Here is a 72,089-nt window from a genome sequence, read left to right on the forward strand (position 1 = left end):
ATATAAATTCCAAATACTCACTTTCAGTAAAAGGAATGCAGTAACTACACTACATAAACTGACATCACTGACAGGTCTGTACAAATCTACGGTTCCTTATAACAACACAGAGATTTACAACTGAGAATGAGCCCTACTTTTAACTCAGAAGGCAGTGTCTGCCAGCAAGACCTAACACTCAGTGGAGAAAAATGTGAGCTTGGCATGACTAAGGTAGGCGTTAGAAGATGCACAACCGGGAGTGGATAAACTGGAATGGGCAAGGTCGAGAGTATTAAAATTTGGCCTATTTCTTCTACTGAAATACTCACTGAAGGATTGTACAGGGACAAAGTACCATACAGTTGGTATGCAAAAAATAGTAAAAATAAACCACTCTTCAGAAAAAGTGTTAGGAATAAGGTGCATGACAAGTTCAAGCAAATTAGGAATTAAGAAAATTTAGGAAAATGTGAAGAGGCATTTAAAACACTAAAGGAATAAGTTACAGATTACTTATTTTCCCCTGAATCTCGCTCTTTATTTGTATTTGGTTATATAGGTGGAAAAAAAGGATATAATATTGTATATCATGCCCAGCTCATTCTCAAACTCCCCAGTGGATTCTCTTTCCATCTAATTTGAACTGTGTGAAATTATAAAGGACATAGCATAGCACGCAGCTAAAGAAACTGCTGTTCCAAGACTGCAGAGCTCTTAGATTGTACAAACTCTTGTGCCTTGGTAAGAAGGCAGGAGCATATAATGGTTGAAATGAGAAAAGTAAAACGGGAGAAAGGGAGCCAGAGAAGCAAGTCCTCCACTGAAATAAGTCCTGAAGTAAGAATTATAAATAGCATGGAATTTCCAGTTTAATGTTTCCAAAGCTTCAGGTCTGAGTAACCCTAAAGTAGCTCTAAAGGACTGAGAAGAAAACTAACCACTACCTTCAAATGCAGCACTTTTCCATTCAGCTTTTGGTAAGGGCAATGAGAGGTCTTTGAAAGTCACAGGCTTTCTATTCTCTCCCCATATAAACGCCCCATACAGACAGATACAAGAGTAAGTCAAAGATAACCAACAAAATGATCAATGGCTTAGCTACCCTCTGAAAGAAATTTGCTCCTTTTTCCTGTATCTATATTAAATGTTTAACAGGTAACTAGGAAGTTTGTAATTTCAGAGCATAAATATTAACATTCATTATAATTTATATTTGTAATATATGGTGTTATTAAGTTTAGAGTAGAAAAATTAACTTTCTTTATGATTCATATATATAATAAACCTCAAATGGTAATGTTTATGTGGTTAGCTGCAAGGTACCTAAAGTTTTATACATTTATAATTCATACTTTCAAAGTGCTTAAGTGTCTCTTAATTGTAGAGGGCCACTTTGTTGGAAGGGTGCAACCCAAAGTTCAAGGGCTGACACTGACCTGCGTGGTGATGAACTGGAGCCCTAGGGAACTGGGGTGTCTCTTAATTTATTATGATGCTGCTGAGACATCACAACATTTTCTAGCCTCTTGGTTAATGATAACCTTGAATCTCATTCCCTCACTACAGAAAGACAAGCTAGTTAGGATAGACACGTTCCTCAATATGCTGTGGCAGCTTCACGCAAAGGAAATGGAAAGCAGAAAAAAAATTCACAGAAAATCTGGGCAAATTCATATGGAGGCATTCAACTGGGAGGCTTTTGCCAAAAAAAAAGAAAAAAGAATTATTTCAGCAGCATGATATTGTCAGTTCTCGTGATTCAATAATTAATTTATTTAGGGCCAGAAGAAAAGTGATCATATAAGAATATCAGCTTCCTTTTTTCACTCTAGTTATGCAAAAAAAAAATTTTGAAAACATCATCTGTATTTTAAATACTGAGAACAGTGATTATTATTTTTCAAACCTCATCATAGCTTTGTATGGTTGAGTTTGCAATCCTGGATCTAAACTCAGTGCTTTTGATTTTCTAACTAAAGGGCAGACTCTCCTGCTGTAGAACTCCCTCACACCACAGTAAGATTGGACCAAAACGTAATCATTCCTTTGGCTTTGGCTTAGGTTGTTAGCCATGATACAGTTACTGATCTGCAATGCTGCCTGTGGATATGACAAACTGGACTGCTTGTAAGTGGTTGAGAGACACCTTTCATGCCATTAAGAAACAACTTCTTAGAACTGCTAATATATTTAAGAAATGCTAATAATAGTAAGTTAGAGCACTATTTTCCACTTACTGCTAAAACAGGAAGCGTATGTTCGAATGTCTTCAAGACACAAACTTCTAGGTAGGTTCTTATTTTAAACAGAGTCTTTTTGTCCCTCCTCCTGTATATGAGAAATCTTGTGAAATAAAGCTTTTTGAACTTTTGCATAACACAAGACCTAGGTACTCTACGCAGGCTGCAGTATTGCCAAGCTAGACATTTTTCTCTACAGTGAAAAGTCTGGAACAGGGTGCAGCCGTGAGTTTATTATCACGATATGGGAGCAGGTTTAATTGTCACAGTTCTAAAGAAATTCTGGTCCAGTACAACCCTGAATTTCTATCTAAGCAAACACGAATGGCGGATGACAACTGGGACAGCCTCCGAAATCAGAAAAAGGGCAAAAAGATGAGAGATGGATGAAAATCACATCTACAAAAGTCTCAGTCTCCAGTATTTAACAACCACAGCAATCAAGAAACTAAAATGGAAAGCGTAGCATTATTGGCACTCTGATTCCAGCCAGCCACAGCTATTTATCTTGAGAGAGAACACAGAGACAGGAGGGAGGGATTTGTGAGGGAGCGCTCTGTGTTTCACCATATCCTGTTTTGAACAGTTTCATTAGACTTACCCCACAATTAATTTTAGGAACAGATCTTGCAGCACCCTAAGGATATCTACTCTTTTCTGGCTCTCTGCTCCAGAAGCTCACACTGAACCAATGATATTTCTAGACCATAAGCTTTTTCCAAGCTCATCAACGGTCAATAAAGCAAATTATTTGCTGCATTCCAAAGTTCTAGATAACAGCATTAGTCTTGAATTGGCCTGCTGAGGAGTTGGTAACACATATTAGTAACCTGAGTTACTTCCTACTTAGTGACCTATGACCTACTGATATTATTTCAGAGCTTAGAATGAGAAAAAATGAAACCTTTCAAGAAATTGTTTGCTTGACATGCAGAAAGCCAGTGGGTCCTACAAAACTGGAGTGCTAATGAAAAAAGGAAGTTAAAAGCACAGCATATACTCTATGAGGGCCTAACGTAATTTTCATTAACAAGACTAAAACTCAAACTCTCTGTAAAGCACATTCAGTATATTGGAAAGATTAGAAGCAAATTTGTAAATATGGAATCTACAGCTATTCTTCGAATATATTTTCCTAACAAAACGATTTCTAAAAAATAATAAAAGGTTGAATTGAATGTGAGAGAAAATGTATCATTAACTGAGCTGAAGTTTTAGGTAGCTGCTTTTTTCCAGTACAGCATAAAACCAGGTTCCTAAAAATGAAGCTTGGGAACCAGTAACAGCAATGTCACCGATAGTACCAACAATGGTAATTATCCTCTCCACTCACAAGCATATCAAAATGATACCTAGCATTATGAAAATAGGAGGGTGTCTCCTTCAATCTATTGGCTAATCTAGATGAAAGACCCTTCTTTGCTCAGAAATAATGGGACAACGGAGGTGTGGATACACTCATACATGCAAAGACGACTATTTATTTATATGGCCTGGGAAACATGAAGTTAGGTGTGACAGGCTTGAGCAATGCCTATTATAATTTCTGCAGATAGCTTGCTACACTGAAATCATTCCTGTGATAACTATTTCCACAGGCTTGATTGGGTGGCATTGCACCATAACTCCATTTTCAACTTTCTACCCAAACCTTTTTTGCAGTTCCAAAAGTAGATTCATCCCAAAGCACTTGACAGTTGTACAATGACAGGAAATGTACTTTAAGGGAATTATGAGGAAGAACACAAATGACACAGGTAGAGGCAGGTGGTGCTGATCAGTGGCACTGCACATGGTATCCTTATTCTGTATTGACATATTATGAGAAACCTGATGCATTCAGGTTAGATTTATAACTGAAAATAACTATCTCATCTCTTATTTCATCTTCATTTATTCATCTTTTTTGAAGCAGCAGAAGAAAAAACTTGCTGGGTGGCTCAACTAATTTATTTAGATGAAGATTTCTCAATGACTTGAAACTAAAACTATTTCTTGAATGTGAGTGACTTTCACCTTTTAGGCAAGAGTACATCTTAGCATAGCTAAGATTTACTATTGCTGACAGCTAATAATTTCCTTATATCCTCAGCTTGTGTGCTATTTCTAGACTACTCAAAGGAACATTATTATAGAAGCAAACATGTACTAACAGTAATTTGATATATTTTTGAAACCAACGTATAAAATCGTCGGTCAGGAAATACAATTTCTATCTGTATCTTTGCCAAGCTTTCACAAGTCAAACATAAAGTAAACATAGAGACTTTTTTTATTTACAGTAATTACTATTGGATTACTTCTAGAATGTTTGATGCTCAGAACTATGTATAAGATTACAGGATCCAACTTAACATTTTTAAAAGATGACCATTTAAGTGATCATCTGTATGACAGTGCAGATCTTGTCATACAAGTGCAGCAAGTGGAACCACAGAGGAAAGAATAACCAAAGAAAATGTTTTTATTATGACCTTCTTTCTCACAGCAGCATTCCATTCCCACTACAATAACAATGGCTTTTTAGAAAAAAATATAGAAACATAATAATTACAACAGAGTAGTCCAAGAAAGACAGCATCTAGAAAAGGTCTGCTCATACATTAGAGATTTTGGGAACAATGCTATCATTGTTACTTGGTTACTTTTGATAAATTAGCTATGCTAACTTCGTTGTTTTAAAATAAACAATCGCCACTTGCTGGGTGAATCTTTAGCCTCATAAATAAAGGAGATTTGTAAAGGTTTACCTACTCCTAAAAGCAACAGTAGCTTAACTCGAGCTTAATTAAATAAGAATTTAGTAAAGAGCTATTGATAATTACAGTAGAAAGAATGTGAATGCGATCCCCTAAAGAGATACTCCTTTTCTCTCCTGTACTGAGAAGTCCTGAAGAAGCTGAAGAACTTACCCAAAAATTGACAAAAATCTCCACTTACGACCTAGTCTGCCTGCCTTGGATTCAATGAAGAAAATGTTTTGTAAATGGGCCTGTAGATTAAAAACTCTTAATACCAAAGACTGAGCAAAAACATTTTGAAAAATTTGTCCAACAAACCCAACAAATGTGTCACTCTCAAGTAATACTTCTGAAAAAAAAAATAATGAGAAGATTTTAATGATCCAAGATGGAAACTGAGAATGGGAACAGTAATCTAGAAGAGACAATCGATTAGGACAGCTGGATCTCAGACTCAGGCAGTCCTCCTGATTCTAAGCAAAGCCTGGCTGCACCTATATTAATGCTATAGTTCAGACCAGGAGTACACTTTCACATCACTCCTGAAGCACCTGTATTCTTTATCTTAGCAAAATCTTATTCCTCTTTTTTCAAGGTTCTTCACAGCTCTCCTTCCAGTGCATCTAGCCTTGGCAATAACTATACTGTGCCCCATTCTGCCTGATCCACAAGGCCCATATTTATGCTGAGCCAGCTTCTCTCACTAACTGTTCACTCCTTCTTTTGTTAAGAGATAGGTGTCATACCATATCGAGAAGGAATCTTCTAAGTGTAAGTTAAATAAATCTTTAGTGGTAATCTATTTTCACATTTTGTGGAAGTGTAAATGACTTTTCAAATATTTTGGAATCTGGAAGTTACTTCATTCATTGATCTAAAATACCTTGACTTTGGTGACTCGGACAAAAAGTGAAAGATTTTTCTCATGTTTCTTTGCAGAAGGCTATTGATGAGCTACAGTAAGTGAGTAACATGGAGATGCTACATGTATCTATTGGCTAAATTCCTATTAGACTGACTAATGTAAAGGGGTTTTAATTTCACTGGATAATGAATTAACATTTTCAACCTTTGAGATTCTTTAAATTTGTAAAATTAAAAAGACGCCTATTAAATAAATGAAAAAATGATGTTTGTGATCAGAGGTAGTAAGCTTACTGGAGCAAGGGTTATGACTGCTTATGTCATCGTACTCAACACAAGAACATCTTCTCGGGGCTTCTAGATTTTGCCTTAATACAAATATACTAATATCCTGATAGGGACTTGGAAGGCACGAGATAAGCCCACAAAGAAACTGTTTAACTATGGCCTTTCTGAGTAGAATCAGCTGATCTTTACTGTTTAATATTCAAAGATCTCCTCCAGATGTTCCAGGATTGGGATGCGTGTCTTGGCACTCAGGACTTGTCAGTCAATCAGAGTCTAGAAGAGTTTCAAATGTATCCCTGACTGTTTCCCAAGCCCTTCCTTTCACTCTGCACAGCAGTGAGAGGTCACCGTAGGATGTGCTCTCATAATGTTATGTCACCAGGGTTGCACTGAGTTTTCACTTTCAAAGGCAGAAGCAGGTGAAGTTCCATTCCTTCAGCAGCTAACACTATAAGGAATACTCAGGTAACAACTTCTGTTCAGCATTCTTAACATTTTTTCATGGTGAATTTGAAATCTCTCTACTATAAGGAAAAAAACAACTTACTTTTTATATAAAGTGAGTTCCCCAGAGCTGGGACAATGACTTCCACTTTGTTTCAAAATACTAAGCATGCCTGGAATCACATCTGAAATAGAAGTGCAGTATATTTAGTATAGCAACGTTCTCGGGCACATCTATACTCACTAGTCTGCAACTGTTTGACTGGTATAGAGCCTGTTAATGCCTACCAACATCATTCCCAGAACATAAACACATTCATCCTCAAAACAAAAGCATCTGGTTTCTGTTTGGCATTCTCATTGCATGGCAATAAACAGAAGTGCACTAACAGATAAAATTTGGCTAATATATCATATATGCTTTGGTAACGCAAATAGCTATAGAGCCTGATTTGCAAAGACTGCTAATTACAGATAGCATAACATCAGGCAAAGGGCCTAGAGGCTGAAGACAGAACATTTCTACTGAGGCCTCAACCTTTCCTTTTTGACTTCTTTTTTTTTTCCCCGTCACTCTTTGTGCTGATCTTGTCTGGGATAGAGCTAACTTTGTTCACAGCAGCTAGTATGGGGCTGTGTTTTGGGGTTATGCTGGAAACAGTGTTGCTAATGCAGAGATGTTTTTGTTACTGCTGAGCAGTCCTTACACAATCAAGGCCTTTTCTTCTTCTCACCCCACCCCACCAGCCAGTAGGCTCGGGTGCACGAGAAGCTGGAAGGGGACACAGCTGGGACAGCTGACCCCAACTGACCAAAGGGATATTCCACATTGGATGACATGCTCAGCATATAAAGCCAGGGGAAGAAGGAACAGGGGGACGTTTGGAGAGACAGTGTTTTGTCTTACCAAGAAACCCTGATGTGTGACAGAGCCCTGCTTTCCTGGAGATGGCTGAACACCTGCCTGCTGATGGGAAGTGGTGAATGGATTCCTTGTTTTGCTTTGCTTATGCCCATGGCTTTTGCTTTACCTATTAAATTGTCTTTATCTCAACCCAGGAGTTTTCTCACTTTTACTCTTCTGATTCTCTCCCCCATCCCACTGGGGGAAGGGGAACAAGCGAGCGGCTGGATGGTGCTTAGTTGCTGGTTGAGGTTGAACCACAACACTTAATCACTTTCCTACAACATCAATGACACCTCCATCAGTCAGAATAATGGTCTTCCTGTGTGACCTGTGGCTTATACCAACTTCCTGGCCTTGCAAAGTCAGTTAATAAACCTTCATGTCCTTCTGGCAAAACAAAAAAGTCATGAGGCTTGATTAACAAACCAGGCCTGGAACATTCAAAGTTCTCCATCCTATAGACTGAGCCAGAGATGATATAATTTTTACTAGACTATGGAATCTTTATTTTCTCAAGTACTAGACTGTCAGGTACTTTGGTTTCCCATGTATTCAAGGTATGGCAAAATGAGTGACATATCAACAATGACATGTGAATTTCTAGATGAAAGGATTTCCTAGATTCCCAACATGAGAATACTGACAACTATTATTTTGAGGAAGACAATCTGTTTTGGAGGACAGTGGAAATGGAATATACAAAGAAATTAAATTCCTATGTTTCATTGTCATGTAACACTGGGTATAAGGGGCACACAGAGACCCCGAGCATAGAAGAAAATGTAAAAATGAACTGAAGACAGCAGAGCAACAAAGAGTTCCAAATAGGTGAGGGACAGGCATGTAAACACAGACTGTTTACAGGAAAGCATGACTCATAGGGTACCTCTCCCTGAAATGGAAGAAAGGAGTCCCTGGTGTGTACGCAAGCCATTCACTTTACAAGACGTGGTCTACGCATTGGATAAATACTGCTGCCCTCAAGATACCACATTTTTCTGAAATAAATAAATAAACCACTTCACAGTAGTAGTATTCCCTTCCACACACCAGTCATGAAAATGCTTTGAACTCAGAATTTAATTATGAATACCTAGCTAGTTAACTGAAGCAAAGACTGAGTGTTTTTGAAGTGGTCACTCTTGTCCTTCCATCTAATTCTCCACCTGTCTCTTGCTATTACTTCTGATGTTAAGTCTAAATATAAGACTATCACCTTTTGGAGGCAGAGATCAAGTATTAGGTCTTTGAAGCACTATGAATTCTAATTAGACATAATCAATAATAATTATAGTTATGTAATGGTAATAGGAAGGTGAGGAAAAGGAAACAGCTGAGATCATAGTAATTAACTTTATATTAGGACTGATAGGTAAAACTAGTGTGAGAGGCTGGCCACTCGAGGAAACAGCTACCTATTTATTTGGGTTTTTCTTAGAGTCGAAATAGCTAAGTTAAAGTGTACTAAGTGTCACATTAAACATGATTTAGAACTTTAACAAGCTGTGGAAGTGAAGCTGTGCTTTTTTTCTACTTGAGGTACGTGTATCTCTGAGGGCTTTGCTGTGGTAACCTCTTTGGAATGCAGCAATTACCACCTATGTGGCAAATTGGAAGTTACATTCCTCTGCTAGTAATCCACTCCTCCATTTAGCCAGAGGACAGGGAGGAGAAGGTGACTCTAATAGAGGGAACAGTCAGAGCCACAGAGCTTTTCTACTGGGAAGGCAAAGAAGCACTAGGCGTTAACCTCACGATAGGAGATTTAAAAGCCCTCCATATGGAGTAGGAAAGCCCTGTATACTCATAAAATACAAGATAATTTGGATAAAAAGGGAAATTGAGCTCCATTACACTTCTGATCTAATACTTCATGTTCCAACCGACCACTGAACTCTAGCATGCCCAGAAACATTGCTCAATGCTATCTTGCTAACACAAGACAGTTTTTTTTTTGTTTTCTGACAGGCTTACAGTTAAATGCTACACACCCAAATGATAATTTCATGCTACAGCTGTTTTTTGCTTTCCAGTCCATGGAGAAGTTATGCTACATCCGCGTAATGGTATCAGCATATATAAATATATACACATGTAAATAAATAAATTAATAAATACTGTCATGTATGAGCATAATGCTACTATTTCAGGACTCAATTTTTTCAAAATAATGTTTTATCTCCAAACAGTTGTGGATAAAAGGTAGAGTTTCAGAATGGATATTCTGGATATTCAAGAAGGAAGAGAAAGTAGTGCTGCACAGTCATAAGCTGCTAAGTTATTTTAAGAATATTCAGTTCTTCTGAACAAGATGGGAGAACAGCAAGAATTTCACACATATTAGCATTCTTCCTAGTTTGGTAAAAAAAACCCCAACAAACAACAAACCAACCCTCCCGACCCCAAACACAAATCTCAGTCTTTTGGTTGCAGTTCAGCAACCTTGTGCAATCTCCAACACCAACCACAAGTGCTCTTAGTTCTCTACCTAATTTAACACCTATGTTTCAATCACCGTAAAAAAATCCTATGTCAAATCCATGTTTTCTCAGTTGTCTTTACCACTGTTGGCCCATATCCAGTTCTTAAGCTAACAAAGTAGTACTTTTTTTAAATTTAAAAAGCATGTTCTGTGTTAGCTTTTCATATTGCACAAATTCCTGCTTTTACTACAACCTGTAGACTTACATTAATGCTAAACACAGCACTCCAAAGGCCCAAAAATATCAGATTCCATTGTGAGCATACAACTTTTGTGTATCAGTTCCTCACATGCCATGTAATTTTCTGCAGAATGTGGCAGGGCGAATAACATCTCCAAAGGCATTCAACAGATATTTGAGCTGTTTTGTTACATAAACCCCTATTTTTGAAACCTTTGTGACACGTTTCAGAACTTAATTTGGACACCATGCTTGAAACAGAGCTCAGAAAGCTGTGTACAATTAGGTCAGAGACGAGCACAGGCTGTGAGGTTTTCTGATGGCTAAACATGATATGATGTGACAGATGGGAGAGTAAAGGAACTGTAAACTATAGGAGGTAAGTATTTACTTACTATAAACTAAGTATTTAACTATAGGTAGTACCATCTGAAGGCACATACACAAGTGGACCTTCAAGCCTATTTCAAAGCATCGTGAGATTGGGCATAGTGTAAACTGCTGCATAATCCCTGGCACACATACAGTAGGATTATATATCAAGCACATATGGAGGGTGAATCTAAGGTCTTACCACTTCTCATGGCAGTCCTGATGATAGGACAGATACAAGTAGCTCCTGATGAGTGCAGAGCTCAGACAAATGTTAGTGTTTACAGGTACACTGTGGGAGTGATCTGAGCAGGCAGAAATAACACTGCATGGACAGGAAATTAATTCTTGACTTCCTGTTTTTAAATGTCTGTGTTCTGTTGAATTTGACAATCTATAAGAATATTACCCACTACTAGTCAACTCTCATCCATATGTGAACAAGAAGAGGGCTGCTTCTGTTAATAATACCACCAGCAATGGAAGCAGCAATATTTATAGTTCACATCTAACAGCACCAGCAAAATTGATGGTTCTTTGCTTAAAAGATACCTGTTCAGCTAAGTAGGAGTTCGGCTAGCAGCATTCTTGTTTTCAGCAGAAAATGATTACTGATTAACTGGGAAGGGCAGTAAAAATTACAGAGCTGGAAACCAAAATCAAAACTTCCAAAAAGAAGTGTGTTAACCAGCTAGCATTACCTGTCATCCACTTCCACATGTCCTGAAGCTACCAAAAGTTCTCAGGGTAAACAATCACAATTTTCCAAGAAAGGAAGTTCAGGCTACAGAGACTCCTACCTAATACGCAAATGTCTCTTCAATTAATTCAGAGCAATCCTTAAATTCTTAGCATTGGAAACAGACTAGTATGAGTGTTATGCACTAATTACTGTCACAACTGTTTAGCATTTCAAAGCATCCTCACGTCTGAGTTTCATGCCAAAATTTTAATGTAATACAATACTTAACAAAGCATTAATACTAAAAAACGCTAAAGATGATGTAGTATCCTTGCCTTCTACTGCTTTCCCCCATGTTTGAAAACACATATACATCAAACATATATACATGTTGAAAGAGTATATTTATTAGCAGTACACTGAGTATATAATAATAGCAAACAGAGAACGCTGAGAATTAACTTTATGAGACAAAAGTTACTATTATAGTAATTACTATTAAGAGTTACTTTTGTATATGACATCAAAAGACTTTAAAATGTGAAGTTCAAGTGCATAAAACCTTAAGAGTCTGATGTAGTACTTACTTTTCCAGTGATGTTGATGATTTCTGGGTGAAATTCACAGTAGTATTTTAGCAATACTGAAGAACGATGAAGTGAAGGATGGAGAAATTGAGCGTCCTCAAGACACCACAGTGAACTGGCTAGAGCTAGAAATAGAGCTGACAAAAAATAATGCAGGATTTTTACTATGGTCAGGTAGAAAATGTTTTTTCAGCCTCTACGGGAGGGCTTTTTCTTAGGTGGCCTTTTTTTTTTTTTCCCCCTCTCCTTTTTTTTAAATTTTAAATTTTTAATATTTTTCCCTTGAGATTTCAATATTTAAAATTAACTATTTTTCGAAAGTGAAAACCAGATGACAATTGAAATAAGTTTGAAAATGTATCCATGGTTACAATTAATTCCTCGAGCTTCTCTTCCCTTCTGTGGTCCAGAATGCCTAGTCGGACTACTACTCCATTTCAGTATTATATCACTGCAGCCCTATGACTCTGATGCCTTCTAGGACATACTATGCAGTTGTGGAGACGGAAAAATAGGACGTAATGTACGCAGGAGTACAAATCTCACCTGGCAGTTGGCAGTATTTCCAAATCAAACTACATTTCAACCACCATCATCTCCTCCTCTTCTGTCTTCCAGGGTCTGGAAACATAGTCCATGGACAGCTGTGTCCAACAAAGGGACTTTTCAATTCTTACATTTATTAACATCATGGTAATAAACTGCAGATTACCTTTGTTGTACGGCCTCAGCCCAGCCCATACATTAATGGACACTCCATGAAAATTTGAGAACACTCTTCTTGTTCTTCATTTTACTGACTTTATTTCTAGAGTCTCACGAAAGAATTATTTTATTCCAGGTTGAAAGGTGTGCTTCCTGTTGAACAAAACAGTATTTTTTAATTTGCTTACAGTATAACTAGAAAAACACCCCAAAATTAACTTCTATCCATATTAAAAAAAAAAAAAGTAAATTTCTGAATTGTTGAAAAAAGTTTCTTTCCAAAGGTTTCTCATAAACTGTAACCCAAGTCCCCATTTTTTGCATTCAGCTGCCTCATCTCAGAATTAATCTATTTTAAAAAATGTGATAAAATATATTATTTTGATGCAACATTAACACAGATAGTTTAAGTAACCTCAGTTTAATAATTTCAGTGAAATTACACAGGATTACAGAATCTGAAATAGATACAGTTGAAGAGTTAAATATTAAAAGCTAATTTACTTCCCAAAATCTTTCTGATGAAAGGCTTTGTAGCATGAAAACAATTACAGACAAAACTCTTGTTAGTCTAACTGACACTGTGTTAAATTGTTTTTCTCTTATACAACATGAATATTGTGAGCTAAGATATTACTGTCCAGTTAAAAACCACAAATAATGCTTAAAATAAAATGCCTGTTCTTCTTCAAAACTTCTATGACATAATAAACCTTTGTTATCATACTGTTGAACAGTAGGCCATTAAATCACATTTGATCGTTTTTTTCCCCTGAAAAGGACCATGAAAAATCAAAGCAAATGGTACAACCTAGAAAACATTCTTATTTATTCAAAAAAAATTTTGAAGAAAAAAAGAATGTTGGGGGTATTCCTGAATTCTTGCTGTGCTGTGCTTCAGACACTGTCTTAAAGAATATTGACAATTCCGAACAGTTTTCTCCTTCTGCCCTCCACTGAAATACAGGGTCATACAGACCATCCAATAGACCCAGACTAATTTTAAACTGCAGCTTCCCACTGTCCATCATTTTTGTTGTACTACAGCATGCAGTCACACAAGACACCAGAACTCTCTTTCCTGCCTCCTCCCTTTGAAGCACTCCACAGCTAAGAAAACATCCTCCTCGTCCCTCTTTGGTGTCCTCATAGAAGTCCTTCTCCCTTTCTCTCATATCCTACTCTTAACCATCACCACATCTCTGACTTTCCTGAAGGATTCGCTAACCACCAAGCAGTAGGTGTTCTTCAGACAATCAGCCTTAAGCATGGACTGAAACCGAGATTCCGCCTTCCAAGTGATTCCCTTGCAAACAGCAATGCTGCAGCTCCCTCTCAACAAATAGTTAAATGCTTTAGAATTTGAACTCTGGCAGCAGACATGGAAACACTCGCCCCCTGCAACTAAACAGGGCCTTTTGTGTTAAATGAAATCAGGGAGAAGGATGGGAAGCAAGATCAGTTCAGTTTAGAACGATTACTTCATCACTTAAAAAGTATATGCTGAAATTTGGAAGAAAGGTTTAATTACCCAACTGAAGGCTTATCTCAGCTACTAAACTAATAAATGTTTACTTTTTGAATATCATAACTTTCAAACTTCTCTAGTCAATCTTCCAGCACAGACAGAACAAAACTTTCCAATAACACAAGTACAAAATTTCCAAACTTTTCATGTTTTTAAGGAATTTTTGTGCAAAGGTCAGCTTTGAAACCATGAGAGAAATAATCAGATGAACATCTGTCCACTCCTACTAACACATATAAACAACTAGCTTTTATTTGCTTTTAATATTCTTGCAGATAACGTATTCTCCAATTCGATAAATCCAAAGTACAAAAATCTATCAGCTTTTTGGAAATACAGCAGAATTTAGAAGTCTGTTCTGTTAGATTTCCACAAAGGTACTGACTTCATATTTATTTCAAGGAAAGGAAAAAAAACTATTTTAAAGAACCTTCATGACAATGTATCCAATGACAGTGTAGGCTTCCCTATAATGGAACAAATAATAGTTATAGCATTAATACTTCTGATTTCTGTTTTTAACTGCTGTTTATAAAGGTGTATAAACTGTCTAAAGCCAAAATTATGCAAAAGTAAACCTGCAATTACTCAAGGCATGGAAACTACATTACCCTGTATTTACTCTGATCCCGCTGATAACAGAATCTGGTGCTTCAATTTAACTGAATGGTGCCTGGAGGCTTTGGGAAAAGCTCTGGAGCAACCTAACTGTACCAAAAGCATTGTTATGGCCCCAGAGGCCTGGGGAGAGACCCGGAGCTGTACCAGCCAGACAGCCATTACAAGAAAACAAAACCAGCTCTTTAATAACTGTCACAGTAGGTCTGATGACAGGCTTTGCAAATTACAAAATTATCTGGAAAATATGGTTCTCCCACCCAGCTTCAGCAACTGCAATAACCGCTAGAAAATGGAGTCCGTTAAAAACACGTAAAGCCGACAGCTAGAACTTAAAGCTGTAGAACAGATTAATCTGGATTTTTTTCTTTTGCTATTGCATTTCATATAAAGTTGTTCTGAGCCTTTTAAAACCATCTACCATTTCATATCACTCCTTTCACTCTTTTTTTCTTACCATGTCTCAGTGCCTAAGTCCACCTAGATTCCTTCCTACTGCTGGTTTTCTTATCTACTTCTCCATTACCAGCTTTCATTCCTAGAGTACAGCCTGACAATTATCTTTAACTAACAGTATCTCAACATAAATCTCAGGCCTATGAATCTTTCATACTCTGTGAGAACAAAGGCATTTGAAGCAAACTCTGGCAACTAAATCTAAGCACTACACAGTTTTCCTGAGTCCCAAACTATTATTTTAGCCTCACCGTTTGCAACTGATTGTCCTAGAAAAACGCTGTGTGCAAGTTGAATGCCATTAAAAAAATCCATGTAACAAAATACCGAAGTTAAAATAACCACATTTATAGTGAAAGATTGCCCAGGTAGAATTATTTTCAGTTTTCACATTAAGTTTATTTGTAAAGAAAACACATAAAGAGACAGATACAAATGTGAACAATTACAGAATCATTAGATGAACTACAACATAAATAATAAATACATGCTTAACATACACCTGGTTTCATATCCCAGTATTTCCCATTCTTTAGGAAATCGATTTTTTCAACTTTACAATAAAACAGATAAACCAATTCCTGAACTTTTTAATACTGAAATCTACTCATTAGCTTCAATTATAACTTTAAAACATCAAACTGTCAAAGGTATACTCCTTTCCTCTTCCCCTACATGGGAATATATTACCTAAACATTTTCTAAACATCTAAAAAAATTGTTATGATTTTGACCTGTGGGAACGGAGACTTCAGCCAGTAAAACACAGACAAGTGAGTGTGGCCATACAGAAACACACTTTCTCAGAAAGAACAGGAGAAGTGAATGGCCCAGCCTAATCTTAGCAGGGGCCCGAACACGGGAAGGTGGCCAACTGGCGCCACCCTCTGCTATGACGCCGGAAATGTTAATTTTTCAGCTGTGATAAAAAATCGCATTATTCTTACCCGATCTATCATCCCCAGCTTTCTACTGAGATGTTTACCTCCAGTCAGTTCCCAGTGCTAGTCTCTAGGCTACCATACATTCAAGTAAGATCCTTTCTAACATGTTATCCATGATGTTTAAAACAATCACTCACATCCACAAAATTTATATACCAACTTATTTCAAAATTCTACTCCAAACTCTTCTTAGGCATAATACTACAAAACATCTCAACAACAGTTAACCTACTAATGCCCTGCAATGACTGCTCTTGCTAAGACAATATTACCTTATTATTTTGCTATTCCAGGGTGTTACGCAGCAGCTGTGAGCCTTACTTTTGCATTTGGAACCAATATTTCACCGCATATTATTAGAGCAGATACCACCCTCCAGGTCTAGGCTGTATGTAGGACCCTTATAGGCAACAGCTATAAGAACAATTAGAAAGAAATTTAAAAAACAGCTCCTGAACGTACCTTACAAAAGAACAGATCGTTCATTTTGTAGAAACCTTTCCCTTGAGATGTCACTTGCAAGAATCTTCCAGCTTTCCTGCATTTTTATATGTAATTGTGATCCTTTAAAATACTTTTAAAAAATAAAATACTTATGCTATTATAATTTAACCCCACATTAGAGCACCATGCTTTAAAATAACTGTAGTTAGAAGTCTGTGAGTCTTAAACTGACTGCAAATATCTTTCTTCCTTTAGAAATGATTAGAAAACATTATCTTGCATTTCTCATCACTACACAAGATTAGGCTCCAGTTTACTTGCCAAAGCCAGACTTAGAAATATAAAATTCTGTGTTTGTTAGAAAATTTGAGGAACTTGCCTCTATGAGTACTTGGAGCCTGGGTCATCCAACGCAAGACCCTTGCCAGGCTGCAGCACAATTCTCTTCTTCCACGGCCAGCTTTCATTCTCATTGCAAAAAGGTACTACAGGGAGAACAGTGTCTCCGTCTGAAGTTGTACTGAGATATTGCTGTAGCACACATGGACCCAGAGAAGGGAAGTGCTCCGGCGTCTCACAAATTACGTACGTTTCCATGCACTGAGGCAAACAATTTTACTATTTATCAAATATAGTCAATGATACCAAACTTCATCTGTATAGTACTCTGAAATTATTATACAGGGTGAACAGTGACCTGTGAATGAAAGGTTGTAGACAGCACAGACACATCACAAAGAAATAAAGATTTCTGAAAGAAAAGGATTCAAGGAGGCATTACGCAATGAGACAAACACATCACAGGCAACAGGACAGTGCAAGTGCCTACATAAACTTAAGAGACAGCAACAGCACAGATGGCTAATAGCGCCCTGACTAATCAAGAGGAACAGTTTTCTTTCTGTCTTGCTCTCTCTCAGCTTCATTTTCCTACCATCACAACTGCTGGCAAGGTTGCATGCTAATACTGCTTTGGAATTTGACCCTGTGAGAAACACTGATTACTAAAACAAGTAACAGAAGATGCACCTTGTTCAGGATTGCACATGCTGCTCAGGCTCTGAAATCAACATTCCCTTTCCCCATTTTAAATGGTCGTTGCGCTAATTGGACAGCTGCACTTTTATGCAAAACTCAGAACTAGGAAGCCTCTGCTTTAATTTAGCAAGCACCCTCTGTGAAACACCAAACGCACGGGTAAGTCTCACAGATTGTGAGAAACTCCCAGAGCTGAGCTCTCCCTCATGCTGCTACATTGAAACGACAAGTGTATTAGCTCCAAAGTTTGCACAAGATGACAAATACTCATAGGCAAATCCATTTTCCTTCTTCCTGTTTACAGGCACAATTAAAAAAAAAAAAAAAAAAAAAAAGAAAAAAAGAAAGTTTTCTGTCAATCAGGGCAAGTTTCACCTGTTTTCCTGACAGGCGGGGAGCTCACCTGTACCGAAACGCTCCTTACCCGGTCGGCGCTCCACCCACCGCTGGTGTCGAACAACTCCTCACGCAGTTTTATGAGCGACCTCTCCACCTGACTCGGCTCCTCACGCTCCGGCAGGTTGTGTTTTCCCAGCCGTTGCTCCTGAATCGAGGCGCTGCGCTGCGGCTGGATGAGAGGGTGCGCGGCCTGTACCTGCAAAGGGACGTTCGCTCCGGATTAATCGTATCTCTACCAACCTGATCGTCACCCGCTTGCGCTGCCCTGCACGCCGCCGCCGAGGCGCACAGCCGCCGTGTGGCGCAGCGTTCCGCCCGCTGCCCCGCCGAGGGACAAGGCAGCCAGCGAGCTGACTTGGATCCGGCAGGCGAGGAGCGCGGGCACAGGCGCGCCTCACCTTCCCGAGTCGGCGCGGGGGCTCCCAGCACACAGACGGCGCCATTCCCCGCCCGTCCCGCCTCAGAAGGAGCGCTCGGTCCCCCAGGCAGCCTGCGCCCCCCCCCCGCAGGAACGCGGACCCGCGCTCCGCCCCTGTCGGCGGGCCCGTTCCCTCACCTTTCCCGCCGCCGGGCGGGCGCTCAGGACCGCACCGACTCAACGAGGCGCGGGGCGCCGCCCAGCCGAAGGCCGCGGCCCCCGGGCGACCCGCGTGGCCCCTGCCGCAGCCAGCGGCCACCTGGAAAGGGGCAGCCCTCTCTCAGCTGACGAGAGGAGCTTTCTCTCTACGGTGACCTGCAATAACACGGCAACACGGGCCGCTCTCGGACTTCCTGACGAAAGGTGTTTCCAAAATTGCTATCTGCAATCTCAAAGGGAGCTTCCAGCAGAACCCTGCCTGGTCACCACTAAAGCTTCATCCATCCAGTTCCTCGATTGAGCTGCTTAAGTGCTACCAGGTCTCCAAGTTGGCAGCCCTGAGGCCACCAGTTCCTCACCTCCTCGGCAACTCAGCAACCCATGATTTCTACATTTCTTTAACAACTTTTCAACAGGGTATTTAATTTAAAACATTGTACAACAGATTGTACATTGCACAACTACTTTCCTAAAGGAAATGCTCAAATAGAGGATTAGAAACATCCACTGAAATGGAGTAGTTGCAAAACACATCCTACCTATCACAGGCACCTGTGCTGTGGGACTTTGATTTCACAAAGCAGAGCTGGAAAGTGAAAACCCTTCTCTCTCATTAGAGACGTTTTGCACAGAAAGTTGACTAATAACTGTGTATCGCTTGGACAACTGTTCATCAGTGTACCTTAGAAGCGTGCTCTCAGAGAATTTGTAATACCATTGCTTAACATTAGATCATTTATAGCAGAAAGGACATGCAGAGCTCTTCCAGCCCAATCCCAGTCAAACGCAGCTGAGACAGCTGACATTGCCACAAATTAGTTGATTATTGTTGTTAGCACTTGTTGCTATTAATATTTGGCCTAAGGAGTTCATTACCTCTCTCGTGTGTAAAACTGCCAACAAACAAACAAGCAGCATCATGTCAAATGTTCGGCGTCTTTCCAAACAACCACTTGCAAAGGTTAACTCTGAATAAAAGAATTTTATTTTGTGCATTTCAGAAATGAATGAATAATGACATTTTCTAAAATCAGTTGTTGGTGTGCTAGACAGACACACGTAAAACTCATCTTTCCATTTTACATTACAACATGCAGTGCGAGAATGATACATAATTTTACTTGAATTCTCAAGTTAACGATCTTTGACTCAATCGAGAGCTATTAACTGTACTAACATTGGTAACAGTCAAAATTATTTCCATTGGGAGGAAGAAGAAAGATGTCTCAATACCATACAGATCAAGAAACATCAACTGGAACACAATGGATTCCTGGTTCTTACTAAGTTCTTCAGTTTATTTCTAAAATATATTAGTTTATTTCTACAACATATTTTATTGATGATAAATTTGCATTACTAGAACTTTGAGTGTACAATATATGTGATACTAATGAACGAAAATACAGTTCAGGATCAGTAAACAGAAGCCAGCTGATTTTAAGGGATAATGACTTAGGTATAGAGTTTATCTAGATGAATACCAGCTCATGTAAGTGTTAGATTTAACATCGCTTTTCTTCCCCCCTCTTCATTTTTAAACTGTCTGGGTAGACAAAGCATTGAGTAGCTTTGTGGTAAAAATAAACAAAAAAAATAAAACCAATAAACTAGTACCAGCCCCCCTCCCTAAGAGTTATAACCTCAAATCTTACTTTTGTTGCTACTTAACAGCAAAGTCAACCAATACGACAGTTTTTTCCTATTTAAAACACTTATCTGGCACTAAAACGATGCTCAACTAATCAGTGCAGAAGCAACATTATAAATGGGCGTGTTTAGAAGTTCCATTACATATGTATTTTTGAGTACACAGTGGTGATTTATCTTTAAAATTTTACTATTAAATTAGAAAAAAAAACCCTAGCAGTGACAAATATGCAGTCTTCATCAGCAGTGCAGTTTGCAAAACAGTGAAAAGTCATCTGTAATAACATAAGAAGGTTTTGATGAATAATTTCTCACCTTTTTTTTGTTATTGCCAGTGTATATAATTTGACACCTTGTGGAAGTATTTTCCAACAGTCATAGCTCTTAAGCTGCATTTCCAAATTTAAAATGTTTTCATCAGGTAAGAACAATTTATTCTGCCACATTGTTCCTGCTTTCTAAATCACAGCAGCTATTAATTATTTCTCAGTTATTATTTCAAGGTATTTTTATCTAGGAAAACAGTAAAAAGCTATTGATACAGTAGGATATAAACTTCAATATCATTATCAAGAATTTTGGAAAGTTCAGTACATTATGAAAAATACTTTGTATGCCTCTTGCACATTAAAAAAAATGTGGCTGACATTTCAGTTAACGTTTTCAATCAAATGACATCTCTCATGCATTGTGCTGCGATTTCTCAACCCATGTACTGCAGCAGCTCAGAAGTTGAGTAGAATACAGACCTTCCCTAATCATAACTTCTAAGTACTGAACACTTCAGCAAATGAGTTCAAATACTTATTAACCTTTCAAATAAACAGTGTGAATATAGTCACTTCTTACAATTCATCTATCTTCAGCCTATTAACTTGCCTTTAAATGTATCTATCTTTAACACAATGCCCTGAACAAGACAGCACACTTGCACTGAACTTTAGACAGGGTACAGAAACTTTAGAATACAGATATAATAAAATCATGACCTACATTTAGTGCATTATAATTACATCTTGTGTATATTTTTCTCAGCATATGTTGTCTAACATTAAGAAATGCAATATCAGTTTTGCTTCCCCCTGCTGTGATATGGGAACTGTTGTCAGCCTCGCTCTGTCTGTTTAATGCACCAAGATGGAAAAATCGCATGAATAGAGTTGAGAACTGCCAGCTGCACTTCTGTGAACCATCCTTCACTTTGAGACCACTGAACTGAACTCACTAAGTGCATGTAGGCATCCAAATATGAAAGAACATGTGTTTCACATCATGTTCACTGGATGCTGTTCCCAAAGAACAACACATAGAGGTAGCATGCTTATTCTTATTGGTGTAATTTCAACAGGCCTAGAAACCTCCTCTTCTCTGGTGGTAGGCTACTATCTCTTCCCACCGATGTTAAGTGTTTCTATCTGCTTCAATAGAGCTAGAATTTTCCCAAGAATAAAGGGCTGAGGTGATCATACCTCTTCAATAAATGAATTTAATTAAGCAGCCAAGCACATTGACTTCAGTATCTTTGTCTTCCATATCCAACATACAGTCTGTGCATTGTATGCGCGTGCACGTTTCTTACGAATTCTTCATGGTGAAAACAGATTTAAATGAAGAAATAGGTTTGCTGCATTGCACACAGTATTGAAATAAATTTAAAAATGGATTAGCATAGGATATGATCTCATTATTCCTTGAGTTAACTCTCAAAGTAGCTTGAAGTTTTTGAAAATTTTATATATAACTTCAAAGGTTGATTTATTACAGTATTGGTAAACTTTATTTCTGTGGTTGCTTACTGAAGAGTTCATCTGAATACATACAAAAAAAATCCCTATCACACAGTTCAACAGAGGGACAACATATCGTGCCTTCATTAATGTACAGTGCTACAGCATAAAGCATACCAAACTCAAAGCTATAGGTTAGTCTACTCCCCTTTAAGCATGCATTTGCAAAACATTAATTTACTCTTTAAGAGAGAGACAAAGAAAAAAACCGTAAGAACTGTGCTACTTGGTTTTAGCTCAGGAAAGAGCCACCTCATTTTGTTACATTAAGATTTTGATTTGAAAAGTCTAAAAAACCAAAAGCTACTTAATATTAAAGTTTGTGCATATTCTTAAAACTGCTCCTTACTACAAGTTTCTGCATCAAGTGTGCACTGCAGTTTTGTTTCATTGTCATGGCCTGATTTTCAAAAAACAACCCAAGCCCCACACAGTTAAAGGGTGTAGGAGCTGCTGGCATTCAGCATCTTTGAAAGTCAGGACACAGCTTAAGTGATTGCGCAGAACAGGATGTTTCCCTTGCAATAAGCGCCAAGTGTTCATTTATGCCCAATAAGACCACAGAAGTTTCATCAATTCAGTCAAAACAAAATTTTACAAGTCATAAAGGATTTCAAGGATAACACCAATCGACCAGGCCTGAGTTTCACAGCTAAAAGGGCAATACTGTCCATTCTCATTGGTCAGTTCTGGAAGCCCCTTCCAGGATGATCTGATAAAAGAAAAAAACAAACAAGTACTGTTGTTAGATTATACATTGAAATTAAAAGAACATTTCATTTTAAAACATTTTAGAAGATTATCTCAGTAGGAAACTGAAAACCATGACTAAAGGTCTGTTGTCCCACAGGCATATTATGTTCTTTAATAACTGAGCTCTAACTCAATATGTTTTTTCCTGCAGCTGGGAATTGTGGGGGTGCTTCTCCTTCAAAGTAGACTCTGCTACTAATTGTATCTGAACTTACACTACTGGCATGTTGCTCCTGTGTCTCATTCGGGCAGTTTTGTAGTTGGAAGACTATGAATGATCTTTGAGATAACAGAACGGTATTCTAACTACACTTGAAACTGGATTACAATGCTAAAAAGTGGTAATGGCTGGAATACAGCATGACTACATAAGCCTTATTTTTCCTCCATAGGAATAAAAAAAAAACCTCACAAGCTAACATACTTAAGAAATACTTCTAAGTTAAGCCTGTTGCTACATCAATAATTCTGTACACAAATGAAATAACAATACAGAGTAAAAGTACACCACTCAAGTAGCAAGACAGAAGAAACAAAGAACGTTACCAAACTTCAAGTTATTTAGTAATACTACCAAAGACGACACTGGGACAAGACACTAAGTAAGGCAAAAAGCTGCTTAACAAATCCCTTTTCTTCCTTTTGTGGTCAGACAAACCCTTGTGTCGCGACCAGTCCTATCGAGTTACTCTTATGGTTACAAATAAACGCATATTTGAAGTATCGCAGAATAGATTATGTGGAAGAGATAAAGATCTTTTTGTTTGTTTTCATTTGTCTCAAGCCTTTAAGAATTAAAAATATAACAGACAAAAGAGAAAAATAGTGTGGGTTTGGTGGTTTGGTTTTTACAAGGGAGAACTCCAAATGCAAAGAAACATTTAAGGGCCATAAGCAAGTTCCTCTGCCTTCTTAGAATATCAAGCTTATTAAGATTCTGAAACACTGTCATACTAATTTCCTCATTTATAACAAAAAATCCTAACAGTATTTTGCATCAGCTCATCTGCCACAATTTTAATCTCTCAGTACTAGCCCTTGGACTATTTTTTTTTGCAGATTGTTTTGAAATATTTTAATTTTTTTAAAAAAACAACTCACCAACATTTTTTTCTGAAATTCACTTTTTGTGTGAAATTAGATCCTAATTTTTACATGAGGTTTATTTCACCCAGTCTTCACATGAGTAAATCTCAGTAATTCTGCGCTCTATAAAAAACACTAGATCTCAGCTGTACTCGAAACCTGACTTGAGATCTGTCAATTGGATAGTGGATATCACTAGATTGAGTGAATATTTTCAATCTGTGTTAGTTGGTGTCTTACCTTTCAAGGTGAACATAGTGGTGAGAAAGAACATTCTTAATCATAACTACAGTTTTTGCATATATCTCTGGACCAATCAACTTCGAGAAGTACAATTTGGCACGAAGAAAATATCCAATTGGCCACAGCCATTCCTAAGCAAAGAACGAAGAGACATTATTATGTAGCTGTCAGTTTGAAAACGTGACAGCATTTCTAAAATTGAAGAAACTGGCACTTACAGGTCCTTGGTGATAATTAAAACCTCTGGCTACATTATAGTTGTCATTGTCAAGAGCATTATCGTATACTCCACAGTAAACCATATCACTACAAGAAAAGAAAAGAATATTATGCAAATAAAGCCTTAGCAAAAATGATACATAAAACCAGAAAACAAACGAACCAAAAATTTGTCATAGCATTTACATTTAATGATGGTTAAGTTACAATAGGTTCTGTATTTTACATGACAACGGAATTCCAAATACAGTTTAAACTAGTAAGAAAATGGTTAAAGTCTTAGAATGACTTGAACTCATAATTTTGCCCTTATGCTTTTACTCAAACTGTAGTGCTGTGCACTGTATCATAAATAAGTATGTATCAAGATGCAAATTCAACATCTTTTGATACCAAATTTGACTTGCTTACTGTGTGGCATCTAAAAACACCTGGTGATTGCCTACATAAAAAAAATCAATTGCATGGACAATTAAAACAGCAAAATAACTGCTCTAGAAGAATTTACTGCAGCCTTATTTCACAGGTATATATGAGGACCTTAACAAAAGAAATACCATGCCCACGTGTCAAATAATTCCCACTGTCGTATTTTGTAATTAACACTCATTGTTATCTCTGCTGCACTTACTCTGGGTCTAAGGTTTTCATGCCTAATGGACCAAGCAGTTTTTCCTCTGCTATCTGCAGAGCTTTCCAAGCTCTCTCAGGTGTGAACAACTCAGGCGCCTAATAAAATAATAAAGATTTAATGAGTAAACTCCGTGCATGTACACACATAAGACTGTGAATACAAACATAGAAGACCACAAAAAACCCAAGTTTTGTATTACTGAATCAACTTCTGCAACCTACAAGTCAGAACAAGCGAGAAGACACAAGCTATCCATTGCTTTTTTTAAATTTTTATTTTATTTTAAATACACTTGTCAAGTATTATTACTGAAGCTTTTTTTACAAATCCCGTAAAGAGAAACAACCCATGATTTTTTATTTAATTTGATGGGAAAAGCAGCCTCCCAGACCTACCTAAACTTTAAAGAACATTCTGAATACAGTGAACACTGCAAATTTATCCTAGCTATACACTGGACAGCAGTTTCATTTAGGTAACTCTGGTCAAGGATGTATTTTTCGGAGATACTCCAAGATGGACCAATCTTAAAAGCATGGAAAACAAAAGCTTTCAAGAAGTTATTCTAAGCAATGAATGTTCCTGATATAATGCCATGCAGATGACAAGCTTAGTTAAATAAATGAAAATTTTAAATGCAAATGCTTCCTCCCAAGCCCCATCACTTACCACAACCATTGCTATTGTAAAATTTGGCCTGAGTTGGTAATCACACCACGGACTTGAAGCTCCATAGCTGTCCTTATAAATCCCACGTTTGTGAACAAGATTTGGATGTTTCTCATTTGGATCTGCTGGGTTCTCAGAGACAAAGAACAGCCTTTCAAAGTGTCCTTGAATTTTTCTGTTCCACTCATCATACGTGATAGTCTCCTCCTTTCCTGCAAGATGTTACATACGGGTTTTGTTTTCTGAAAACAGCCACAGTGGTAACACCAGAAGTGTGCTTATGTCTAGTTTTAATGTTTTGCTATTGCAGTTTCACAAAAGGTACTCCTAACACAATAAAGGCCATAGTAGCATCACAAAAAGTTTTTATCTAGACGTGAAAAAAAAAACCTTTGTAACCAGAGCAATATCTCTCTAAAACATAAGGGACATCCAAGTATATTTATGTAGATATCCACAAAAAGTGGTTTTCTGTGTTGAAGAAGTGTCTTGTGTCATTTTACTTAGCATTCTTGTAATGAGCAATGCATATCACCATAATACATTATAATCCTATCCCTTTTATCCGTTTTGAGAAACTGTATTTAGGCTCCAAAATTCCTTTGTAATCCACATTTAAAACACGGAACAAAATATTTGAAATATTGACAAGATAATATCAACTATTAATAAATTTTTGTAGTAATGAAAGATTTTAATCATACAAGATACTCTCCCAAGTTTTTCCCCTTTTACTCCTAAACCTTCTTGAGTAGTTTGATAATCATCCCTGATGTTATATGGCCATGATTTAATCATTTTAGTTACTTTTATACTCCAGTAACACAATAATGAGGTGTGCCTGTTTTTACCATGTCTTTTTACAGTGACTCCATGGAATGGAAACTCATTTTTCCTAGATAAATCCAGCAACCAGCGAACAGCCGACTTGCACAGGCCAACAATTTCCACAGCAGAGCCATCTCTAAAACAATAATGATAAAAAAGCCCAAGAATTACTTTAAGAAGGATATTAAAGTGACTGAGAAAAACAATAATCTGTATCTTATTTAGACACTTTATTTTTCCCTATTGTCCTACTATTCCCCTATTTTTCCTATTACGAGCATCCCAAAGTTCTACAGCATTGCAGTATTTTGTGAATAACAGCTCCATCATCATCATCACTACTGTCATGATTTTCTCAACTTCAGTCATACATCTCTCACTCTTGTTCTCTTGGAAATGAAGAGTCCTTAGACATTCTAATCTCTCCTTGCAATGCAGCTACTCCATCCCTTTGAGTTTTAGCTGCCCTCCTCTGTACTGTCCTCTGTTATGTCCTTGAGACCAGCACTACACATGACAGTCAAGACACACTGCATCTTGCATGTGCAAGGTTTCACAGAGAGGCAGAATGATGCCCTCTGTCTTGTTCTAAAAACCTTTACTGACGACACTCAGTATTATTATTTTTTATTGGAATTTTTTGGCTGCTGCTGTACACCAAGGTATAATTTCAGAAAGCTACCAATGACTCAGATTTCCTTCCTATGTTGTATCTCAGTTCTGACAGTATTAAGTGCACATGGTTTAGACTATTTTTCCCCTAGATGCATATCTTCACTTCATCGACCCGAAGCTTATCTACCACTTTTAAGCACACTCAGTTTTATAGAGTATTTTTGAGATTCATGAAGGGCCAAAAATAAGAACACTAGCGTAAACAGACTGTGTCAATTTACTTTTATTTACATCAGTATGATTCTACCTGATAAAGAAACCAGGGAGGAAAGGGTGGAAAACAGGTGAGGTTTTCTATCAGCTAACAGTCAGGGAATGAGCTTGATTGTTAATTGGCCAGATACTTCTTTTCCTGTACAACAGACTAATTTAAAGTGGTATTATCATAGCCAGCTAATTTGCACAGATTTAAGATAATTTTATACCAATGATTAAGAACATGAAAAAAAGATAAGCCCCAAACAACTTGATCCTCTGATGTTAAAACTGTGTTCAATACAGAGGTTCTCATCTGCACACGTGTTTCGGTAACTTTGGTAATATTTCTGCCATAATAGATTACTTGAGTCAAAAGTGAAGCATTAAAATAAGCATTAAACACACTTCTTGGACTTGCTCCTTTTTCAGGTGACATTCAGATAATAACCATATACATAAATTTTATATTATATCATATTGAGTTTTACTGCCTGCTTGATGTAGAATTTTTCTCCAGCATCACCGATTTAGCCTCTTTAGGGCAGGTACCTCAACCTCTCTTGGCTCCCAAGTAAAAGCCTGACTTGCCAAGCAAGACAGCATTTGCCTTCAGTTCTCACCCACAGATGGCAATTTATTCCAAAGTGATGCTGTACTAAACTCAACCAAGGATGTCTGCAGCAGTTTGCGAGCACACTATAAAGAGCTTATCCTCTACAATTTTTTCTCTCAACTTCAAAAACTTAGATGTTGTAGGTATTTTTGAATTCTAAATATAAAGTATTGAAACAACACAACAATTATCAATAGATATCTCCTATAATAAGTGTAAATAACAAAGTACTGCTACTACTACAAGTATACAATTTTTCCTAATTTACATTTTACTACTTGAATTCGAAAGTTGACTTTTTGCACGGAGCTAAGACCATGCCAGAAGCTGAGGGCTTCATCTGCTAAAAACACACTTTTTTCTTGAAATGAGCACAGAAAAAAAAAAATTAACATTTTAGTAGGCAGAAACATTTAGAATATTTGAAAGACCACCTGTCAGATGTGTTGATGGAAGGCATAGTAGTTCTGCAGAAGAATTTCAGTTAAAAATAAAATTAAGAATTTCCCCCAAAAGCCTGGATTTTGTACCTTGGAGTAGCTGGAATTCCTCTGTTGCGAGCTCTATCGCTCTCTCCCATTTTATCCATCCAAGTGCCACAATTGAAGCGGTTCCCTCCAAAGACAAAGCCGGTTTCATGGTCAACACCTGCAGTTACATTAAAGCCTGAAAGCAAGAATATCACATGTGAAGTCTGTATTTTAAAGAAAACAAAACCCCAACTGTCTCCCACCCAGCCCAAATCACCTACATAAACAAAAAACCCTCCAAACAAGAGATCTGAAGTGGGTTTCTGAAGGCAACTGTACTTTTGTAAGTGAACTTCTATTTAAAGATAACTTGTAGCACAACATATAAACAGTTGCTGATAATAGACAATTAGGCATGTTTTAAACATTAATCATATTGAAAGTAATATAGTTTTAGTTGCATTAAACAATTTTTCAAAAATATACTCAATAACTAGAGGAAAAGAAATATAAAACACAATGGTCATCTTTTGAATTGCACAGCAAGTGCTCTATATGTTACCTTCATCTCTCATATTTTGATCTATCTGTGGACCAGCATTCCTTTCTCGGAAATTTATGCCTTCCATGTGTCGTTGCATTGCTTCCTGTATTACTTCATAAAGTGGCTGATCCTAGATTGATTGCATGTTTGGATGATATGAGAAAGGTAAGATGAAAAACGGCTCTAACATGCAAACGGTAGCAATTCTTATCCTCTAGTTTACGATACTTCAAAAGAAAAGAACCTAATGTTTTCAGTAGCATCTTTATCAATAGCAATACATTGTATACAATTTTTGGTATGAACAATTTTTCAAGACAAAAAGCAAAGGAAAAAATACAGAAGTAAAGCTGATGGAATATTTTTTCCTCCATTACCGACCCCCTGCATTCATCTAATCATGTGATGCAGATGTAGTGAGAAGTGTCTAAAATATGGAATCTTGCACTATGATCAAATTTCACCAAAACCAACAGATAGCAACAGGTTCTGGTAGCTAGAAAATTATACCTGTTCATTCAAAATTTATAGTTGTTTTAAATACTTAAATCAGAAGTGATCTTTACCATAGTGCCTGCGGGTTGAGGAGAAGAGTCATCTCTTGGGTACATTCTAGAAACAGGACACCTGAGAATGTCTAATCCATTTGGAACAATTTTACAGTAGTCCTGGATACACTGAAGCCACCACCATACAGCATCACGACAGTTGTATCTGGCATGTGTCCCCTGGCCAAGCAGATTGGGAATGAGACCATGTCTTAAAGTCCCACCGAATGCTAAAATGATGTTTCTAGAACAAAAGAAAACACAGTTTTGACTAAGTGACTTTCAAGGCCATTGTTGGACCAAGTATTAAGCACAAAGTATACAAGTTTACCTCAATAGCAAGGTAAGTCAAGAGGATAGACAGGGTCTTAGAGACAGATGCCAAAAGTTTGCTTTTGAAAGCTACAAGTTACTTTATTTAGCATGAACTTATTTTACAGTAAAGTCATCAATTCCCTACAAATTCCCCAACATGAATACATTTAAATGAGTTTGTACAAAACACACAACATCTGCTAATACGGAAAAGCTATCTTGCTCTTTCATAGGTAGTGATATAGAGCCTAAATCCAAAACCCACTGAGGTCACAGGGAAGGTTTTTATTGACATTGTTTATGATTACCCTGGTATCCATTCTGATGGGTAGGGTGGAATGGGGACGGAGGGCAGGAGTAGATGGGAATTTCCTATTAAAATACAGAGAGGTGACAGCAACTGAGGTTATGAGAAGTTTCATTTGAGAACCGTTGCGCATACCTTGCAGAAAACATGGATTCCAACTAGCTTTAAAAGGGAATATAAACATACTAGTAGACTGCAGATCTCACTGCATGAGAAAGATAATAGTTGGCCAAATGTACAACAGCATAAGTACACACTAATTTAACCAACTAATTTTTACGTTTTTATCATGTGGCGAGCTCCACTCAAAAGATTAATAGAAATATAATCCAGATCTATTGATTTGATATCTGGCTCATTTGTCAGGTTAAACATTTACAAATATCAGACTGTAACAATCCACAATCAGCTGATTTCTAGCATTAATAAACAAATATTAGCAAAACAAATACTAGCAATTACAAAAAAAAAATCATGAGACATGCAATCATACCTTTCTGATTAAAAGAGTATTCTCTTGCTACTTCAAATTTTTAAATAAATAATTTCGAAATTATTGCTTAGCAACAATGATGCAAGTACATGTGAAACATAACTACTCTGTAGTGTTACAAGGGTTAGAACTACATTATCTATACCGAACATCAGCTTGATATCAGTGCTAAGCAAGCAAAAGAGAATAATTTAGGAAATATTTTTAATTCCACTTAGACAGATTTGTGAATTCTCTCCAGGACCATTAAAGTTTTATACTGCACATCAACTGTTCCCAACAGCTTGCATACCATCTCAGGTTTTGCCTTTTTCCTAACTACCTGCAAAACCAGCAAGAACTAAGAATAAGTCAGTCTTACCTTGCTTCTAGATAGCGCCCAGTAACTAACATTAGACCCCTCAGTGCAATAAAGGTATCCCTTCCCCAAGAGCGAAAAATTCCAGAAGAAAAGTGAGGTAAACCTAAAAAGAAATGTCATTATTCTTCTTGTTTATTGGTATGGCAAAAATCTTTAGGCATACGTGTACTTATAAAATAACCAGAAGCAAAAACGTATTACATTTATAATTTTTTCCTAGATTAAGATATTTAAGGCAAACAATGTTCTAGACCAAGTTCTTGATAACATGAAATAAAACTTCATTTAAGAACAGTTATCTTCCACAATTTCAAGATCACACAACCAAACTTCTCATATCAATAATACAGACACATTTAAATTTTTATTAAATCACTTGGTTAAGTTAAAGTGTCATCCTTTAATTAAAGAAAACAGAAAGAAAACAAACAAGCAGACAGAACTATGACAAGATTTATAATGCTTTGCTGACAAGCGTTTATGCATGAGAGCTGTGCCATCTCAGTACCATAAAGGGGATAAGAATGAAGAGTTACGGATTTCTTCAGCCCAAAATTACTTTCAGCCACTATAAAAGGAATCCTGCTCCTCTTTTCCAGCAGCTTCTAGAACTGTATCTTATGCAGAGATTATAACATGTAACTTCAAGAATAATTCTGACTCATAAAGCATAATAATTAAAACAGTAAGGTCCATCCTTGTCTTTTCTTCCATTTATTAACTTTTCCAAACTAACACACACAAAATTCCATATGGTAAAGTTTCAAAACGGTAGTCTGTTCTACATGCTTGACAGAACAACATTTTAACTTCTACCACTTTTCCAAAGTATTTGCTAATACTCAAATATGGCCTGTATGCCTCTGCAATTTTGTAGTATATGGCAATAGCACTCGAGAATGACACCTGTGTACAAGTTAAAAATCTCACAGACACAACTACCAGTGAATATGCGAAAGGAATATTTAAAACCAAATCCTTTAGTGTAATTCATCTTTATGACCAATTTAAGGAAATCTTGTGCCTTGGTGCTTCTAGGTAACACTAAAGAAAGAAAATGGAATGTTACTAAAAACAAGAAACTAAAAGCAATAAAATTCCATGACAGAAAGACAGACAACAAAAAAGAAGAAGAAAATAAACACCCCAGTGAGACACAAGCCTTAGAAACTGTGGATGTTAAAAAGTTTCTATGGTTTCAGAAAAGGAATGGGCCAACTCAGAACAAAAATAAATCCATTCTAAGCCATTAAACACGTAAGATAATACTTTTGACATAGGAAAGTGCCCAATTCAAAGACTGCCAGATGCTGGCAGAACACTCAGAGGTACAAACACTATTAGCTGACTGCTTTTATGGTCTTTCCTTTTGGAGACAGTTTTGGATCAGGCATTCTTCTGGTCTGCTAACAGTTCTTGCTTTTTCTGAGAACTTGTAAACAATAAATTCACCCTTCGTTACAATTTAGTTCTTAAATTCATGTTTAAAAAAGATAAATATACTTAGCATAATAGGTTTTAGTTTATCTCAAGCAAGTCTTCTGGAAAGAAAGAGAACATACTTGTACATCTCCATGTATGATAAAAGCAGATATAGCTAGAACTGTCTCTAAATAAAGTGTTTATAAACTTCCCTCCCAAGAGCTAATGCTCATAACAAAAGAGTTGTTCCCAAGAAGCACCACTAGACAAAATTCCCATATTCTTAACATGAGCAAATCTTTATCTTAAACACGAGTTAAAACACGGGGAAAAGCATGAAAACTTGATACCTACATTTTATACATGATTGCTGACCTACGGATCCCAAGCACAATGAAGACAATATAGTTACTAAAAACAGTTTAATTATTTTAGAAGACTTTTTTTTTTTTAAATCCACAAACAAAAACCCAACAACAATGAAAACAAACCACAACACATTTTCTGCACTTACCAGCTGCCAAGGAAACACAACACTGTTCCTTCTCATTTGTAATTTCATTCAGCCTATAGGGAACATCATGCAAGGAAGGAGAAAGATCTGGCAGACAAGGATATTTTCCTATCCCACACATCTGGACTGAGCCCAAGGAAAGGTGTTTAACAAACGTTGATCCATTATGCACGAAGCTGTAATTCAACATAATTAAATGAAAATAACTTAGCATTCAGCAAAACCAGTCTATAAAACCTTTTTCTTTTACAGAAGACTATTACAAGTATTATGCAAAATAAATATAACAAACTATGAGTTAATGTTAGTATTTTGCATTAACTAATTTTGTACATAAGCTTTAATTTGTAAATCACTTTTTACCCCCAAATGAGTGCCCAATGTTAGCCTTAAATTTTAATTTATTAATGCTAATGGGTGTGTTTATGTCAAACTCTTCTAGAGAAAAGGGTAAAAAAAGGAAATTGGTTTGGTTTGCTTGATGTCTACATACAGACCTAAGACCTCAAAAATATGATAAAAGATATTTTACTATGAAAAAAAGTTTGTCAAACCTAGTCAGTATTTTTAAAGATTGCCAAATTTTTACATATATTCATATATATAAAATTGTAAATCAATAAATCAGTTAACACATTGTCTAAACCAATGTAACCTGCATTCCTGACTAGTTCATCTCCAAGCATTTTTTTGTAAAATATACTACTTTCCACACGATGTCATAGACATGCCAAATTCTAAGCCCATTTTAACATTTCTATTTTTACTAAACAATGTTGATTTATTTAGAATGTTCATAGCTAGAATAAAGACTTCATTAAATCAATCTTCCTTCCCTTCCCAAGAAACAAAGGAGAAGCAGACACTGAAGACCAGTTATTTCAAGAATTAAGCAAAGTGCTCAGATAATGTTCAGCTGTGTTAGAAAAGTTGAACTGAAGTACTGAACGAAGCACCAGCATCAAGTACAACCTGGTATTTCCTTTTTTCCCCCCCGAACTTTAAGGAATTATTGCAGTTGTACTAAAATTATAGCTAAAACGTTTCCAAAACCTGGCAAAGAAATGCTAGCTTAAGGTTTCCTCCTTCTACTGCACAATGCCAACAGTAGTTACAAATTCAAACCTTGGACAGGTATCTGAACTATCAACCTTCCAAATCACCACTGTTAGAAAATGGATTTGATATTCACTACCAATTTCACTCTGGAATGAGCGTGAAAAAATTCAAATTACATTCTCCAGCAGATAAAAGATGCAAATATATATAGAGAAACCTCTATAGCTCTGACATGCTAAGCATACCTAGACATCTGATGCCATCCCACATCAAGAAGTGTTGTGTATGCACCCACTAATATGGCATCAAAGTAACATGGGATGAGGTAACGTGGAATTCTCTTTAGGTAGACAAACATGGCCTTCAACCATTTACCAACCTATTAAAATACAATATAATTAGAACTTGGTAGCACTAGGGTTCAAAAACCAGTGCTTTCAGCACACATCTAGTTAAAAGTACTTGTCACAGTTTTCATACATTTATTACACTCAAGTTATGCTTCACCACCACAAAGATGAGGTCATCGTCAGTTATTAATAACACCACTAGCACGCAACCGTTCACATCTAAGAAGCTGTTCACGTAAGATATTTATGGTAGAATCTCTGTACCCTCCTGCTTCAAAATTTCAGCTGAGAAAGATGAACTCTAAGGAAAATCGCACAGATTCTTCCCTGCTACATCTGTACTATGACAAACTGGCAAGAACATCAACTATAGAAAAAGATTATATTTTGCTAGTCTTGTGGCAGGGTGGGGAAGGATAATCACAAAGAAGGTATTAAAACTGTGTATCAAAGGAAAGCTGCAACTCAAAAGACATCACTATGACTCCAGTATGGGAAGGAGGTTTCTTACTGCTTAAAAAGACAGGACAGAAGAGATGAAGCTTAAGATCAGCAACTGAAAAATTACCAGAAGGCTAAATTATATATGGCCACTAGTGAAAATGGCTGCAGATATGCGTCAAGGACTCAGGATTCTGGAGCTTCACCATTCTTGGGTCACTGCAAAATGTTTGACACCTGGGAAGTATCTTCTTTCCTTCTAGTACTGTTAAAGAATGTCATGCCAACCTACTAGAAAGTCACTGAAGATTTAAACCTTGCAGATGAAGACTGTGCAGACAAAGAAAGTATGCATCGATATATTACATGATAACACCATACTTTTAACTTGGAAATTGAGGGAAAGTTACTTATGTAAACAGGGAAATTGTAAAGTTTAGCTCCATGTGACTTCAGTGTAGCTATAGGTACTTTATATTTTCTGCAAAACAGAATGAGACACTACAAATTCAGAACTCAAAAATACACAGAAAAAATAAGCAACAGTCTTTGAAGAGCAGTAAATTCAGCAAGTAACAGACTAACTTCTGTTCTAGAACAGCTCCATCTCTGAGGTCAGATTCAGCATTCACTTCAGCACAACATTAGACTGCTTTATCCATTCTTCCACTTTATATCACTACACGTGACTTCAGGAACAACATGAAATAATGAAGATAATAACGAAGGCTTTAGCATTCTTATGTAAGTTACCCAAATCAGGTCTTCATCTTATGAAATGAATAAAGCAATTGCAGGAAAATAAAATATGACAAAGGACTGTGTCATAATGCAGCTACACAGGTAACAAATATCAGTAATTCCTATCTTCTCAGTGCTTCACTGTGCAATCTTACTATAACTGTATCAATCATATATGCCTCAGTAGTATTTAGGCCCTCTTTTGAAGGTACTTTAAAAAAAGTTACTTCATTTTATTTGAGGAAGAGTAACTAAAAAAAAGGAAGGACCCCTGCAGGTCTTTACATAAGAGCTAACAATCCCTCCCTGTCCTACATATTTTTCACTTCTCTTTTGCAGTCTATCCTTAAATAGGATTGAGGAAAGGGAAGAAAAAGATATTAATGGTTTAATCTCCTAGAAGAAATTGCCTAGACAATATATATGTTATAGACAGACTGAATTTAAAAATATACCAGTGATTGAAAGTGAAACTAGTAAAACCCCAAACTCACCAAATAAGTACTTTTACTCACTTCTGCACATGCTCCTGCACGTGAAATCAGTCGATTGCTGACATAATCAATCATCCAGTCTCCAGATCTTAAATTATCACAAAATGGATGACCCAAATCATTCTTTGGTCTAATATCTGCCATCACTGACATTAACCCTGAAGATACAAACCCAACTCTGCATTAAAAGAGTTACACACCATTATCACAAACAGCAATTAGAATTCATGAGGAAAAGCACTGCAACAGATGCTTTAACTGGATTTAACTGTATTATTTCTCAATCTGCAGAATAAGTTAGGATACAACTCAATTGTAGTTTCTGCAGCATACATCCTAGACAGTTATGAAAATCATTGTGGAAAAACTAGCGTGACAGAATTCATACATTTGATAAATGATCGACACTCCTCAGTAATCTAGTAATGCCTAGCGTTTAATTAATGCGACTTTTCACTGGAGGTGTATGTATTTTCTTTTTATTTTAAAAGCAAGAGCATTGGTGTTAAACATACTGAAACTTAATTTTGCAGCCCAGAGTTATCAAGAGTGAGAGTTCTTGTTTTGGTAGGTGATTTCCTGGGTACAACACTGATTAATAGCATGGTCAAGCAGAAAAAGCTTACTGGTTTTTATCCAAACAATAGCACTAGTCATAAAACAGCACTAAGGTATGATCTAGATTGAGCAGCTTTATTTTCCTTTTTTTCTTAACAGAAAAAAAGAATGCTGAAACTATTACCTTGGAGGCCTGCATACTTCAGCGGTGACCAGTTTGGTATATTGTAACAACCTCCACCATCTTCTTGTTCTTCTGCCTCACACCTATACAGTACTTGATTTAGGTCAGCCAAAGTTAGTTTAGATGCAATACTGAAAAAACAGCAGAGAAAAAAGAAATTTCCTAACCCAAAAGCAACATTAGTAAGGAAACAGAGAAAGGATCTCACAAACAATTCTAGTTTCAGACTTACATTAAAATAATTAAATAGATACAACTCTCTCACCACTTAATTTTGGAAATTAAAGAGCCTTATTTTTCAGATTGTCTAAGTTGTTCTCAGATGTTTCAGTATTTATTTAGAAACACATTATTATGTACAAACTCTGAACAATCACACCCCAACACTGACAAGCACTCTGTGTTAGTATACCTACTTTAAGCAGCAAGTACACAGAACGTGAACAAAAGAGCCTGGCAAGTTTTTCAGTATTAACCCTGCTCAGCATTGTGCGTACAAAAAGAATATCTCAGAGTTTTTATTGCACTCTGACAATCCAAATCCATCCATAGTAACAAAAAAAAAAAAAAAAATCATCACTTTAAGTTTACAGACTGTTCTTTGCTGCCACTGTAGCGCTCTCAGTTCTACTTCAGAAGCTTAAAGAATACTCACGAAGAAAATAACGTTTTTAATATAGGTGCTGAATGATCATCAGGAAGACTTCCAGATTTAAAATGAGGGCTGAACTGGACCAAATGATTGCGGAGTACACCAACAGCCTCTTGTGCCTTTGGATCAAGGCTAACTCTGTAAATATGAATGCATAACTTGTAGAAAAGTAGCACTTACAGTAACTATTCCCAAGTCTCAAAACAAAGAATCCTATCGTTCTATTTTAACTAACACAGCCATTTGGCAATTATAACAACGTACCTGAATACTATTACACTTCCTGGCGTTAATTTTTCAAATTCTATTTCTTGAACAAATTCATTTGGCCCTTTTATGGCAGTTCCAGCTTGCTTTATAATTTTACTGTCTTTAATCTTAGAAAAGAAAACACATTTTCAACTGAAATTCAATGTCTTTTTTCTAATATAAAATGTCACAAATTAAAAAATATTACATCAGAACATGTGTGAAGGAGGATAATTACCTGGATGTGTTCTCTGAGTTCCATTGTGAAATTAGGTAATCCGTTTATAAAACGTTCATCTTTTTTGTAAGGACTAGCACTTCTCTCAATAGTTCTAGCCTCAAGTACTACTTCTTCTATTTTTCCTAAGAAAAGTTAAATCATGTTGTAGCTGTTAAGATACTTAAAAGCGATTCTTTTGAAAACATGAAGCAAAACCTAAATATTTAAAATACAAGACTCAGTTGTTCGCATAAACAACCACCAAACATGACAAAACATACAGGGAGGTGTTTTAAATATCCTATAAATGTTCATCACACTTTCATTGTCAGTATTGTATTCAGAACTGCAATTTTGTTATTTTATAATAAAAATTAACCATAAAATCAGTCAACAATTAGCAAATTACAACCTACCTTTTACTAATCATCAGCTCTGTTAGTTTCCTTATTATCTTTTAAGAGACTATTAGATCGGTTTCCAAGCTACAAATGGTTTATTAGTGTAACAATTTCTATTAATATTCAAATATTGAAATTTTCTCTGTCCTTTCAGTTACCTACAAAATAAGGTATACAAGTCTTGCAGCCACTTCTAAACGTCTTAACATAAGATGTGACTGACTTTAAAACAGGGACACACATGCACTCAAAGAACTGAGTATACTTAAAAAGCCAGTTTGGAAAGTTTCTCTTCAGAAACATGGCCAGGTTATTTGTAGAAGTTGTTATACTTTGCTACTATTAAGTACAGCAAATATTTTACATATTTGATTAATATTAGGTACATATTATCTATATATTATATTAATATTAACTAATGCAGTACAACGTTGTTTAAGATGTATTTTAAAATCACAAAAATAGTCATATATAAGAAAGCTGAATAGCAATGACATCAATAAATGTGATGAGATTTTAGCCTTTTTTCCCCCCAATACAACACTTAAATATGATCCCTCTCAACTCTGTACAATTAACCATCTTGCTGTTAGCTATTTAACAGTTCACAAACAAGACAGTAAACAAATCTACACCCTTATGGGGAGCTCAATATGAACGCCTTTGAATACTCAATACTGAGTATACTCAATATGAATGCCTTTGAAAACCCTAAGCAAAGTAAGTTTGTTATTACTACTTTAAATGCTTTTGATACATGTATGTTAGTACATATAAAAGGAGAGTTATACACTGAAAATTCCAATATTGATTTCCTATCCTTAAAGTTACAAAGTACTGAATTAGAATAACTTGAAGTTTTGGTATGCCTGCCATCTCTTGAAAAGATATCCGATTACCTGGGATACACATTTCAGGTACTTCTTTACTGTAGAAGGAAGTTTTAGGATCCCTGAAAGCGGTTCGACTTACAGCCACAACAGACTGGTGCGTGTTAGGACAGTGTCTTGTCACTGCCACTATATCTTCATCGACTTGATCTACATACACCTAGAAAAGAAATATCGTTGCAACTGTGCTCACTCAGAACATAAATATGGAGAAAAGGCAATGTTACCCGCACTTCTTGCCTGATTAAAGCCTTTAGCTCCCAGCTCCTGATGCAGCCTGTTTATGGCCAGCCTTCCTGCTAGAATTCCTGTTTGGAAATTAACTTCTCCAGAAGTCGGGTGTGCTGCTGGATTCCATTTTGCATAAAACCTCTCTTCAGATACTACAGAGATCTGTAAAGAAATTAAGATTTAAGCAAACACCAACTACTCTGAAAAAAAAAACAAAACAAAACAATCCACAGCTGGAGTTCTCAACTATATAATCCATTCACGTTTCATATGAAATTGGAAAATCCAAAGTAATCCCAGCTAGTAAACTGCTTGGAATTTCAAATAGAAGACATTAAAATATATGTCCTAGGACAAGAATAAAGTTTTCATTTTTAAAAGTAACTTAGGATTTAAACTGTAGACACATACCTGGTGTGGTACTAGTTCATCGTAGCCTTTGGTGCTTCCTATAGCACAGCATGCCATGGAAACAATCATGGCACTAGGAAGTGCATCATATGCCGATCGGTGCTACATTAAAAAATAAATAGGTAATAAATAGTGAATCAAAGACATAATTCATCCCTCTCAATTCAGCATATAGAAGATATACCCAGTTTAACAGTGGAATTGCTAATTACATGATCATCGTTTTCTCAATCGCAACAGAATTATTGAAAAAAATTACTAAAAATGCAGTAACAAAAGCAACTTCAGAGAAACCCTCAAAAATAAGCACTCCAATTCCCACCATTCTCTCTCATTGCCTCCTGTAAAACAGGTGCTTAGGAGAACAGGTTAACAAGCAGAGACAGAACCACTTATAGTAGCTAGAATGAAAGAATCAAATCAGCTGACATACTTTATCCCTTGAAAGATAAAATCTTGAACATCAGAGGGAGCTGTTATAAAATCTTATTCTCTGCAAGACAACTTGAAGATCTGAAACACATTTTTCCTACATATCGCTCAGGAAAACCATTCAGACTGCACCAAGCCCTCCCATGGTTTAGAAATACCAATTCAGAAAACATCAAATGTAAGCTCTGGGTTTCGGTTCAGGTGCTCACCTGAATTGGACATTCATTATCATGTGTAATATCCATAAACAGTGCATGAGCAATAGCTGGCATCAAAGGCCTCAAACGTGGCTGAACAAAAGAGCCAACTGGTTCACCTCCAAAACGATAAACTAACCTTCCTTCTTCATGGCTATTATAAGCAGTCATTGCCTCTAAAGAACAAAATAGGTAAGCATTTGCATAAGAATAACTACCATAGGGTACGGCACACACAAAGACGTTAATGCAGCATTTCACACTTGTTATTTCGGTGTGTTCAAACATTAAAAAACCAAACACATTAAAACTATATTTTCTAATGTGGATACACAACATTGGAGTATTCCGTTTACTACAATATATTAAGGTAGAGAAAGGTAAGAGTAAAAAAAGGAAAATAAAAGCAGAGATCTGAAACTGTTTCTCATAGGCTTTAAGAAACTCATGCAACAAAAAAAATCAGACATGACGCAACACTTGCATAGCCTAACTGTGCTACAACAACTTTTTCTCTCGCTAGAGTAAGAGTGAAATACTTCATCTTCTGTAAAATAATGCAGAATGTCTTCTCTCTTCTCTTATTTTACAGCCAGTACTGTATTTTTTGCTGAATATCACAAAAGTCACAATACAAAAACTGTACTTCTGATTATATGGAGTATGAAATTAAAAGTGCATAATCCAGAAGAAACCTCTTCCTTGGAAAAAGCACATCATCTATAATCTCTCGTTGGAAAGAGACCACGCACGCAGCAAGCCTACCTCTTATTAAGGAGGTAATGCCCAGCCTATTCACAAAGATATTGTCCAGCTCCTCATTTCCTGTGAACAGCTCAGCCACTACATACAAATCGGCTCGCAATTTTCTAGCTGTGTCCAGCATGTACTGCAAAAAGCACAGCCAAAAAAGCCACAGAAAGGGGAAAGGTAGATACAAAAAAGGACAAGTTTCGAAGCTAGGCAGGGATTGTACAATAGGAAAACGCCATGCAGCAAAGACAAATAAAAAGCCAAAATTAAGGAACAAAGATAAGTTTTTACACAGAAGAGGACACAGACATAAGCAAAACCAAGAATTAGCATATCACACAAGAGAAGTGAAATACAACATGAAGAAGAAAAGGTAGTTGCATAAGCAAAGAACATGAATATGTAAGAAAAATAAAAAAAAGCATACCAATGTTAGTTTCACATTAAGAACTCCAAACCATACACAACAATCCTACATAATTTTCAACTGCTTATTGTACCTCTAATCAGGCTGGTAATTCCCAGGCGGTTGACAAAAACATTGTCAATGTACTCACTGCCCGTGAAGAGTTCAGCTATCACATAAAGATTAGGTCTGACTGATCTGGCTGTTGCTAGCATCTCCTATAGATCATAATACATTTTTAATGCGAGACATCCAATGTCAGCTATGTAATATGCAATCACTAACATGAATGTTAACCAAACATAAACGAGTCATTCATATACGCAGTTCACTAACACCATTAATAACAGGTAACATTCATAAATCCATGTTTATGTTTTACAGAGATTATTTACGGACCGAGTAATACTAGGAAATTCTCTGAAGACTTTAAGATAACTACAACTTTGTTTTTTTTAAAAAAAATAATCTTAACTCAAAATGCAAGAGCAAAGGTTGGATAAATGAGATCTGTAAAGGTATGAAATCCGAGGAGGACTTCAGTTTAAGCCTTCAAAGTTATCATTCCAAAAATAGTAACAATAAATGAAAGAATGGCAGAAGCTTTGAAATGGCTGCATTTGAGAGCCACTTAAATTTGTGTGGGCGAATCAACTTGTTACAGAGAGCTCTTCATAGATTTAGGTAAGCTCTGTAACAAAGCTAAGACTAAGCTGCGCTACTCAAATCTATTTAAAGCTAATTTACTAGATAAGTACAATTTCTGGATGTAGTCAGCTCCATGGTAAACAATTACCGCTAATCGTAGCAATAAGCCTGCCAGACTAAACTTTTTTTGCAGTTTTTTTTTTACTAACTTTTAAATTATGGGAAGTAAAACACTTCCTGTTTAATTCAGCAATAGCAAAATACATATATATATATGGCAAAGAAACTCTAACACTTTCAATCAAGTCTTGGCAATAACTCCAGCTAAAACTGACATACTGGATATTGGCAGTCATTGCACTATGTGCAATGTCCATAGCTATGTGAGGAAAACGTTAGCCAGGTCCACCCGTGATATTTCAGCTAAAGGGGAGAATTAAGACATACAATACACCACCACACCAGCCGTTTCAAGCAGCTGAAATCATATCTAAGCATTACTAGTCAAGAAAATTTGCTTATGCTATGAGGAAGAGTCATTCACACCTGAACTCTGCCATGTAGATCCGGCAGATTTTTTTAGGAACAGTGCAAGACTTATTTCACAGACAGAAGCTGCTTTAAAATAAACACACTTAATTCTGCGTACCTCAGCTACATGAATAGGTGTTGAGTGACAGTTGTCAAGACGAACACCATGGAAATATTTGGCAGTGATTTCAGTGTATTTTTTCATATGTGCCCAGAGGTATGGGCAGTCTTCAGGCTTATTACCATAACGCAGTTTCACACTGTCTCCCCAGCAAATAAGCTCTCTTCTCAAGTAAACATTTGAACCTGTAAGGGAAATAAATACACTATTGTGTGTATATATAAAATAGAATGCTCCAAAATGAAAATTTGGTATTTAATTTTCTACTGCTGAAAGAGCAGCAGAACACTGATGGCAAGTAAAAATCCTAACAATAATCATACCAACTCAAAATCTACATACCCTATGCTGATGTATAATTTCAGACTACTCCAAGCAAATATTTAACTTCTATAGCGATATTGAAATAATTCTTCAGATTGAAATAAAACTCTCTAATTCTTCCAAGTACTACAAAAACCGTACTTCAGAAAATAAAGAAGAAAGCAGCAAGCAAACGAACAAAAACTGTAGTTCAGTTGTTTATACTGGCTAAATTCAAAAAAGCATCTCACTGTTATCATAAATAAACTGCCACAGCCACAATTTAAAATTTTGTTTTCTGTTAACAGCAGACTGTAATTATATAAGGCAAATTTCCAAAGTACTTAAGCAGGTAAGTCACTTAAACGGACAAAGTCTCTAAATAATTTTTTTGTGTATGAAAATATTTATCCTTCACCTAGTTTAGTTTCACATGCTATTTTTTGCTACCTTTTTGATGCAATCAATAAAATGAATATATTGATGGAGGTTTAACTGTGACAAAGACTTAAATATCAGTCATATGTAAGTCACATATTTGACAATGGCAGTAATATAATTTAAAAAACAAACAAACTCACCAAAAACCTCACACTATTTGGAACACGTAATATCCAGACACAATCATAGAATTGTCAATAATCACACCCCACATAAGAGAAATATAGTTTTCTTTGAACCATCAGTCTTCTGAACATCTGTTTATATTTATCTTATCTAAACCTGATCAAAGCATGAACAGGGTCAGAACCACTTGGGACACGTAAGACAGAACTACTTCATTGCTATCTGCTACTCCTAGACCAGCTATACTGATGTATCACAGTTATTTTAGAGGTCGAACCTTGAATTAGATCGAGAAACTTGTTCAGCTGAAAAGCAATACTGTCTTAGCAAAGAGATTATTTTTCAGCCAGACTAATTTCCCAAGGCTCACATTATGGACATCTAAGTGTTTGGGTCTACACAGTGAAAGACGCACAACAACAGTAAGCAGCTAGTAAGTAAAGTCTAGGGATTGTAGGCCACAACTACTTCCAAACACATTCATTTAAGCACAGCCTACCTTTTATCTTCAACTAATGGCAACATAGCTACATGGATGGAAAAAATGCCTTTCTTTGGATGTACACCGTTATTTTTTTAAGGGCCATTTACAGAACTAACTACATTTGTTTGGCAATTCCTATATTTGCATCTCTATGTATCATCTTTTCACACTGTAATAAAGGTATAATACAAGTATAAAGCACTCAAAAAGCCGTAGACTAATCAGGAGAGGAAACTCAGTAATGGAAGTTAGGTATGCTAACTAAAGCCAGTAACTGAAGGAAAAAATACAACAGCCTGCCCAGAAGAAAGGGAAATTAGCTGAAAGGCCACCGAAGAAAAACACCCTTGAAACACGCATTAGCTTCATCCTTGCAAATGAGAAAAAAAGTAAATAAAAAGCAGTGAAATGGCTGTAGATTACGAGATGTTTGCTAACTCCAGATCACTCTGGAGTATCAATCAGATTAGCTTCTAAAGCAGACTCAAACTCTTACATAGATGTTTTTAATTAGAATTAAACTGGCCTTTGTTCAATTCAGTTTACAAAGGGAATGACCACTCTGAAAACAACAGTGGTCAACCTTGTTTTTATTGGTTATCAATGCTGTCCTCAAAGGAGTTAAAAAACAGTATTTAAGTGCATAGTGAACTCACACCCTATCTTACCTTCACAAGTAATCTGCATACTTATTTTGGATGAAGTTGGTAACCTCTTGACTGCCTGACAGCAACTCACTGGACCTTTCAAGGATTCAGTTTTTGCTCACTAATGCAGTAAAATACTATCCACCTTTTTATTGCATTAGACTTCTGCAGCACTTTCATTGTCTTATGGAAATGCCAACAAGCAGTGGTGTTGGAACAAAGTACAAAGTAAGCAACAAAAACAATGACAGATGTGGGGAGGCAGGATGTCCCCATTTCAGGGGCAGAAAGTTGGTAATTTTCCTCTCAAATCTTGCAAAACTGTACCTCAAATCCCAGTTCTTACAGTTGATCTATATGCTGAATGGGAAATTAAAGTGCTATAAACTGCGTATCTGTCTGCTATTCTGTAGCTTCGTGGGATCACATCTGGAAAAAAGACAGATTAAAAAAAAGCCTTTTTCCTTTGACTAGAATACCAAAAGGTTTCTAAGATGATTCAAAGTTCTTTTACAAACCTGGTTCTGCAAAGTTTCTAAGAGGATCATCTCCCATAACCCAGCCATTATGAGCCATGAAGTAACAAGCTTTATCTGGCTGATGTATCATAGCTTCTTCTTCCTCCACAGTCAGCTCCTTGAATGGATAAGTAAAATACCTACGGAATAGGCAGGCCATTAAAAACAAAAATAAAAACCATAAAAGTAACCTAAGCTGAAATTCATTGTCTTTGAAATTAAAGTATCTGCTTGTAGATAAAAAAGCTATAAACAAGAGCAGCTGCTTGACTATAAATGATGGAGAGTTTTCTGTTTTGTAGAACACCTTGAAGAAGAAAGGACAGGTGTTGCCACTATCTTGGTATCAGCTGGTAGTAAAAGATTAAAGCTCTAGCCCTTCAGATACATGAGTGGTATCAAGCACATCAAACTTGAAAGGTGTAAGCTTTCCTAGTTCCACCCCTCTTCCACCTACAAGAGCAATTTGCACTATGTAAGGCTTTGATGTGCTCTGAGTATTGTTTCATGCTCTCTGGTCACATTTGTTTATTAAAGTTATCACTGTTTCTTAAAAAATACAGTCAATTCATTAAGTAGCATTTGTCCATGGAAAAGAAAACATACACTTGTACATACAAACATACACTTTTAATGAACTTAGAACTCACTCTTCCTAGATAGATTCTAACAGTTTCTAAACACCAAAAAAAAAAAAATATATACCTGGTAACTAAAGGATTTTTTCTACTGATAGGACCCAGCTTAGGACCATTACCAGCCAGTCGTTCATAAACCACAGTCCCCACAAGACAATTGACAGCCTAGAAATAATTAAATTACGTATTATTGAAACGTCTGCATTAATCGCAATTTAAAACAATTCAACATTAAAACACGGATAATTCCAAGACCTGCTCTTGATGGTGATTAGTTTGTCTGTATTGTTCAGCATTCAGTTCCTCAATCCTCTTGCGAAACCAGTTACAACATTCTTCTATTGCAGCTGGTCCATTGCTTATCAGGAGGACATTAAAAGTAGAGAACAATTAGAGTTTATTTTTAAAACATGAAGTATACATAAATAAAAGGAATGAAAAATTAAATTTTTCTGATTTCTGAAAACAATTTATTTGGTTTTGTGAATTTAACTTCACTTGTGATTTTAACTTGTAATCAATAATACAATACCTATGTGGTATGAATGTTGCCAGTGCTATATTCATATCTACGGTACAGCCAAGTCGTCTATAATCAGGGTCCTGAACTATTTGAAGATGTTGATTTGGATCAGATTTAGTGCTCATTTTGCCTAAGAACAAGACAGAAAAGAGTACTCAAAGTAAAAATAGGAACTACATTTGAAAGACACACAACTGTTGTAATTCTAGCATAAGCAAGATATGGGTAGATAAAGGCTTTGAAGGGGTGCAAAGTCTTCAAAGGCTTTACTAGCCCTCAGAGCATTCTTATATGCCTAAATCAGCACAGCAGATTTCTCACACATAAAAAACAGGATTATTTTGTTTTTCATCCTATTGCTAAGTTCACCTACAAGTTTCTGGAACTGTAAATATATAATCCACATGCTTCAGCAACATATCCTTCCTTTACCTTGAGTAAGAAGAGTTCTAAATTGCTGCACAGCTTTGTTAACATCCACTTGGAAAAATTCCCACAGTTTAAGTTTTGGATATATCTCTTCCCAAATTAGTTTACGGATACACTGTAAAAATAAAATCATGTTAGTAACATTGATCATTAATATAAGTAAGAAAAGCAAGTGCTCATGTGAATTGTTCAGGAAAAAAAAATTGGTGAGTAAAGGGTTATTTCATTAAATATATCTGCAAAGTATAGACCATTTTTTGTGCATTTCCACAACCTTAGAAATATTAAAGGTTTATTCAGGTATTTACAGTGTTCACTAGCTCATACTTAGTTTTTTTTCACTTACATTCAGGTGATGATCGTTTTCAATCAAGGGAGGGATCCCTTTAGCAGTATACTTTCCATCAGCCACCATACAGGTCAAGTGCCACAGAGCTCTATCCAAGACCCAAGCTGGCTTCAGGTGAGGAGAATTTACAAGGTTATAGCCACATTCTGGATGCATCCTGAGCCATTCACTATTAGTAGCTTATTCAGGAAAGGGAAGGGGGGGAAAAAAAACAGTAAGTACACAAGCTGAACACTTAGTTGTTATACAAACGACTTATCACCCAGAAGTTAAGATACTATGGCATGTATACTTAGTTCACATTTCAACTGAAGTTTTCCACGCCAATAGAAAATCATGTCTTACCCAAAGGTGGCATTACCAATAAACATGTTTTGCAACAGAATTGTTGCAGAAACTGCAGAGAAACTTGTTAGTTACATGAAAACACACAATAGTACTACCAATTCTACAACACTAAAAATAAATTTATAAAATCACATTTTTGTTAGAGGAAACACATCACATAATGGACATGAAATGCTCTTCATGAGTTGAAAGCCAAACATACATCCGAAACCAAGATTTAAGATCACCCAAGTTGTTTATTTTTTAACATTCTTAACCCTATCAGATGATACACACACACAACCAGAGAGCAAGAGTGAACACACACTACCCAAGAAATAATTAACGAAAAATGTAGTTAAATGGGCTTTTAAGAAAGGATTAGCTGTGACACTGTTGAGTATATAATAAAAAGCAGAATGGTGGGAAGCGAGACCACCAAGTCTTACACAGGAAGATGAGTGCACTGTCTGCTGCATGCAAATGAAACGCTAGTTCAGATCAAACACTACACTCTACTGTGTCTACTTTCTAAACTTCCCCTATAGCATCGACAAGCACCAGAAGATATGCTGAACGTTAAGAGTGAACTCAGAAGGTAAGGAGCCTTCCCTAGAAAATGAGTGTAATATTCTAATATAGACAGTAGCGTACATGCAGCAGTATGAATAAAGAGATACACAGCAAAGAGAACTTTGATTTTCCAAGTATGATAATGAAGAAAAAAAATCCTCAAGAGTCAATTTCTTTCCATTTGTGAAACTGTCCTAAACACAGTTTAACTGAAAATAATTTTCATATATTCTTCTGAATGAATCTCTGCAACTGAAAAAATAAATGCTAAAAAAGAATATTACAGAGCGCTTAGGAATAAAAAAGATTACTCAGGTTTTACATGGTGTTTTTTTTAAATAATTTTTCATAGAACATGTCTTATTAATCCATTGTTTTAGAAAAGCAGAGAAAAACAGTAGTACTTCACACAAGGGAAAATATATAACAAATTATTGTATTGGAAATATGAAGAAAGAGCCATTAACATGTCCAAAATTATAGCAGAACAATTAACACCTAACACCCAAGTTTGCTTAGTTCAAAGAAGCTCAAACAGAAATGTCAAATGGAAAGAAAAGAGCGTACTCTCTCACACTTTAGTATGAACTGCTCTTCTGAACACCCTCTTACATTACATCTCAAGATCATTACGAATATGGCAAAATTCCATCTTTATAAGGTCAAACCAGTTGTGGAAATTAAGATTTTCATGGTTTGAATGCCACCTACAACTAAAACCACCATACTCATTTTGAAGTTACAAAAAGCAATAAGCAGCTCAGGCTGTTAAAGGCTCTTCTAGGACAACCAGATCCTGCCTCCTCCTTTTTTTTTTTTAAATGCGTATAACTACTTCGGAAAAAAAATATTTTTCTCCAAAAACATATCTAGCAAGAACCATGATTTACTATAATGGACTTTCATGAGTAAATATGAGTAATTCTAAAAAGATAACATATCATTTGAATCTAAGGGGTTATCACAAAAAAAAGTGTCAATAGGTCTTCCACTAATTCTGGTACAGAATGGAATGATGTTTTCAGAAAGTAGCTCCAATGATTTGCAACATAACACAAAAGAAATCTAACTGCGCAGGAAAAAAAATCCCAAAACATCACTTGTGATTACATTTGTTACAGCTAGAGAGAAAATACACATAAGTATAAAAATATGGAAATATTAAGATGAGGAATTACAGAAAACCATTTCTAAAATTCATTACATTCTTAATTAAGAAAAAAATTTCATATTTTTCAAAGGACTAATTTATTGTTATATAAATTAAACACAAGCTTAATATTTAGTAGCAATGCTCATTGTCCAAGACATCTTTTTCTTCTCCCCTCCCTCTTACAAAGCTGAGAAAAGATGGTATTTGATGTGATTAGTCAAGTGCATGGAAGTAGGATTTACTCAAGTTAAAATGACAATTAGACAATAGTAGCCTCTTCTGAAAGAGAAAGAACATACAATGTATTTCAGTTTATTTTATTACTTTATATGATTTATTACACTGAAAACTCAGAAAAGAAAAAACAAGCCTCCTTTTTCTGTCTCCTGGTGAAAAGTAAATGCCAGGGATCTTCAAATAAGAAATACTGTGTTGTTTGAACATCCTGAAGGAAACGGCAGCTCAAAAAGGGCACATCTACCCAGTTACCAGGCTGGGTTTGCAAGTTTATCTATGATACTCCTGCTAACATGCCAAACGTGTATCTATATTTAACATTAGCGCATGCATCTACTTCACTTTTAAAGTCAGGCCATAGATGCTTTCATTAGAGACTAACAGATATTAACATCGAAAACTGATTCCCACCATTCCTACTGTGCAAGCAGTCTGTTCTCCACTGCAGCATAAAAACCAAGCACCTTAGCTTAACTGCTTACTACTGAAAGTGAGCAGTCTGACTCTACAACTGGAACAGAGGGGAAGCATTGCCGTTTTGGGCTAGAAAGCAGAAACTACCAACAGATACAACCACTGTAAGCTGAAGAGTCATGAGCTGTTAGAATTACCAGTATCAGAGGATTTACTGTGAGACAAGTTAATTTTAAAATAAAATTTTTTAAAAAGTTAAGTTAAATTTCCATCTAATCAAGATCCAGACAAAAAGGACCCCAAAAACTATTTGCCTATTTTCTTATGTCAAAAGCCTCAAAAAATGTTTAACCTCCACAGGCATACACAATATTATTGTTTACTCAGATTTATCAACGTATCTTTCTGCTTGTGCTAAATTTGGCATTTAACAAAGTTTAGAGTCAGTTACAGATCAAGAGGTTTTGATTATAAACAAAAAAGAGGGGGAAAGAAATTCAAGTTTAAAGTTTGAAAGCAGGAAACAAAGCCATCAAGTATAACTTGCTTAATGATGTAAGTCAGGACATTTGAACATTTCTATCCTGCTAGAAGACACTTCTAAACATCCTTTCACTATAGCATAAATGTTTAGTCATCCATCCCAATGGAGATTAATTTGCACTCTGAATATAACCTCAAAAAGTCTGTCTACAAAAGTAGCCAAGCAATAATGTGACTTTTTCTTCCCAAATATATTTTGGAGTCTAATAATTAGTTTAGAATTAGCTATTTCTGTCCATAAAAACATCCTCCTTGGTAGCATGCAAATACACACAGTAAAAAGATGATAGGATCTCAAGCATATGTGACAGAAACGACTTCTGGTTGGTAAAGTGCAAGAAATTTTTTATCCAAAATTGGGAGAATGTTTAAAAGCCTAATTCCCTCAGACACACAGCCAATAAATATAATTAGTAACTTTTCGACAAACACATAGGGCAAACAACAGGGCCCACACTGCAACGCAGACTAACTCAACAGGAATGTTTAGCACCAGTCAACACCAAAGAACTAAAGCAAATAAAGTTTGAAATTCACAGATATCTGTGGTCAGGGGGTTTTAAGCATCAAAGCACTATAACATCAATATACATAGCCATTTGCTGTACTGCCTGCTATGAGAATGCTAATTATCATGATCATCAGGATTACAGCCTAAAATGAAAACTGCATTTTAAACATAATCAAAGTAAACTCATTATCCAAATAATCAGCAAACTTACAAATGACAAAGTACTATAATTTCAATTTCATCAATTTGAGCTACAAAGAGCAATTAAGAGAAGTAAAGCCTTCAATGCATTGGTGCATCTCTTTCCTTTCCCCACAGACTGAACTGTAACATTTCCTCCATTGCTTAATCCTACCCAGCCTCTTGTCCCTCTTCCGTTTGTTGTGTGCATGTTAGATTCAAAGTAGAGCAGTTACTTTTAAGCAGCTACAACAATAATATCCTGTTTAACAAGAAAGTACTCAGTTTATGTTCACCGAATAATTAATAATGCAGATTCCATTCATTTACGTGGGAGCTGCACACCACAGACCATAAAAATAAGCATATTACAAAAATACAGACACATGTACAGTTCATTAATTCTCTCCAAGAAGGCCTCTCTTCACTCTTTCAATAACAATACTAAATTACTTTACATCTCTTATGGAGACGTATCAATTATAATTGTAAAGAGTTGTCTTGTGTTTGAGAGATTCAAGGACAGAGACAACTAAGTTGCTTAAAACAGCTACTAAAAGATGGGTTCAAGGGAGGAAAGTTAAGTGAAACAGTGAAATATAATTATAGGGCAAATCTGATGACTAACACACACAAAAATCATACCTGTATGATTGTAGACTACATCTGTGATGCAAAGCATATTCCATTCATTTTTCAATTTTTCCACAAGAGCTCCTATATCACTCCAAGTGCACTTTTTATTATGGCTTGAAAATTCAGGATTTACTTCTAACTGATCAGCCAGTGAATAGCACGATCTAGACAATCCAAGCTTCTGCAGTGGTGTAAAATGAATCATGTTGTAACCTACATAATAAGAAGCCATTTATTTAGTAAGAAAAACAAATTTCAGTCAAAGTTAATTGAAGGAAGCATAATAAACTGCAGTTATAACATGTACTTAAAGCTGGGGTTCAGAATAACCATTGTAAATTAATCTGAACCTTCCCCTCGAAATTCTACAGAACACAAGCTTCAGAAAAATCACCCTGTCAGTTCTACAAACTTCCAAGTCTATCTGAAATCAAAACAATAAAACAAAAGTGGTTTCCTATTATCAGGAAATTCTTGAATTTTTGCACGTCTGCAAATATTTTAACCATTTCACTGACTTAATCTGTTAACTAAATTGAATCTACTGGAAAATATTTACTCTACAACCTAAAGAACAAATGAGTTGTTCACACTGAGGCTCTGCAGTGTAAGTTTCGTTTCTGATCATAAGACAAAAAAACATATATCCTTTAATATGTATATCAGAATTACCTGTTTCTTTTGCAACTTTAAGCCTATCTTCCCATTCATGAAATGGTCCCAGACACTTCGCCAGGAACGTCTGGAGTGTAACACAATCCAAAGGTAACACATGATTATCGGCTCCAACATGCAAAATAGGATCCACAACTATGTAACCTCCACCACTTTTTTCATTTCTAGGAAAAAATTAATTTTCATTGGTATAGCAAACACCCATTGTACCAGCCAGTTTCAGAAAGCGAATCCAACAAGCACAGCTATTTCAAAACCATAGTAGCCCAGTACAGTGGTTGGGGTAAGGTAGTGAACAGGACCACAGGGCACCTGGAGAAAATAATAAACACTGAAGAGACGCTCATCTGTTAGGCATCACCTCTTGTAAGCCAGTTGCTTACGAGAAGATAGTTGGGATACAGAACTTTAAAAAAAGCTCTGCAAAAGAGGTATCTCTCATTATCTGAGACAAGGGGCTGGTTCCTCCTTTTAGGATTAGGACAGAAACAAAGAAAGAATGACTGCCCATCTTTTATACAAAGACCTCCATTAGGAGCACCATTCTCAGCAGAAGACTCAAGCTAAACACCTTTTTAAGCCTAAAGGAATTTAACCACCTGTCTTCCAGAAACTCAGAATACCAGACTACAATCATTAGAGACACTGGCATTCTCCTCTGCACTTGTCCTGTTGAAACAAAGAAGGAAGTAAAGAATGCCAGAACCTCTGTGCTAGGAAAAAAAAAAAAGGCAATCTTCAAAGTTAATGAAGAAAGTACAAATTAATCATTGAGATACTTAGAAAGCTGATGACTTTCAAAACTTGTAAAAATGGCTTGCCTTTCCAACATTCACAGGAAATTGATCAACTTTGTTCTGTATATTCTCCAGAATATCTTTGCATCAGAAAGTATTAGACAACCACCACAGCCACCATCTTTCATTAGCAGATTCAGATGAGCCCCATAGCTGCAATTTGAAAAATGCATGAAAAAAACTGTTTTATTCTAAACAGTTAATTGCTTCAGGTTAAAATGTAGACCAAGGGAGCAGACTGCATTTGGCTGTAAGCAAAGAATTTCACTTACCCAAGACTGAAATAGTACTGGTATGACCCGGAAACTTGGAGATCCAGCTTGCAATATTTGTCAGAGTCATCTTCTTTTCCTGTGGGATTGTGCCACGATAGTGTCCTGAACTTGTGGCGATCAAATACCTCTCCAGAAGCTGGATAATTTGTGTACACAGTAACGGGCTTGCCTTGAAGAGTCGGGCCCAATCGGAACTGTAGTTCAAAACCTCAAGGGGGAAAAAAAAAAAAAAAAAAGGAAAAAATAATTTTATCAGGAGGATTAGATATTTCTCTTCTATATTTCTATATTATGTTAAGAAAGTGCACAAACATATCTGCCAAGAATTTCAGCAGAATGGTATTATTTCTGCAGCATCATCTCTCCCTGCTTTCCTATGTTGTTCTCTGCAGACCTTACATGCAGTCTTTTTCCTTTACTCATACGGCATTATTGATCTCCTTTCCAATTTGTTCCTCTTTGCTATATAAAAAAGTCTTAAAAACAAAAGAAAACAAAACATCATGATCATCAGACTACGTACAATTTTATGCAGGTTTTACTTTACGTAGTATTTAAGTATTTAGGTTAACTAAGTCTATTTATTAAGCTGACTCATGAAAATATTTTAAAAAATTTAGGAATATATTTTGAAACAAAACATTTCAAATCCCTTCATTCTCCATTGAGGAACTTATGGAAATTAAATTTAGTATTCCACTAAATGATCCTAAATTGCTTATGCTTTTAACTGTAAAATGGTATGTACACTGTAGATTACAAACAAGTATAAACAAACTTAAATTTTCAGAGAGCTCAACAAATCAAAGGGAGTTTTGTATATATGCTGCAGGTCACAAACACATAGAAAGGGCAATATTTAGGCTTAAGATAGTAATGATAATGAGAAAAAAAACTAAGTTAAAATATTGAGACCTAAAACCTGTAGTCTGTTCAGGGTCCTTTAAAGTGACTGAAACAGGTATAAATACTTGCACAATAACTTCCATTAAATTACATGCCACTCATGTAGTTAACTGTAGTAACACATCTACTAGCCCTAGCAGTCTACAAAACTGGGAGTAAAAGAAACTTAAGTATTTGTAAAAGAGAAAGTTATTAATACACAGATAATGAATTATAAAGTGTAAAAGAAACCACGAGAAATGGCAAGTTCCAGTATCTTAAGTATTTATTAAGTAGAATCATGGGGACTCTAATCCAGAATTCAATGTCTGAAAGCATTTAAATGCAAGTCTCACCAAGCTCGGAGTTTCTCTTCCTAACATAATCACCACTACACCAAATTCACCTTATAAAGCAGTGGTTTTAGGATCTGAATGTCTGTCAGATAAAATGAAGCTCGTTTGATTGCAAAAAAAAAACCCCAAAACTTATACCAAAAAAAAAAAAAAAAAAATCACTTTTGGAAGGTTAAATACACTCTTGCTAGTAATGTCCTGACATTTTATTACACGGATTACTAAAATTAGAGTACAGGGATATATGCCATTGATATCTTATTTCCTGTAACAGTTATACTGACACCAGGAATGCTGTGCTCAAAATTAGCTATGCCCTCTCAGAGACTGCTACAAGCAGAGACATTTTGAGTGTTTGATAATCATGCACTTCTGTCAGACTCCTTCCAACAAAACTTACACAACTGGAAATATGAGTTAATAATGGAAGTTAACATCAACTCTGCACTTCCTCACTACTGACATTTTCTTACATTATATTGTCAGCAAATTTTGAAATCAGTATAGCTGAAAAGAACTGTTATTCTCAAGAACTAAAATCTTGCTCTTCTATTAAAGCACTACGATATTATAAAGTAATAATAAAGTAATAAACACCACAAAATTTCATAGTAATAAAAGTTGTTGCATCATTAAAAATGGTTTCTAAAGACAGTGGCTTTAGTTTTATAGTCTGAATTTGCTGACCAGCATAATAGTGAACCAATTAGTACAATGTTTTTTTGTTTGGTTTGTTTTTTGGGGGGTTGTTTGTTTGAGGTTTTTTTTGCAAATAGACTTAAGAACACTCACTTTCAGAAAGAAATAACGTCAAGTTCTTAGAAGTATGCAGCTAGAATGCTAACACAGCACAGTTATAAAAAATCTGACATGCAAGTTAAGATGTAGGAGGAGCTAAAGATCCCATATTCTGAAACGTTATGGCAAACTTCTCAAAGTGTTAGTATTACGGACATTTCACAATTATAATATTAAAAACAGAGTGTTGTATAACACATTGCAGATAAACACTAGGGAGCTTGACTTATGAGGACTTTTTCAGGTCATTTAAGTACAGTTATAAAAGGAGAGGTCCTGCCCAGCAGAGCCTGTCTAAAAAATGCTTTGCACTTCATTCCCATGAAGGCTAATGGCTCCTAGCCGATCTGCTCAATTCTCAAGGATTTTATGAGTCAGACTGGACTGCGACTGGAGCCCATACGGCTCTGCAGTGGAAGCAAGCATGTCAGAAATGGTTTCGTATTAAAACAAGGAATAAACCCAACAAAAGACAAACAAACCAACCCAACAAGAAACACAAAAAAACCTCACCACCGCAGGCTGAGCTCCCTTTCCACTGCTGCCCGAAGAAGGGGGCTAGCTCCCGGCCACTTCCCTCTCACCCGGCCCCGGGGCTGCCCGCCGAGGAGAAGGCTGAGGAGGCCGCAGCCCGCCGCCCCGACCTACCTTGCTCCAGCCTGAAGAGGGTCTTGTCCAGCTTCTCCATCTCGCCGAGGTGCAGCAGCCGCGTCTCCTTACCGCTCGGCATGGCTGCGGCCGCCTGCCCGGCGCTCCTCCCGCGCCAGGAGACTCACTTGGGGGTGGGAGAAGCAAGCCCTGCCGTGTGGGAAAACAGACAAAAACCCACAGGTCAGCGGCGACCCCCGGGAGGACGGCGGCCGTTTGGGAACGCCTCACGCTGCCGGTTTCGCTTACATGTTCCCCAGCCCCAGGGGAGAGAGGAGACGAGACGCGGCAGGGTAGGGAGCGGGGGGAGGAGGGTCCGAGGGAACTGTCAGGAGGCACCCTGCCCGCCCCTGGCCGGGGACCGCCGCCGGCAGCACCCCCGAGCAGCTCCCCGTCCCACAGCGCGGCCCGGCCCGCAGCCAGAGCCGCGGAGGTGCCCCCGGCCCGAGCCGCCCCGGGGCGGGGGGGGGAGCCTGACACCTGTCACTCTCTCTGCTCGCCCCGGTGCTGCTGGGAGCCACCGCCAGGCCCCTTATCACCACCCTACCTCCGCGGGAAGCGGTGCCCGCCTCAGCCGTCCCACCATACTCACGAGCGGGCCCGGAGGACGGCGGAGGCGCGGCTCCCCGCTGAGGGCGACGGCTGCCGAGGCCGAGCGGAGCCGGGGCGGGGGCTGGAGCAGCTCGTCCGCCCTCCCCTGCTGCGGCGGTCCCGGGCTGGCCGTGCGGGCAGTCACTCACGCACTCGCCAGCTGCCGCGACAGACTCACTGGGACAGCTTTTTTCCTCCCCTTTTCTTGCTTTTTTTGAAACAAACTTTACTGGTTCCGCCGCAGCGGCGCTCAGAGACGGGCGGCGCCGGCGCAGCTCCCGCGAGAGCGCAAGGCCCACCCCGGCGGCGGTGCAGGGCGGCCGGGGCCGGCCTGGCCAGGCGGGGTCTGCCCCGCTCCGCTCCGCCCCGCCCCGCGAAGCTCCCCCGGAGGGAAGAGGTTGCTTCAGACGCAACCTTGTACCCGGTGTTACGGCGGCTGCGAGCGGACGGGGCTCTCGGCGAGTCCGGGCCCCTGAGCACCCCCGGGCTTTCGGGGGGCGCGACGTGGTTGTATCTGACCCTGCACCCCGGCCTGTACGGCCATAGCCCCTGCCAGCGGCTTCGCACTCGGCTCGAGAGTCGGCCCCCCGAGGGGGCTCAGGCATCTGGAGCGCTGTGCGATTTAACGGGCATTCCGCTGAGGAAAATGTGACTTTAAGGGCTGCCCGAGGCAGCCCGGCTGACGGCTTTGCGCCCAGCCGCTCCTTGCCGTGATGGAAGCGCCGCTCCGCGGGTCTTCCTTGGCCTTCCCGCCCTGCGGAGCGGAGCGGAGCGGCGCGAGCAGCCGCCCGTCACCTCCCGCCGCGCCGCGGGTAGCCCCCGGCCGTGCCGCCGCCTCCCTCCTGATAGGCTGCGCTGTGGAAAAAACATGGTGTCAGCTGGGTTTAAGTGCTATATATAGCGCGTGGGCAAGACTGCTACTCCGGGGATCTGTCTTCAACCAAAATCTGTCTTTGGTTTAAAATAAAAAACAATAAAAAAATGCAAACCAAAACGCCACCATCCGTGTTTTGAAGAATGCCATCACCTGAACCGCCATCACCACGCAGCCCTGGCTACTGCTTTGCGTTGCAGAGTACCTGGGACAGTTGCACCAGGCCTCTCGCCTCCGAAATCATTCGCTGCACCTCACCCTAAAGGTCAGCCTTGCAGCTTTGGAAGGTCAGTCTATTTATGTTGCCTAGAACTACATTAAAAAAACAACAAATTGTTCTTCTCAAGTTACAGTCACTATGTTACACTGTTTATTTATTTATTTTCAAAGCTGGTACATTTTGCGGAATTGGAAGGAGTCTACAAAACAATTCAGACTTAACAATTTACTTCTAGTCATCCCATGCATACCCTTATAACTGTGTCTTACTGCAGTGTGTTCTTCCAATTGCAGTGCATTTAGGGGTAGTCCAAAGGCCTGGATGTTCACGGAAGCACTTTCATTCATTTCAAACTGAGTTTATTATCTTTTGGAATCTAATTTTTTTCTTTCCCTCTTCACCTACTGCTCCCTCTGAATACTTTAAGAAATCGGTTCCTCATCAGAGTTTGTATTTTTTGGTGTTGTTGAGAAAGGTTTTCATGTTGGTGTAAGTGAATATGTCAATTTTATGCCCCCTGAAGATACTAGGGTCCCTAGGCAGACTAGAGGAAAATTCCTAGTAAAAGCTCACCCTGTGTGTTTGTGTAGTTCCGCTAACATTCATCTCAGTGAGACTTATTCAGATATGATTCAAACATGATACTTCGATCTGGATTGTTTTACATGGATATTTCTGGGAGGTACAGCAGTATTCTCCCATCTTCACTGTCTTTCCTAGCCCCCTTATTCCTTACTCAGCTTGCTGGCCTGCATGCTTTGTGTACAGGACAGACTTGCACCTAGCCGAAGCCTGGCCCTCCTGGTATGCTCGCTGTTTTCTCTGATTCAGACATGTCCTAGTAAAGAAGATACAACATAGGAACGGGAAATACAAGAAGCTCCAACAGGTATGGGAGTCAGAGCAACAAAACCAACAGACATGTCATTGAAAGAGATCTGGACCACTCTTTGCTATGGTCCTTAGCAGGCTTCTGTATCCTGAAGTGACTTTGCAGTCAGTCTGCCACAAAGCCTTGCACAAGTGCCTCTTCCTCAAGTCTTGCTGTTTTTCTGTCACGTACTGCAAACTGTGTGGGATTTAGAAACTTCATGAGCTACTTACGGAGTGCACAGTTCTAAGAGAGGAAAACCAAATAATGCTATGTAGCCAACTCCTTTACATTTTAAATAGTTACCTTAAAGCACATGCTGAATACCTCAAGAAAAGCAAGAAAAACCCAAAAGGGCATCACTGAAGGCAATTTCACCACTGCTACTAAGTTTTAAAATGTGGCTCTTTTGTTTTCCCTACTTAATAGGGGAACATACCCTACTCTACCTACTAGGTCTGCAGTGCCGTATCTCCACTATACTATGTATTTAGACAGGTTTTGAAATGTATCCAAGTTTATGAAAAAGGATTTTTAAGTTCCTCAAGACAAAAACAATTAGGAAACCAAACTAGCATACAGCCTCCTGATTCCAAATCCTGAAGCAGTTTTTTGACCAACATTTGTGAGTGTAGCTAAACCAGATGTCAGCAGTTTCAATGAAGGACTTGATCCACTACACAGCAAAAAAGTTCCCCAAGTACTATTAAATCACTTAATAATTAAACCAGATAATTTTGTTGGCCTTCAATTCAATATGGAGAAAAAAAAAGACTATTACAAAGATACCGAATGAATATAGCAAGTCCTTTGATGAAGTTTAATCAGGAAAGCAGAGCAGACTGCTCTAATCCTTTCTCCAACATCACCTCTTATGCTGGCACATCCCTTACAGACTTTGGGCCTGTGTTAATTTAGTAGACATAAATTGAACAGGCTTTCTGTATATGGGAACCACACCAGCAAAACATCAATGCACAAGTGCTACCACTTAGCACTGCAGATATGGTACAGGACACAGCCAACAGCCATCATACATGGCATTTGCTACACTGGCATCTAATTGTTTGATTTCACAGTGCCATTTTATCTTCAGTTTGTGGTTTCTCTGTGTGTGATATGATATACCACAGCAGGAAAAGATCAATAGTTACTTCAAAATAGGAGTGGACACCATATCAATGTCATCATCAGGAAATAATTTTCCAGCTTTTTCAAATATATTAATAGCAGAATTCTTCAGTCCTTTTACATGCACCTTGCTAGTACTCCCTCCCTTCCTGCCTTCTGTTTTGCAGCACAGTATTACAGAACACTTACGCTAGCAGTGGCCTCAATACACTTTGGGGAGCCTGTTCACTAGGTATCAGATCACTCTCACATCATATTGCTTAAGCCTATTTTAAAGGCTATGACTGTAAAGTGTGGGAGCTTGGAGTACTCACATAACAGTACTCTTTTTTTTTTCTTAAATAACAGAATAATATCTCCCAGTAACAACAGTAAAAGCCAACTAGCACAGAAAGAATTTCACTGGACTTCTAACTAAAATTAAAAGCAGATTCCTTTAGCCTGTATGCAGAAGATGAGACTTCATAAAATTTAAAGTACTAGCACAGTTTTTCCTCAATGCCCATACTCATGACCTGTGAATTCATGAAATAACATTATGATATTGTTCAAACAATAGGAAGCCTCAGATGTGTTGAATTTCTGTCTAGCTTGTCTTCTAATGGAGAGATCTCATCCAGAAACGCGAATCTGATTTTGAAAGAAAACTCATTTTCTTTAAAATTATATCTCTACAATTTGATTAGACTGAAGTCTTTTCTGTTAGTTAGATATTTGCAATGCAGTGGCTGAAAACAAGTGCTGTTCTTAGACACGTTATGTATCCAGCAGGAATTTACATATGGCCTTGGACATTAGTATCTAGTATTGAGAGAAAATATTGGTCAGAACATTGAAGTAATCACCTGTGATTTTTAAAAAGTCTCTTCTAAATAGCTAAACAGATTGCAATAGCCTGATACGCAGGGAATAAGTAGTAGGCTGCAATAAAAATGTCTATATAAGTAAGAAATCAAATGAGAGAGAGGCTAGGACACCAGCCTATGTAGTTTGTTTTTACTGAACATGTAAATATCCTTTCCTCCAGTTACTTGGCAGTGTTGGTTTGACCTTTCAAAGATGAACCTGGTGTCATCATGAATTTTTGGATTGCAGTAACACTTTTGGTTTGTTTTTAACCTCAGCTCGGCCATTCTTTTACTGTGTGGCCTCAAACAATCAATGCTCTCTGCTTTAAATACTATATAAAATTAGACTGCTATTAATCTTTAATGGAAAATTATAAAATTAAATGCATTTATCTTTAAAGAGGTCCAAATAAAATTTTGTTATTGTTAAATGTAACTTTTTGCATAATTGCTTAAGATACATTTGGCTGTACTTTAGCTAACAGCATCACATCAGTTTTATATTAATAATCTTCTACAAGTGTGGTGACTTGGCAAACAGAATTTTAAACTAAGTGTCTGAATGGTATTCTTGTTATTCTTGTACCATTTAACTTAGTTAAGTGTAAATAAATTCACATATACTGGGCCAATTTTTGTTTACAGGGAGAACATCTCACACCAGTTTGCTGAATCACTACCAGCACTTTTATCTTCCTGTAAATTGTTCCGTTTAACACTAGTGAGATACGTTGAGATTTAAGACTTCAGAGTATCTATTCCTAAAGGAACTGTCGTAATGTTTTATCAAGCAAATCTACTCCTTCAGTTTTATATTTCCTCCTCAAAAATAAATATTTAAAGAGTGTCTCTTGCACACTCCATTTTCTTTATGATACTCCTTCCTGCTGTATAACACTGTAGTGAGAATACCATGGATATTTTCCTGGTCTATTGAAATAATAATCCTTAAATCTTCTCTAGACAGCTCTTTAAGATCAAATGGTAAACATTGGACTTGTGTCTGTTGTATAAAATTGGCATCTGATTTTTAAGTGAAGAAATAACTACGTACTGGTCCCACATAACCTTTGTAATCTTTCAGCACAGATAGAATTCAAGCCATAGCAATTTAAACAGTCTACCACACGAAACGTGTTGCAGAAGGAGAATATTTCACCAAATGTATGACTACAGCAAGCATTTGTTTTAAAAGATAATTTTCACCTCTTCCTCATCTTCATGCCTTGGAACAAATTCCTGATTTCTCATTCCCAAATCACTTTCAGTCTCCGGCCTCTTTTCAACCAGTTTTTGCATTCTACCACCAAGTTAAACATGAGCAGGAAGAGCAGGGAGGATGATGCAAGAGTGGTTTGCACTAGAATGCTACAAAGCTAAAATTCTAACTGCTAAATCTTCTTGTGCTATATAGCGCTCAGTGCACCTAATTCAACATTTTCAGTTGAACCATCATCAAATGCTGCTACCAGAAATTCAAAGTCCTTACTTAATGTTTGTCTTATTGATATTGTCAGATCTTTTGGTTAGCCATGAACTTGAGTTTAGGATTGCTCATCAGAAGTAGCTTGCTCATAGCTGGACAGTGGCTCCTATGTGAACTCACAGGATGTAGGAATTACTGCTGTATGTCAGGGCAAACTGCTACTGCTGCTGCCTGGCTTTTTAGAGCATCTTACCTCTGCACAAAGCACTGGCTGTCCCCTCCAGCTGGATCCTTGTTGGTGGAGGAATTGCTGTCTCATTCAGTAGTGCAGGATTGATATTTTGCTTCCGAGTATGTCAGTGATGTATTTGTTGGGATGGCCTCTTGACACACTTGGAGCGGTGTGGACATCATGTCCTGTGCAGCAGGTTCCCCCAAAGTTTGGAACTTCCTCAGGTGTACCGGCTTGCACAGAGACTACGTACTAACAAGGCTCTGCAGGAGGCAGCTCTCCACAGCATCTTGGGACTGGGTCACTTTATACCTCACCTGATACTCCCGTGTGCTCATCAGGTGAGGACTGCTGCTTGTTGTACTTGAAAGCTGGTATGAAACAATCTTCTCTCTCTTATTCTTCTCACAACTCTCCTGTGTTGTATGTGCCTTGTACCAGCTCTGTTATAGTCTGACAAGTATATAAGCTTTTGAAAGTCTCTGCAAGAATTTAGGTGCGACTTGCTAAAGTAAGAGCTAAAATCCCTGCAAGCATTCCTACCGAGCACGCTCAGACATCACCACATGGTTCCCCCGCAGGGGTATGGGGTATGTACTAACAAGCATGTTGCTACAACTAACAGCCTTGTGCATTGTGCATCATCCCTACAGAACGATTGCTTGTGCTTGAACTCGGAGCAACCACAAAACCCACAGACATACCAGGTCTGAACAAAGAATGTGTTTATAACCCATGAAGGAGACAAACTGAATGCTGCTGAGAAAAAAGTGAAAAGCTGGAAATGGGTTGTCTATGAAAGCACCTCTGAGATTACATGAAGAAGAGTGGGAAAATCAGTTCCTAGTCCAAGTGAAAGGAAACAGGAAAAAAGCTGTGGGACAGAGGTGGAATTGAGATTGGCTGGCAAAGAAACTGACCAGTGTGTGGAAAAGCATTGTACTAGATTTCAGTTAATCTTGTAGTTTCACATTACGAATTGTGTAATCAGGTCTAAAGTGCCTTAAGCTAAAGCATGAACAGGTCAACGCTTTTGCCAGCAAGCTCATTGCACCCTGTGAAATGGAACAATCGGATCTCATCACATCTCACTGATATAATAAAATCAATAATTTTAAAAAGCACCACAGAAATGGTGAAAATATAGAAAACTCAGTAAAGTTAATAATTCAGTACTTTTATCGGACAAAACTTCAAAAGTGTGCATCAGGTAAAATGATGGCCCACATCCCTTGAAGTGGGTGAAATTATTTTACTGCTGTTCTTTATCCATAGATTTAATTGTGCTGTGCATTTAAATGGAGAAAGTGGCACGTTGTCATTGTATCATAGCACCTAAACAGACCCGGCTCAAATTGATATCAGGGAACCAAACTTAATTCTTTCATTTCAGATAAGCAAGGAAGTATTTAAAAAAAAAATATCTTTTTAAGTCAAAGTCGATACACATTTTGGTAGAAAGCTATTGCGCGCTTACTTCAGCTGCTGATGTGTCTATAGAATCGAGATAGAAAAAGAAAGTATGTTTCTGTGCAGCCAAGAGCGGAAAACATTTTACTTAGTGTCTAATGCCACCATGTGGCTGCTTCATGTAATTGACTGAAACCTGTAAAATGTGTTGGTTTTTTGTTGTTTTTTTTTTTTTTTTAAATTGTACCTCTAGGTAACTAAGTATTTTCATATAAATAAGTTTCCAACTGTGAATTTTTATGCGTGACAAAAAAATTAAAAAACAGTGAAAGTAGAAAAGGCTGATTAGTAAAGAAAAGAAAAGCATACATTAAAAGGGTATTTCTAGAGGTCAGTGGATTACATTTATCTAGTTTGTAGGTTAAGAGTAAGTCTGTTGGTAAAACAGATAAGTATAAAACAGTGCCAAAGCTCAAGCGAAAATAATTAATTGTGGAGAAAAATATGTCATCCTACATTGTGATTTTTATCATCATTTCTTTCCTTTTAGATGGTCAGGATTGTTTCAATGACTCAACATTCACCTCTCTTTGGGGGAAAAAAGCATATGGAAATTACTTTGGTAGGAAAAATTCTTCCTAGTTAAGATAATATTATCGTTATTATTTCCCTAATACATATTTAGTTAAGATGATAACACTGAAAAGCTTGAAAAATGCTGAAGTCTAGTCTTGGAAGTGTAGGATACTCAAGAGGGAGATGAATAAACATGGATGTCAGGATTGTTATCCTCATAGACCAGGATCAAGACCAGTATCCTGTATGTATTCTGCCACATCTAAATGCACTTTTTGAAACACATGTCGATATATCAAAATAGAAAACAGTATCAACAGAAACTTCTTAGATCCAAGTTATCCATCATCAAATCTGATAGGGATGCAGCCTTTTTGCACATCACTTGATTTGGACTCAAGTGATGTTTTGCTGTGATAATCTTGCCAGTAACATCGAGAAACTTTGCCTAGTACACACATATACGAAACTTGAGTAAGGGCCGACCTTATAAAATACTGCAGTTTGGCTGTATAATTAGCTTAATACCCAAGAAGAAAATGGATTACAAGGAACCATATAACAACACAGGTTCTCTTCAGACCTAGCTTCAATGGCTTATTGTTTTCCATATTACTTCCATATTATTTCCATATACTTTGGGCTTAAAAAATAGCTGTGCCTTGGACTGTGCAACATTTGATTTACAAAATTATATATATTTAACTTGTTTCCTTGGTTCTTAAGCAACAGAAATTCCCCTTTATATACTCAGCATGAACTTTATGAAATCGCTGTTGCTTTCAAAATTATAAGCTTTCACTTACTTCTTTGAGGTCCTGTAACAAACTATGCAAAAAAAGTCCTCAGCTTCTTTTCAGGTTAGATGTTATATTGTTCGTTTGTCGCTTGACGGCATCCTTTGACACAGTTCAACAGCAGATTACGCGACTCCCTCTCTCTTCAGGCTTGCAGGAAGATGAAAACCCAACTCTCAGCCCTCTATGTCTCCAGCTGATCATGTGGTTAAGCCAGAAACTTCTGCTTTGCAATAAATATTGAATTATTAGGAACACACTAAAAGAACTATAATTGCAGTACACTTTACAAAGAAGATGCATCTGTAGACTTTTTATAGTTCATATATCCTAAAGCATTTTATTTCTGTAATACATATTGGATATTGGCACTTAGCAAATTAGCGTGCAGTACTCTTTCATAGAATTATTTTCACTAAGGCTGTAGAACTGTTGGTTATTATTTTTCTTTTAGGGACACTAGTATATTTGAAAAAAGTCTTTCCAGGCAGACTGATGATTGCCTGTGCAGAGGGAGTATGGGTACTTTTACTCAGTAGTTAAGACAGTTAATTGTATTTTCCCAGTTCTCTTCCCCCCCCCCCCCCCCGGTTTTCTTGCTTTATAGCTCTTTGGCAATAGCTAACACCTTCTGAAATAAGAAAAGCTATAAAATGAGAAGCGAAACAATACTCTCTCTCTTACCCACTTCACAGATACACGACTTTTTTTCTTAAACTCTGATTACGGTTTCCAACAGGATTGTAGCTTGCATTTTCTTCCCTCCTTGTGGGTCTTAATAAGGAAATCAGTTTCATATATTCTTATATTTATAGTGATATTTCAGAAGTATACACCCCATTCTGTCAATGAACCAAGACCCTAAAATAGAATCTTTAAAAAATTTGGATATTAATTCCAATATAATCTCTGTAAATTATGAACCTAACTATTGTCAAGAATATTGGTCATTGTAGTCACTAGAGTTTTCATACTGTAAATGTATTTATGTTAGTATTTGTCATACTAGTAAGGTATATGCAAGGAAGGCTGTTTTTAATCAGCATAAATTAATTAACACACAAGCACTTAGTAAAGCATGTATGTACTCGGGCTTACAATTTTATCAAACTCTTATATTTTGAGGACTTTATGAATGGCTGTTAAAAAATTAATTTCTCCCCCCCCCAGTGAGGGAGAAATATCCATATTTACTGTTTGTCTATCGATTATGTGTCATGTTTCTTCAGTTGCTGTACACTTAGTGAGATCTCAGCTTCCCAGTGACTTCCATGAGCAAGATAACACAAGTGTAACTGTTAAACCATTTGTGTGATTAGGTAAAGAAGCTCATTATTGTTTTTCACATCAAATATATCTTATAATATGCTATTACAGAGTACCTCTAAGGTTAATGCTGCTTTTATAGCAACGGAGAAAACAGTGGAACATTAACAGAGCATTTGCAAGTCTGCTGTATTTTAGTAGATAGTACTTTCTAAGAAAATATGACTAAATTAGTAGTATTGAAATCTCTAGGACTACTCAGACCTACTACGAAGCAACTGAATTACCAGAGCCCTCCAGTCAAGGCATTTGTTAACACAAACACAGTATTTCTATTTTATGGGGAGGCAGAATTCCCACTGGAATTTTTTTAAATACTTGTCTTTTTATGCCACATTGTGAGCAACTGAGGACTTCGAATAAAACAAAGAAAAACAGAACTTGGAGAAGCCTGTGTAAGTAACTGCAGTTTCTGCCAGCAAAACTCAGTTACAGGCCGTACTTATTTGCTTTCTTGATAAGAAAAACCTGATTTTGCAAGCCTGTCTGTACGAACACGTTTAGGCACACGAGCAGCACCGCAAACGAGCTCTGCAAACAAGGACAAGCTCTCAGCCAAACCCACGGGGCGAGTCCCTCGCTGCCAAGCCGGGACACCCGTCAGCACCTCCCGCGCTCGGAGACTGCAGCGGGATCACACGGATCAGACGCCCTTAACGCGTTTCACAGGACCTCAGCTCTCGCGGGGACCGACACCCGGCGGCGACTTAGGCGGGAACGCCGAGCGGCTCCGACGCGCCGCTTACACGCGGCCCGGCCCCGGTGGCGGCCTCTGGCCGGCCCGCTCCGCTCCGCTCGCGTCCTTCCTGCCCCGTCCTGCGCGCCCTCCGCCCCGCCCGGCGGGACACCGTGCCGGGGCCGTCCCCCGCAGACCGGAAAAGCGACTGCTGCCGCGGGGAGAGGCTCGGGCGGAGGGGGGCAGCGCTCGGCTGGGCTGGGCGGGAGCGGTGCCGCAGAGCAGAGCGTGGGGCTGCCCGCAGCCAGGCGCTGCCCGGCGGGCGGGGCTGTCCTAGGGAAGCAGCTGTAGCTCCAGAGCGCTCGGAGCGTGGATACCGCAAGCTTTTGGAAAACTTTATACGCTTAATAGGGTATCTGCGGTAGCTATGAAGCAAATTGAAATCTGGTGAAGCTTTTAAAGCACCTTATAGCTGCTGCCTTTCATGCTAGCATTTCTGAGCTGCTTTAGAGAAAACTCTTAAGCCTGCTTGCCTTAACGAGTAAAGGTAAGCTATGGCTTGCTTTATCTGAAAGCCACACCAACCACGTTCCTCTTGCATCTCTTTTGCTTCTTAATGTTATGGGAATATTACATTCTTACCTTGTTTCTTCATTAACACGTGTAAGAGATGGCTGTATGGTAACTGTTCCAGCAAACGTTTTGATTCTGTAGTTGGCTTTGCTCGTTGGAGCGAAAAAGCATGTTTTTAAGTTAGCTTGCAACTTTGGGTTCATACAGATGAAAATTTACAAGGTTGGGGCCTTAAAGATGATATGCAGAGCAGCTGCCCAACAGAAAGTTAAATAATCAAAGTAAACAGCGGAACAGGGCAATATCCTTGCCTCTTGTTCATTCTTGGTGGGATATATGGAAAAAAGTGGGGTTTTTGAAGATTGCTTATTCCTCTTGTAAAAGAAAATATCTCTTTGATAGGGATTAAATGCATAGCAAGCTTTAAAACCATGCTGCGAATTTGTACCAATTTGTGCTTTGAGGAAGAAGGTGTCAAAAGTTGTGTTGGTTACTCCACCCCACCCCACCCCACCCCTTAACTGCACCAGAAGATAATTAAAATAATCACTTTAACGTGAAACTCTCTGAAGTCTGTGGAAGTGCATGTCTGACAAAGCAAAGGAGGCTGTAGGGTCAGTGCTTCATTACAACTTTATGCATTTCAGCTGAAGTGCAGGGTCTTTCAGGCTTAGCTTGGGAAGCAGTATAAAATGTGTGCCTGAAGTAAAGAATGCTCTTATGTATGTTTTTTTTTTTGTGTGTGTACTGTTTCTTTTTTCAGAGAAACTTCCTTTGATCCTGGATATGATAAAAGTTAATACTGTTTGATGCAAGTCAAATAGAAGAGGTTACAATACAATATAAGTTGTCTTACTGTAAGTAGAAAGCCAATGGTAATTTTACTCAGACTTGGTCACTGTAACAGAAGGATTGACTGTAAGGTAAGTACCTACACTTAAGCTGTTATAACAATTCATTTTGAAACACACAAACCTTGTTCTCTTTGAATGTTTCCTGAGTAGAAAGACTGAGAGGCTGAAGTGTGTATGTTTTGTTATCTTGAGGGCGTGAGGGTGTTCACACATTCATCTTTTAAAAGTAGTGAGTTATTGTGAAGGTGAATACTACTTATTTTCTGCCCTTGCTCATCTAGCTATTGTGAGATGACTACATTTAAATGAGCAGGAAAAGTTAACCCAAGCTCTTTTTCTGATCGTAGAGGGAAGGTGACTCTTGAATGGCAAGGCTGTCTGCTTTTGCTTTGTGAGAGTGTATTTTTAAAGAGACATGACACAAACACCTTCTGTTAATACAGCTCATTCTCCTTTAGAGAGCTTTCTCCTTTTCTGTTTGCCTTTTGTCTGATGGTGCTCAGGAGAAAAGTTCTTACTATGATAGTTTTTGTCCCTTTGAATTGGCAATGTATTTGCCTTGCCCCTCTTCTCATCTCTCTCTGAAACTAATTTTAGATTTCATACTCTGCAACTGATGAAGTTCTGTTAAACAGCTGAAAGAAGATAATTTCTGTGAAAAGATCCTAAGTTTGTGTGTGAACGTTGTGCTGTTGAGGAATTAGGACTCTACCAGGACTTTCTTAGCAGCTGATACCTGCAGGGACTATAGGATCCTTTTTAACACAGGAAAGAGTAACTTAACTGCTCTCTGTTTACCCACATCCAGTTTCTGTGAGATTGTGAGATGTAATCAGGACAATAAATTCCCATGTGTACTAAATATCGTGATTCCCACTAAATTTTGGTATGATTGGTTCAGGCTTTTAAAGATTATCTTCCTAAAATGATAGCATTCATTTTTTTTCTAACCCTCTCTTATTCTTTCCTCCTCCCTTCTGAGGAGGAGGAGGAGGAGATGACTTTTGAATGAATGGGATGATAAATTCCAAATATTCGGACAAATGTAGTTGTATTACATTGAAACTTTACAGAAGCCAGAAGCTATTGTTATGAGCAAACCTGTATTTCTCTTTGCAACTTGCCTTGCCAGGCAGACTCTCTTGAGGTTCAGCCATAGATAACTGCTTTGGCCTTTGACTATAAATGCTTGAATTATCACAGAGGAGTTCTTGTCTTTTCACAGTCAATAAGTATGAAGAATGCTAGCTGCTTCATCTCCATTCATATTAACTGAAATGGTTGTTTCTAGCTTACTTTTTCAGGAATATCTGTTGTAGGTTTTCAGCGAGCTTTGTTTATTTAAACAAATAAATAAATCTGCCTCTTATTTAAAATAACTGTTCTGCATCCCACTATTGGAATAACTGGCCATGCATGGAGTAACTTTGCGACCTCTATTCTGATTTTTCTACATGACTTTCCTTCAAATTTCTAGTAGGTAGTTTGCAGTGTACGTTTCCAAAAAAGGGTGCTCAAACAAAAAGCTCTATTTCTGCCTTGGGTTCTAACCTGCCCAGCAGACATGTAAAATAACTTGGTAATATGGCTCAAGAAATGCTTGACTGATACTTCAGATTATGGTAGAAGTCATCTGTCAGCTGTTAGTATTGAGTAATCACTGTATGAAATAAAATTTTACGGTTATAACCAAGTTCCATGTGAAATAAATATTAATTGACATTCTGATTACTCAGCTTCCTTGGAAAAGCTGAGCTTCTTTCTAAAGCGTTTTGCCCAAGTTAGGCAAGGGGGTTTAGAAAATGACTGTCACTCTGTATTTTTTTGGCCCTCTATTAATTAGAGGGTTGTATTATAAATGGCTTTAAGTACATGATTCTTTCTCTCCCTCTCTCTACCTCAAGAGTTACATGATATTTGAAACACTGTTAGAATTACAGGTAATGATGAAGTTTCTTTGAAGAAACTTGTTCTGAAGCTTTCTTTCTTGCCAGGGGGTGTGAGTTATGTGTTTTACTGAAGACTTAAGTAGGCAGGGTGAGGGAGGGAATAATAAATTTGCAGTCATGCTTCAATCTAATAAATATTTAAGTATTTTTTCCGTTCTAAATAAAGGTATGAAATACAGAGGTTTGAATAACTGTCTTGCTCTGGAATGGTGTGGTATGCGCTAGTATCTAATCTATCTGTAGAGAAAGGAATCCTTCATCTGTGCTGTCTTTGGTCATATATAACATATTGAGAAGTCTCTGTATACTACAAGACTAAGCAAAATAAACAATTGATGCTGTGTGGTCGTGTTCGGGCTAGAGAGCTGGTGTGCTCTATAGCACATCCTTGTAACCTTGGCTGGGAATTTACTGATGCATGCTACCACATGGTGCGCACCTGGCACGCAGGCAGGATAGACGAAGGAAATTAAATGTACTTTCAGGCTCTTGGTTAACACAAGCATTTCAGTGTAAAGCATTTATCTTGGAGAACAAGTCACTGGACTTAAACTCCTTGTTGTTCTTTCAGGCTGTTCAAATGATAGTAAGTTAACAAAACCACTGGAGAATTGCCAGTTGAAAAATGCTGCAGGAATTAGCTTTTATGTTTTTTAATATCACTATGCTTCAGTCCTGGAGTCAAGTATTCCTATTCTTCTTTAGTACAGGGAACTTGACTGTCACCAATTCATAGGCTAATTCATAGGCTGTCACCAATGAGTTGTGTTTCAAAGGGTTATAAATAAGCCACTATGGCCAAAGCTTCGTAATACAACTTGCGAGCTAAATCTGTCAAGAAGGTCAAATCTACGATTTATAATAAGTTATAGGGGAAACAGAGTATTTTCAAATGCTGTAAGTAATAGCAGACTGTTCCACAGTGTACACACCTCAAAACTTGAGTTAACATAGATTCGCATTTTGAATCTAGCTTTAGTGGCAATACTTGGTGATTTAAGGTTTTGATGCATTTTGCGATGTTGTTCTTATTTAGAAAAGATGATCTTGCAGAGATCTGCTGATTCATCTTTATTAGAACACAAATTAACTGTGTTTTTATTTGAATTCAGCCATGTTTCTGGGAGGACTAGAATAATAGAATGAGTAAAGGTTCTGTAAGATGTGATAGGTTTGAACAGTCTCTCAGGTACTTGATGCAGATGGAAAACTGTTTTTATTTTTACTTTATTCTTCAAAAGGCATTTATTCTTTTCCGGTTAGATTGAGCATGATTCACATACCACGCTTCAGCTTTCCTAAAGCTGACCTCTCTGTAACAAATCCTTTCCATGCCGTCAATCCTAACGCTTTTTGTTTGAGGCTGTACTTATGTATGTAGTTGTGAGATTTAGTTATCTTCCTCTGTTTTTCTTGCAAATAGAAATATCAGAAAAAAGTCACATATTCTACAATTTATTGTACGTTCACTTGTTACAAACCTTGATTTCTT

At 37.5% G+C, this 72,089-nt stretch overlaps 2 protein-coding genes across 9 annotated transcripts in view; one reads left to right on the top strand and one right to left on the bottom strand.

Annotated features, from left to right (window-relative positions):
• Positions 1–20,832: 20,832 nt before the first annotated feature.
• Positions 20,833–56,386, bottom strand: AGL (amylo-alpha-1,6-glucosidase and 4-alpha-glucanotransferase). Of its 8 annotated transcripts, none has more exons than XM_086617675.1 (33): positions 56,244–56,386; positions 53,554–53,764; positions 52,482–52,648; positions 51,819–52,022; positions 47,233–47,414; positions 46,890–47,001; positions 46,467–46,587; positions 46,190–46,292; positions 46,002–46,099; positions 45,297–45,436; positions 42,775–42,962; positions 41,084–41,207; positions 40,331–40,494; positions 39,690–39,791; positions 39,288–39,440; positions 39,057–39,207; positions 37,775–37,899; positions 37,552–37,664; positions 37,291–37,425; positions 36,636–36,766; positions 35,915–36,051; positions 34,113–34,246; positions 32,809–32,984; positions 30,873–30,975; positions 29,415–29,640; positions 28,867–28,978; positions 28,365–28,500; positions 26,372–26,484; positions 25,521–25,732; positions 24,849–24,946; positions 24,217–24,304; positions 23,996–24,129; positions 20,833–22,628 (listed from the first exon to the last, which is right to left on the bottom strand). In XM_086617675.1, the coding sequence occupies exons 1-33, from the start codon at positions 56,323–56,325 to the stop codon at positions 22,511–22,513; spliced, it is 4,593 nt and encodes a 1,530-aa protein (XP_086473801.1). In that variant the 5' UTR covers positions 56,326–56,386; the 3' UTR covers positions 20,833–22,510. The 8 variants fall into 8 exon arrangements, with proteins under 8 accessions (XP_086473801.1, XP_086473802.1, XP_086473804.1 ...); XM_086617676.1 differs by lacking the exon at positions 41,084–41,207 and adding an exon at positions 41,572–41,695; XM_086617678.1 differs by having other exon boundaries at positions 35,915–36,030; positions 46,875–47,001.
• An 11,197-nt stretch (positions 56,387–67,583) lies between these two features.
• FRRS1 (ferric chelate reductase 1) overlaps positions 67,584–72,089 on the top strand; it is a 20,689-nt gene continuing 16,183 nt past the window's right edge. The window contains exons 1-2 of the mRNA XM_009986430.2: positions 67,584–67,768; positions 68,558–68,717. Of these exons, the coding sequence (XP_009984732.2) occupies positions 68,667–68,717 (51 nt within the window). The 5' untranslated portion in view covers positions 67,584–67,768; positions 68,558–68,666. The remainder of the gene's footprint in view (positions 67,769–68,557; positions 68,718–72,089) is intronic.

The sequence above is a fragment of the Tauraco erythrolophus genome, chromosome 10 (genome assembly GCF_009769465.1).
Source record: "Tauraco erythrolophus isolate bTauEry1 chromosome 10, bTauEry1.pri, whole genome shotgun sequence".
In the NCBI taxonomy this organism is placed as follows: domain Eukaryota; kingdom Metazoa; phylum Chordata; class Aves; order Musophagiformes; family Musophagidae; genus Tauraco; species Tauraco erythrolophus.

Excerpts from the sequence above, each read along its gene's own strand:
- AGL (XM_086617677.1), bottom strand. The coding sequence starts at position 56,325 with ATGCCGAGCGGTAAGGAGACGCGGCTGCTGCACCTCGGCGAGATGGAG. Across the intron at positions 53,765-56,243 it reads CCTCTTCAGGCTGGAGCAAG|GTTTTGAACTACAGTTCCGA; the intron begins GTAGGTCGGGGC and ends TTCCCCCTTGAG. Across the intron at positions 40,495-41,083 it reads CATTACCTCCTTAATAAGAG|AGGCAATGACTGCTTATAAT; the intron begins GTAGGCTTGCTG and ends TTTGTTCTTTAG.